General features: G+C 39.2%; 2 protein-coding genes and 2 pseudogenes across 2 annotated transcripts in view; all 4 read left to right on the plus strand.

Annotated features, from left to right (window-relative positions):
* LOC114047518 overlaps positions 1–12253 on the plus strand; it is a 22030-nt pseudogene extending 9777 nt beyond the window's left edge.
* Positions 12254–14392: 2139 nt separating this feature from the next.
* On the plus strand, positions 14393–15492 carry LOC114047519 (annotated as a pseudogene).
* Positions 15493–27073: 11581 nt separating this feature from the next.
* TIPRL (TOR signaling pathway regulator) lies at positions 27074–50850 on the plus strand. The gene is made up of 7 exons (XM_027868290.1): positions 27074–27218; positions 37271–37450; positions 38314–38413; positions 38787–38918; positions 44189–44284; positions 46385–46447; positions 50671–50850. Exons 1-7 carry the CDS (start codon positions 27115–27117, stop codon positions 50818–50820), a joined length of 825 nt encoding a protein of 274 aa, XP_027724091.1. The 5' UTR covers positions 27074–27114; the 3' UTR covers positions 50821–50850.
* Positions 50851–70291: 19441 nt separating this feature from the next.
* Positions 70292–72089, plus strand: part of SFT2D2 (SFT2 domain containing 2) — a 26775-nt gene continuing 24977 nt past the window's right edge. Inside the window, exon 1 of the mRNA XM_027868596.1 lies at positions 70292–70545. Within this exon, the coding sequence (XP_027724397.1) occupies positions 70483–70545 (63 nt within the window). The 5' untranslated portion in view covers positions 70292–70482. The remainder of the gene's footprint in view (positions 70546–72089) is intronic.

A 72089-nucleotide genomic window follows, 5' to 3' on the forward strand; every position in this document is an offset into this window, starting at 1 on the left:
ATACATTTCTCCATTGATGCCCTTTACATTGCTTCTCTTCTTGGCTTCACTCATAGGGAAAAGGTCTAGATTTATGTGATCTAATCTCTTCAGTAATATGTCCACTCATTTGGATAAACTCATGTTTATCGTACTAATGCCTCAATGTTTATAGATGGTCTAAAATTATGGGATTCTTAGCATACTCTACCCCAGGGGTTCTTAACCTTTCTTTCTGTCTCCACTCAGTCTGGTGAAGCCTCTGGAACCTTTCTCAGAATAATGTGTTTAAATGTATTAAAAATAACTCGATTGGATTATAAAGGAAAACAATTTTATTGAAATACAGTTGTGTGAGTATGTATGTGTGTGTATACACAAGTTCAGTAATTCTGGGCAGTTGTGTGCTGGTAACTGTTAACAACCAGTTCTCTGAGAGAAAAAAATTTACACAGGACACACTTTTAAGCTTAACGTGCATTACTAAATCTAGATAATCAGCAAAATAATAAATCAAGCTCTGATTTATAGCATTGGCTCATTTCCAAGGTGTAATGCCCACAATGAAAGTTTAACAGTTGATTCTCCTTTAAGCTGGCTCCAGCACAGCCCTGATGCTAGGGTCAAGAATCCCTGTTCTATTATTCTGTCACCGTCCCTGCTGAAACACAAACGGACAACCTACCACCAAAGGTCATTTTGTATTTTCCTCTTTCATGGTTTCCAGAGGTAAAGAATTCATTACCATGTGTACAGTTGACTGGTGATACACTTTACTTTCTAGACTGGTCCTCAGAAAGCAGACATAGTTTATTGCTAGGACTGGACTTGAACTGTTCTTTCCAGAATGGGAAAACCTGCCAGATCCTGTCCTCTGCTCATGAAGCCTTCAGGAACTTAGGACAACCTCCATGCCTTGATGAAGCATCAGAAAAGGACATTTAGAGAAACCTTCCCCCATCTAGCTACCACAATTCATTGACATCTGCTTGAAGTGACTTTATGTAAAATTACAGGATATATCCATTTGAAATTGTTCTCTGGGCTACCATTTTGTGCCAACATGGCAGACTGTGCCCTATATCCAACTCAAACCACCCTTCATTATGGTGCCAAATATGGTCAAAACCAGTCAACTCCTTTGAAAGTTATCCTGGAACAGACACACAAATATAAAATGACGAGCAGTCTGGTTAGAACTGAGACCTCACCTCATTAAGTCAATAAGTAAGTTATTCATTTCCATTTCTCTATGTGGAAACAAACAGGCACAGAATAAACCCTCATTGGTAAAATATTAAGGATTCTTTCTTGCCTTTTTTTTTTAAGGCCTAGACTGCCTTAGTCACTTTTTCCCATAATCAGCACCTTTTACAATGCATTTGTTACAAGTCAGTGGTTGCCAGAGAGCTTGGGGGCCTTCTCCCCAGAATGAAAAGCATTACAGCAACAGTAGCAGCAGCAGGCATAAGTTTCCATCTGTTAGGAAAGAGTAGGAGGTAGATAGGAGTTCAGTCATCCCTTGAGATGGAACTGTAGTATTAAAGATTGTACCCATGAGATGCTACTAAAATAGGTAGGGGAGAAAGTTTTAAAAATTAGTTAGAAAGAACAAGGATTTTTTGAAAAATAGTAGCTTCTAAGGAATAATCAGAACCAGAACAACAATTTATATACCAAAAACATAATAAAGAAAAACAACTTGGAAAAACTTAAGAACTCTGATCACTGAAATGACCAATCACTATTCCAGAGGACCCATAATGAAGCAGGCTACCTACAAAACGATGAAGGGGTGCTGGATAGAAAGTGCAGAAGGCAATACATTCTTGGAAATGGCAAATATATAGATTTCTTTTGCTTGGCTATGTTTGTTACAATGAATGTGTTTTTCTTTTTCTTTTTTTTTCAGTGAGAGGAATTTGAGAGAGAGGAGCTAGCCATAGATTATACTCCCTGCCGCCCCCCCTTAACTGGGTCCACAACATACTTTTAGATTTAATCTAGGCTATTAACATTTTCTCCATCACTTTCTTAAGTCTAGACAATCAACAAAATATTTATTCAAGCCTATTTATAGTAGTGTGTCCATTTCTAAGGTGAAGAGATTCACAATGAATTTAACTGTCAGCTCTCCCAAACCAGTTCAAGCTGGCTCCTACACACCTACACCACTCCCCCTCCAAAAAAAAAAAATAGGAAGGAAAAGAGGGTCATCAAAGCAGTTAAAATGTATAGAGAATAGAAGGAAGTTTAGAAGGAAAAACCAGACAAGCAGGAAAGCTTTTAAAGTTATATGTGGAATTTACTACATAGTTGGTTTTTTGGGTTTTTTTTTAATAAGGTATACATAAGAAAGATTGACAGTTTCATATATGGTCTTTTTTCTGTTCTTTTTTGCATATAGAAATATTCTCCTTTTTGGTGTTTGTTAAGTTCAGTTTTTTTTTAAATTATAATATCTATGATAATCCTTCATTAATTCAGAAAGACTAGTGGGGGGGAGCAGTATAATGTCTGAATTCCTGAATTTTTCAAAAGAAATGAAGTTACTTCTTTTGTAACATGCTTATGTTACTCTGCTCTCTTAGGGATAGGCCTATTACATTTTAATCGGCTGCTACCCACCCCCCAAGGGTTCTCCAGTACCCTGAAGGGGTTGGGGAAATCTCTTTCTTCTGCCAGCAGCTCAAGCCCTTACCAGCTGTGTTCCCCCATTTTATGGCCCCAGTGATTAGCACCCCAGTTCTGTTTAATCACCTAACATCACATCAGCTTTAACAAAGTTTTATTTCCTTCAAAGATATAGCACGAACAAATATACATTTTCCCCAGAACCTTGGGCACTTAATTCTCCCTGAACCACCTCAATGGGGTTCGGGGTTGGGGAAGGAATAGGCCTACAGCCTAATTCAGTTTCTCTACAGCATTAGTCCCACCAAGTTGATGTCCAATGTTAGCAGCTTCTATTGGGCTGGTGACCCTGGACTGTGCTCCCCAAAGCATTAATGCTGGGCTGTCTGCAACATCTGACCTACATTCCTAAATTCTGAATTCTCCATATCTCAAGCTCCCAGGGCAGATTAAACTCCATTGCCTATACCTAGAATGGAAAAGAACAAACGAAAAAGTCGAAGACCCACGTCCATTTGATGAGAAAATCTTAGCACATCTAGGCATGTGTCAAACCTCCACTATATTTTCAAAGATATATAGTAAAAGAAACCACACATGATATCTTGCCCAGCAGAGATATTTGTAGGAGTTTGCTGGTAGGTATTTAACAACCAGCTCTCTGGAAAAAATGTAGGATACACTTTCAAGTTTAATTAGCATGATTAGCACTTTCTCCATTACTTTCTTAAGTCTGGACAATCAACAAAACAAAACCAAAAATCCTGATTTATAGCATTTACTGATTTCTGAGAGGAGAGAGGGAGAGAGAGAGAGAGAGAGAGAGAGAGAGAGAGAGAGAGAGAGAGAGAGAGAGAGGCAGTTGTAGAGATTTTGTCCTAAAGAAAATCTTAGTGATTCAATATCCTAGAACTCTTAGAGAAAAGATCAATCCAGTGAGTCTGAACCTTAATAAAAGGATTTGTTCTGTAAAGCTTGGACTCCGTCAAAAGGCAGCTCTCAAGGACCTAGAAGGCTACATGTGGCCTCAAGGCTGCAGGTGCCCCACCCCTGACCAAGGGATTTTTAACCTAGAGTTAAATGGGTCTATGGGTAAAATAATTACATCCTTATTTTCACTAATATCCCATTGAAATTTAACATTTGGGGCAACTACACGGTGCAGTGAATGGATAGAGCACCAGACCTGGAGTCAGAAAGATTGAGTTCAGATCTGACCTTAGACACTTACTAGCTGTGTAACTCTGGGCAGATCAAGGCAAATCACTCAGTCTGTTTCCTCGTCTGTAAATTGGGGATAATAATAGCATCTAACACTCTCGGGAAGTTGTGAAGATAAAATGAGATATTTGTAAAGTACTTTGTAAACCTTAATGTTCGTTATATATAAACAATTTCTATTTCCTTCAATTATTTAAAAACATTATTCTGAGGAGGGGATCCATAGGCTTTACCAAATGGCCAAAGGGGTCCACAATACACACAAAAAAAGGGTTAAAAACTCCAGTTCTAGACAGAAGCCTGAGCTGTCTGTATGTTTTAAATGGAGTAAGGTACGAAGGTGGAAAGACTGTTTGCCTTGGAGGCAGCAGCCTTAGGCAATCTCAGTTTCTCATTGTTTTGTCTCAGGTCTCCCCCCACCTCCTTTTAGAGACTGGGTCTCAATTTCTCTGCAGGAAGTACAGTGACTACTCTCAAGCCTGATTCCACCGTAGTTATACAGAGACTTTCTTTCTAACCTGCTTGGTTTTTCTTGGGTGGATTTGCCTTACCAGTTCAGTGGACCTCCCCTCCCAGGAGAGAGGAGTGGGGAGGGGGGACAGCAAATAAGTGCAGCTTGTTGACTTAGGAAATAAAGCAGTGAACCTGAGTCAGGAAAAGTTGGGTCTGACACTAACTGTGAAATCAACCACTCTGAACTTTCATTTCCTTAAATGTAAAATGTGGTTAATAATACCTGTTGTAAGGGTTGTTATGAAGTTAAAATGAGATAATGTATGTGAAGTATTTTGCAAATTTTAAAGTGTATGTAAATGTCAGTTATTATTATACTTTCTATCACCTCCTAAACCTGTGATCTGATTTGCTTAGCAAGTCGAAAAGGTAAAATCTTTATTCAAGTTCAGATGCCCCAATTACCAAAAATTACAAATTAATAGAATATGGATTAATGAGGGCTTACTACTATTATTTTCCTCAGGTAATTAATATGACTGTACACCAAGAATTTTACTGTTTAAACTAAAAAAAAAAAAAGGTAACTGCCCTTTTACCACCCCTCCTACTTTGTCTCCCCATACTGGTTTAGTGCATTACTGGAGTGTGTCGGTTAATACCTTCTTACAAAGGCAACTGAGACCATAGGAGTGCCTTTTATTTTTAACTTTTCTGAGCCCTTCCAAATAAATATACCCTGAATAAAATAGGAAAAGTGTGGTTTTCTTTTTATCCAGCTACTCAGCTTGAGAGGTCTCCCCAGGAAATGAATGTTACTATGTTATCAGTTATCGTTACATTGTTATAAAACAGAAGGAAACTCCAGGATTCCTGTTCCAAGCATACAGCTTCTCCACCCTGGTCCAGTTAGGTTTGGCAACTGCTCAGTATGTCTGAGATTTGCTGTTCTCCACCCTGTCTGTGGCCCTTTCAACTAGCCACGCTTGGGTTTTACCTGGGCCATCTGGGATTCAGTCTGGTAGCCTACTCCATAGTGCTTAGAGCCAGATCAGGGGATTGTAAATGTAGAGCTGCCAGAGATCACAAAGATTATCCAGTATAATCCTCTCATTTAAAGGATAAAGAACTGAGGCAGCAAATGACAGAACCAGGATTCAAATTCAGGTCCCCTGACACCAAATCCAGTTGTTTTGCACATAGATGGTTAGAACCAGAAGGAATCTTAGAGTTCATCTAGCGCTCCTCTCATTTTAAAGATGAAGAGACTGAGCCTCAGGGAGTGCAAGTGACCAACCCAAAGACACACAGCTAGTAAATTCACTTTCTTCTAGAACACATGGCCCTATCTCCTAGGAAAGCTGTACATACCAAATTAATAGAGTTTCCCCAAGAGAGAAAGGCAAGAGAATCATGGGTCATAAGACTTAGAGCTACAAGAAGCTTTGGAGTTTGAGAACCACCTGTCCCTCTCCCTATCACACTTCTAAACTGGCTTGTCCTAAGTTGTTGTTGTTTATTCTTCATTTTCTTTTTTTTTAAATTTTTAATTAATTTATTTTGAATTATCACAACCACTTCCACAAGCTTTTGAATTTTAAACTTTTCTCCCCCTTACTTCCCTGCCCAAGATGGCATGCAATCTGATATAGGCTATACATATATATTCCTATTAAACATATTTTCATATTAGTGATGTTGTAGGTAAGAATTAAAACCAACAGGAGGAACCAGGAGAAAGAGGAAACAAAACACAACAGAAGAAAAAAAATAGCAAATAGTATGCTTCAGTCTGCATTCAAACTCCATAGTTCTTTCTTTGGATGTGGATAGAATTTTCCACCATGAGGTCTTTGGAGATGTCTTAGATCCTTGTGTTGCTGAGAAGGGCTAAGTCTATCAACATTAGTCATCGCACAATGTGTCTGTTACTGTGTACAATGTTCTCCTGGTTCTGCTCATTTCACTCAGCATCAGACCATAGAAATTTTTCCAGGGTTTTCTGAAGTCAGCCTGTTCATCATTTCTTATAGCAGAATAGTATTCCATTATATACCACAGCTTGTTCAGCCATTCCCCAATTGATGGGCATCCTCTCAATTTCCAATTCTTTGCCACCACAAAAAGAGTCATTCTTCATTTTCAAAGAGAACCAATAACATCTCAGGGTGATGTCTTGATTCATGCATGAACTGGATTGAAGTGAGGCAGAATTGCACAAAGTCATCCTCACTCTCTCTTCCACAATCATCTAAGTCCAGTGGCAAGATAAAAGTCAAGACAACTGGTATTGGCCCTCTATGCAGGGGATATCTTGGCATCTTCGATGTCTGACCAAACTCCATAGCGCCTGCCGCAGCCACCTACATGGCCATTGGAACAAATGGTTGTCTTTTGCCCATTTTATCAGAGGAAGTCTTCACATGCTTGGGGTAGACCTTCCCCTAATTCATTCTAATTCACTAATGGGTTAGAGGCTTGTCAGTTACCTTCAACCTGGTTTAGCCCATCTGTTAAATGGAGAGTTGGGTGCCAGGTGGACACCAAAGGTGCATGAGCAGCCCTGCAAAGGGCTTGGCAAGCTCTCACAGCAGAAGTGCTGGTGTTCCTGAACAACCCATTCACCTAAGTTATGAGTTAGTCTGACGGAGCAGGCAGCATGGCAAAGCAGAAGGATATGGGATTGAGAGGCATAAGATCTGGGTTTGAATCTCACCTCACTATTGCGTTGACTCTGAGAAAACCACTTTACCTCTGAGCCTCAGTTGTTGTTTTTTATCTGTAAAAAGAAAGGGACTGGACTGGAAGATTTTAAGGGCCCTGTCACCACTGGCTTTGAATTACAGATCCTGGTTTGAACCCTGCTTTTGCCACTGACTACCTACCACAGTTTATGTTTCTGGGTCTCAGTTTCTCTCTCTCTGTCTCTGTCTCTCTCTCTCCATATACAGATACATAGATATTATAGCTATATGAAAATATAGCTATAATATCTATCTATAGATAGGGAGGGGGAATAGATGTAGACAACTTCTTTAGAGACTTTTGTTGCTCTCACAGTCTATGATTCAGATTACACTGTTATAAAATCACTGGAGCCCTTGATCTCAGAGGCTAGACTTTTGATTACAAATTTTATTGTTGTTGATAGCAAGACAAACTTTTGCAAATATATTAAGCATTACATCTATGCCTTTATCTCAGTCATTAATAGGATCAAGGACAGATCCTTAGAGAACTCCACTAACAACTTTCTTGAAATCTGACACTGACCCATTAATTCTCATGGTTGGATATGTTCAGCCTTTAAGTTCCGAATTCTGCTAACTATATTATTATGTAGTTCAGAGGTTCCTGAACTATGAGCCTTTGGGGGACTGTGAAGTTTTTGTAAGGGGTCTATGGATCCATAAATAAGTAATCATGCCTTCTATATCCTACACCTCACACATATATATTACTATTTTTTTTCAAATTTATATGGATGCCATCATTATTGGTAAAATACAAATTCATTTAAAACAGACTAAATTCAAAGTAGCTTTGTCTATCCTGTATTTTTTTCCATCTATAAGTACTAATAGTGGAACTCTCATGTGCATAGTTATTTTATTTTAGCATTAAAAGAGATCCTCATACTCTAAGACCGACAAATCAAATGTTTGATAGTAGAGTTAATGTTCCAATCCCCATGCTATACCACCTACGTAAAGAAGGGAGAAAGCTCTATTTTCTTCTCTCCCCTTCAGGGCCAACCTTCAACATAATGTTCAGTTTCAGTTTCTTGGCTGCTTTTCTTTATTTTTTTCTTTTTCTTTATATATATGTATATATATATTGTTGTAATCATTTTGTACTTCGTTTTCTTTGTTCTGCTTACTACACTGTGTATCAGTTCATATAAGTCTTCCCCTGTTTCTCTGAATTGATCCAGTTCTTCATTTCTTATAGCACAGCAATATTCAATTACATTCATTTACCACAACTTGTTTAGCCATTCTCCAGTCAATGGGCATTTACTTTGTTTCAAGTTATTTGCTACCATAAAAAGTGCTATTACAAATATTTTATATGGAAACTTTTTCTTTTTTAACCTCTTTCCTAGCCTGGGACTGTCCCAGTCAAAGGTAATAGACACATTAGTCACTTTATTTGAATAATTCCAAGTTATTTTAGATTCTTTCCAGAATGATTGGACCAATTTACAGCTTTAGCAATAGTGTTTTCATGCACGAGTGTGTCCACAACCCCTCCAACATTGACTATTCCCATCTTGTGTAATATTTATACTAAAATAATTTCAAAAGAGAGAGAGACACTAGCATCTAGACTCAGGAACAGCTGTAGGCAGGTTTGACTGGAATAGCAGTTCCCCTTATTGGTTCGTCTATCTCTTGAAAAATGAAAATATCATTAAAAAAAAGCTAAAAATTTATCATCTCTTCTGCCTTTGGCAGAGAAAGCACTTAACAGATGTCTGGATAATTGAAACGCTCCATTTCCCACCCAACTATTAGATCATATATCTGTGCCAGGTTCTTGATCTGTTTCCCAAACTCTTTGTATATTTCTTCCTTCTGTCTAGAAGATTCATGAGTAGGTGGTGTGATCTGAGAAGGTACTGGGATATCTTCCTGCCCCCAGAATATTAATAAGACAGAGGAAATGCTCAGATTTGCCCTTCATGGATTTGTTATACAGAATATCACAGATATATACTGCTTAATTATAATCTAACACATGAAACTTCGGGATCAAGTCCTTGGCTATGATGACTCAAATGTTGGTACTATGAAATGATACAAATACTTCTAATTGGCTAGACCTGAAAGAATGAATGACTCATTAGTGCCTGAGCCAGAAGTAAGTACACATAAAAAAGGTCTGACCAGCTGATCTCTTAATATTTTTCCCTTGGCAGCTTTGAGTAAGGATGACTGTTTCGTAAAGGGCAGCTGCCCTGCTTTTACCCAGCCACTATGCGTCTATGAGCATATGATACCTCCATTTCTTTTGTCTTATCTTTCCTAATTTTAGACAAATGAATATCATGAAATATAAGTTCCCAGGAGACCTAGTGAGTTTGGGAGATTCAGGGACACCCCTCAGTGACCAGAAGCAGTAGCAGTGATTGCTGCAGTAAGATAGAGGATGGTAGAGGGAGCTCCTGCAGGTGGATGAAAAAAAAAAAACAGTCAACAAAAGAAGCTGGCCACTTCAGGGAGTCTGACTCCTTATGACTAAGAGATGTGCTAGCAATGGATTCTAGGATCCTCAGAGTCCAAGAAACAGCTACAACCAAGGGGAACTTCATGGGGATTCTATACAATGGAAAACGGACTTCCAGGTCCAGAAGTGGGAGGTACCTTTTTGACAAATGTGTTCTCTCCATGCATTACTCTCTACCTTTGTGCTATTTTGAACCCACTCTCTCAGGATCCTTTTAAGAGCAAGGAGGGAATGTCTTCCCAGTTTTGGGAAAATGTTTTTGTACCAATTATTCTTCCTACTTTTTCTTTATAAATCCTTTTTATAAAAGCTAACGGAGTTCATCTGACTGATTGATTGGAAAATATACCAATGAGGACTCAGGAGACACAGTGTGAGAAGCTATGACCCCTCAGGATTACTTATATTACCTTGAGGGGAGAAATAGTAAGTAAGTAAGCAGCTGCCCTCTGGGGTGATGAATGTGAGTCAGAGTTGGTAAAATGGCTCCACAGGGGTCTATAAATTAATATGAATTTACAATTAAAATTAATTTAATTTAGGGTACCTCTTATGGTACCATAAGTTTCATTCCTTTGGATCTTGGGGCAGGGGGAGTTGTTGTTGTTGTTGTTATTTGTTTGGTTAGTTTTTGAGACTAAATCTCTCTGTCACTGAAGCTAGAAGCACCATATCACTCCAGAGCCCGATTGCTCTACTGCTGGGCCTGAAAGCTTTAGTTGGGTGGGAGATAGAGTATTTCAATTATCCAGACATCTGTTAAGCACTCTCTCTGCCAAAGGCAGAAGAGATGATAAATTCTTAGCTTTTTTTAATGACATTTTCATTTAATGAACTATTCATACAGGAGAGCTCAAAAGGAGAATTCTATATAAAACTGTAAATCTCCATTTCATGCTTCTTGCTTTTTAAAAATGATATATTAAATTCTACACATCACTTTCAAAACTATCCTGCTTGTTTGTGCTTCCTTCTGAATTTGTTCTTGTTCTCTTCTGGCCATTTAATTTTTTAATAATACTTTATTTCCCCCCAAATACATGTAAAGATAGTTTTTAACATTTTTTTAAGTTTTGAATTCCAAATTCTATCCCTCCCTCCCCTTTCCCCTCTTTGAGAGGATAAGCAATCTGGTATAAGTTATACATGTGCAATCACATAAAACATTTCCATATCAGTCATTTTGTGGATGAAAACTCAAGGAAGAAAGAAAAAGAAAGATGGAAGGAAGGAAGAAAAGAAAAAAAATTATGCTTCAGTTTGTGTTCAGATGCCATAATTTCTTTCTCTGGAGGCAGATAACATTTTTTATCATTTGGAATTATCTTAGATCATTGCATTGCTGAGAATAACTAAGTCATTCATAGTTGTTCATCATGCAATATTGCTCTTACCGTGTACAATGTTCTCCTGGTTCTGCTCGCTTCACTCTTCAATTCATGTAAGTCTTTCCAGGTTTTCCTGAAATTATCCTCTTGTCATTTCTTATAGCACAATAGTATTCTATTGTAATCATAATCTACAACTTGTTCAACAATTCCCCAATTGACGGACATCCCCTCGATTCCCAATTCTTAGCCACCACAAAAAGAGCTGCTATAAATGTTTTTGTGCAAATAAGTTCTTCCTCCCACCCTTTTTAAAAATCTCTTTGGGATACAGACCTAGTAGTGGTATTGCTGGGTCAAAGGGTATGCAGTTTTATAGCCCTTTAGGCATAGTTCCAAATTGCTCTCCAGAATGGTTGTATCAATTCACAACTCCACCCACAGTTCAGTAGTGTCCAAGTTTTCCCACATCCTCTTCATTATTTATCATTTTCCTTTTCTTGTCATATTAGCCAAATCTGATGGGTGTGAGGCAGCACCCCAGAGGTTAAACCCAGTGTATATTCAAAGAGTTCTGCCAGATTGCCAAAGCATGTCTTTAACTACCAATAGGTTCTAGGCGACAGCTAGAAGAGAATTTAATTTCTATTGAAAGTGAAATCAAAGCACTATGATTTTTAAAACAACACCCACTGGAGTCAGTGAAAAAAAAAACCAGACAACCAGAGGGGAAGAAGAGCAAAAGAGAATGCAAGGAAGAATGATAGAAAAACAGGAAAAAATAAAAGAAAGAACTGATGTTAGAAAACCATTGAGAAGATTCAAACAATCAGAAATCCAAAAAGCCCAAGAGGGGCCAGGTAGAAGAACTTGATACCAAAAATTAGTAACACAGAAAAAAGAAGAAGAAGAAGGAGAAGGAGAAGGAGAAGGAGAAGGAGAAGGAGAAGGAGAAGGAGGAGAAGGAGAAGGAAGGAGAAGGAGAAAACAAGAAGGAATGTGCAGCAGAATCAGAAGTGAATGGAAATGGGAATCATGTTGAAATGATGACAGAGGAAGAGACAAAAGCATTTGTAGAAAAAAAGGAAATATAAGCATTCAGAAGAAGCTTATTCTAAGAAGAAAAAAAAATGAAACATACAAAAGACATTAATGTGGAGACTGAAGAGACTGGAACACATATAAAAAGGAAATTCAACCTGAAAGGAACTATCAAAGCTATTCTGAAACAAGCCCTGACAAAGAAATGCCAATTAAAAAGTTAAGGAAAAAGGTTTTAGCTTAATACTGTGCAGTGACTAATGAACACTACAAATCTGAAGAGGAGCTGCTAGTCGTCTCTAACGAGAAGATCAGCCAGGAACCCCAGCTTTAAGCTCTTAAAGGAAAATGTTAAACTTTTGAAATGAACGTTTTCCTACTTTGTAAAGGAACGAACACTGTTTCTGACTTCTGCTTCTGCCATCCATTGCTATTTGTAAAACAGAGAATTTAACAGCCACTCAGATCTTGTGTTGATTTTCAACTGTTAAGGAAAAATGTATATTTTTGGTAGAGCTTTTAATTGAAAATAAGGACATTTGCTGCCCACCCCCCAAAAACAAAGAGTTTAGCTAGGAAGGAAAGGAAAGATTATAGGACAATACCTGGCTGAAATGATAAGATCTGGTGAGGGTTTGTTTGTTTTTTTTAAGATGGGAAAAACTTAGAAATGTTTGTAGACAGCAAGGAAAGAGTCAGTAGATATGGAGAGACTAAAGATGGGAAGGAGGATAATATTTGGAACAATCTTCTAGAAAAGACAAGAGGGAGGCGGGGACTTGAAGATACACACATAAGGATTGGCCTTAAAAAAGGGAAATACCACCTCTTCATCAGAGCCTAGAGTGAAGAACATAGTGGGAGATGGTTTCAAAGGGATGTGAGATGAGGAACAAAGAAGAGGGGGCTCTAGGGAAATGCTCTGTTTTTTGGCGGGGGTGAATTATGAAGGAAAGTTGGGGTATGAGGGGAATATGTGTGAGTTTGAGGACAGAAGAGAAGGTATGGAGTAGTATGGTGAGTGGGATTCAGGAGTACTTAGGCAAGAGTAGAAAGACTGCCTTGCTACACTACCATTACTTGGTAGTGACTAAAGAGGTCAAAGGCAGAAGAAAAGAACCCAAATGTAGAAAACTATAGCAGCAGTTTTTGTTGTCACAAAGAAATGAAAACAAAAGTGGGTGCCCATCAATTGGCAAATGAGTGAAAAAAATTATAGCCTATTAATGTGATAGAATATTGTGCTATGTCATGACAAATATGACAGATTAACACTAAGAGACTTGGGAAATCTTGGATAAACTGGTACTGAGTGAAATGAGCAGAATCAGGAAAATAATTTACATGATGACCCTGATAATGTAAAGTGAGGACCCAGTTGAGATTGGCTAGCATAAATTTGTTGTGGACCTGGGCAGCACAGTTTCATGACTTTCTCCATTTCTGCTAAGCAGGACATGAGTAGAAGCAAAGGAGGCAGATGGTGGGAGTAATACAGAGTTGGGACTTGGCAAGTTGGACTAATGGTAAGACATGAAAATGGGATTTGATTTACCCCCATTCTACCCATTTCTCCAATGTCAAAGCAGAAGAGAAAAAGAAACATTATAGATTATGGTCAAGTTGTGCAGCTATAGGTAAACAGTAGGAATTCCTCTGATTATGTTTTTCCCAATCATGGCTTATTTTTTGCTCCCTATCCTTTAGGGTGTTTCAGGTTTCCCTCTCACATTAGAACTTCAGATGTTATGGTAGAATTGTTCCCTTGAATAATGGCTGTGATTCGTCTGTTGTTTTTTCAGTCTAACTTCTAATACTGTCCAACTTTTTCTATGGGGACTTGAAATTATCAAAATCTCAGCCTACACCAGAATTTAATCTTTAAAAAACATATTGAAACAGAACAGAAACAACTTTTAAACAGAGAGATAAAGTTGTTTCCTCATGGCTGTAAAAAGGAACTTGTGAATCAAGGTTTCTTTATGAGGTCGATAAAGGTTTGGTGGGAAAAAAAGTAGAAACAAAATTTTAAAGCTGAAAGGGAATTTGAGCACTTTATTTTACATATGAGGAAACTGAGGAAAGGGGAAGTGACTTAGGAAAAGGTTGCATAGAAATCAAAGGATATGAAGAGGCAGTTCTTAAAAGGGGAAATGTAGGAGCAGCTAGGTAGTACAGTGGATAGTGCACTGGCCCTGGAGTCAGGAAGACCTGAGTTCAAATCTTGCCTCAGACACTTGACACTTGCTAGCTGTGTGACCTTGGGCAAGTCACTTAACCCCATTGCCGAATGAATAAATAAATGAATAAATAAACAAATGGGGAAATATACACTATCAATAACCATATTAAAATGCTATAAATCACTAACAGAGAAATGCAAATTAAAATAACTTTGGGACTTCCTCCTTACACCCATCAGAATGGCAGCAATGACAAAATGGTACCAAAGGACAGGGACGATAATGGAGGGAGGGCAGACACACTAATGCATTGTTGATCGAGCTATGAATAGGTCAGACTATTCTGGAAAGCAGTTTGGAACTACACCTCCACTACACCACCTAGCTGCCCATTACTTTAATTAACTTGCTCTTAAAAAAATACATATTTTAAAACATTACAAATAACTTGGAGCATATGGTTTTTTGTGTGATCATTAAAAATTTTGTTTGTGTATTTTACTGTCTGTTTTTGTTGATGGTTGCTAAGTTTAGAATCAGAAGACAAGTTTGGAAGAGAAGATCAAATACATACTTTTAGTTAAGGAGCCTATGCCAGAATCTGACAAGCAGAGACAAATAGCATGGCAGAGTGAAAAGAGCTTGAGTCCAAATATAGGTTCGGCTGCTTATTCTCTGTGTTAGGTAGACAGACAGACAGACAGACAGACAGATAGATAGACAGACAGACAGACAGACAGACAGACAGACAGACAGACAGACAGATAGATAGATAGATAGATGATAGATAGAGAAATAGAGATAGAGAGACAGAGACAAAGAGATCAACAGACAGACAAATAGGTAATAGAGACAGACTGACAGTAAATGAATGGATGGATGGGTAGATAAATCTATCAATAGACAGAGATAGGCTAATTGGGCACAGCTGTAAAAGAATAAAACATATCCACGACAACTATGTGAACTTCACAGATTATAACTACCAGATCAATTTGCCACTGGTGTCCAAAACAACAGCTTTGATGTTTATCAAAAATAACATGAGGTAATCTGAATTACTGAGGAATCCCACTTACTTAAGCAGTGTGTTAAAACTGACTTTCTGTGTCTCTTACAAATGTTACAGAGAAAACTGAGTAGGAAACTCCATCCAGAGTAGCATGATATCAAACCAACATTGAAGAACTTGCTCTTTGTGGCGCTAAAAGGAGTAGTGATCTTGCAAAACTTGTCTGGTTAAAAGAAAAATGTTTCTGTACTAGAGAATGACAGCAGTGAAACCCAGGTTAGAGAAACTCAAGTAAAATAAGCAGATAAAGAGGCATTTGAAGTCAACGTCAAACCCACAAAAATCTGGAAGAGATACCTTCAATTAGAATGTCAGTTTTGGAGAAACAGATACCAGACCAAAGAGAACTTGATCTACCAGACAGATGTGTTTTAGCAATGTGAAAAATACATGGTGTTTGCAGGTTAAAAAAAAAATTACACGCTCTGTGTGTGTGAGTGTGTGTGTGTGTGTGTGTGTGTGTGTGTGTGTATGTAAGGGAGGCTCAGAGCCAGGAACATGACTAAGCAGAGGGAAAAGAATGTCCTTGCAGAGCTTAGCTTTGTCTCTATTCCTTTTCTCCAAACACACCTTTGTACATGATAGCAGAAGAGTATTAGGAACAGATGAACACTGGAGTTATTGTCAGTTTGTTGGGAAGGTAATAAATAGAGAGGCTAGGTATAATACAGATACTTAAGACACAAAGGGAATCAGAAGAAATTCTCACCCTAAGCAAGAGTGAAGTCTTCCACAGAGACACCCAAGCTCTGAACTAGGAAGTTTTGTTTAAGAAGTAGATCAAGCTTCAGAGAGCCAACCAGCTGAGAGGACCCTTACTACCAGTTCTACAGAGATTGGCATCTGGGGCAGAGAATCTCCTACTGGTGATGAAAAGCCACTTTTAGCTAAGTCTCTAAGAAACAGAGAGGCAGCCCCCTAAGGGGAAAAAAAGACAGGAAAGTATGTTTTTCCCGTAGGGTAGACATTTTGCTGGTTCATGCCTCTAAATAGCTTTGGGGCTTTAAACTAAAAATATATGGCAGAGCTTTCTCTCATGAGAGTTAGTACTATAGTCAAGAATTCTAGCTGATGCTAACACCTAAACAGAGAGATGCTCCAAAGCCATATGCACTAGAGTCTAACAGAGCCCTATATTCACAAGGCAGCAATAGAAGTATTGGATAGAGACAACGCATTGGCATGGAGGAGCAAGTGGCAAAAATGATTTAGAGACTACCCAGTAGAGGCCAGAAGGGAACAGAACTAGTAAGAACAGCACAATGACATCATCATAAGACTTTGACAGTCCTATAATATTAGACTGTGGGTTCCCATGTGCATTCCATGTGCAGGGAGCCAGTTTGTACTGGTTCTTGAGAGCTGCAAAGAGATGTATAGAGAGTTGAATGTGACTAAACAAGAACAAAAACAACAAAACTTGAATCAATTGTTAAAATTTCACTGTGGGGGCAGTTAGTTGGCGCAGTGGATAGAGCACCAGCCCTGGATTCAGGAGGACCTGAGTTCAAATCTGGCCTCAGACACATAACACTTACTAGCTGTGTGACCCTGGGCAAGTCACTTAACCCCATTGCCTAGCCAAAAAAAAAAAAAAAAAAGTAAAAAAATAAAATAAAATAAACTTTCAATGTGAGCATTTACATCCCAGAAACCAGGAAATAACTACAGATTATGACTTAATTTATTATTTTGCTGATTGTCTAGACTTAAGAAAGTGATGGAGAAAATGTTAATAATGCAGGTTAAACTTAAAAGTGTATCATGAATACTTTCCCCCAAGACAGCTGGTTGTTAAATATTGACCAGCATACCCCTGCCTATGTATGTGTGCCCCTTTCTGTGTAAATCCTGGACACGTGCTCCCTCCAGGCATACTTCTTACATGTATACATTCTTCTTAGTGATGATAAAATATACCTGTAGGAGAGTATGCCCCAGGCTTATTGGGGAAATGTTTTATTGCTATTTCTCCTACTATGAAAATTTATTTGGAGTCTTTGCTTTGACTGATTGAGTCTGCTACTAACTATTAAAAATAAATACATCAGTGGAGACTTGTGAACTATAAGTTTGAGTAGATATAGACCCAGATAGTGTCTTTAACCTGGGGTAGCCTTGTCTGGGGGAACCACTTGCTGGAAGAAAATGGACAAGAATTATGCAGCATCTGACCATGTTATTCCTCTGCTCAATAAACTCCAGTGGTTCTCCACTGCTTCTAAAATAAAAGATAAACTCTTTTGTTTGACAAGAAAATGATAAATATTGGAGAAGGTGGAGAAAAATTGGAACACTAACGCATTGTTGGTGGAGTTGTGAAATGATCCAACCATTTTGGAGAGCAATTTGGAACTGTGCCCAAAGGGCTATAAAAATGTGCATACCCTTTGACTCAGCAACAGCACTTCTAGGGCTATATCCCAAAGAGATTATACAAATGGGAAAAGGACCCACATGTACAAAAATATTTATAGCAGCTCTTTTTGTGGTGGCAAAGATTTTGAAATTGAGAGGATGTCCATCAATTGGGGAATGTCTGAACAAGTTGTGGTAGATGCATGCAATGGAATACTATTGTGCTATTAGAAATGATGAACAGGCTGACTTCACAAAAACCTGGAATGACTCGTATGGTCTGATGCTGAGTGAAGTGAGCAGAACCAGGAGAACATTGGACACAATAACAGCCACATTATGCAATGACCAATATTGATAAACTTAACCCTTCCCAGTAATACAAGGATCTAAGACATTTCCAAAGGCCTCGTGATGGAAAATGCTATCCACATCCAAAGAAAGAACTATGGAGTTTGAATGCAGATTGAAGCACACTATTTGCTATTTTTTTCTTCTGTTGAGTTTTGTTTCCTCTTTCTGGTGGTTCTTCCTATGGGTTCTAATTCTTACTTACAACATCACTAATGTGAAAATATGCTTAATAGGAATATATATGTATAGCCTATACCAGATTGTGTACCGTCTTGGGGAGGGTGGTAGGGAGGGAAGGGGAGAAAAATTTAAAACTCAAAAGCATATGGAAGGGATTGTTGATAAATCAAAATAAATTAATCTAAAAAAAAACCTCTTTTGTTTGACACCTAAAGTTCTTTACAAACTGGTTCCAACCTACCTTTCTAGCCTCAATATACAATACTCTCCTTCACATACTTGACAGTGAAGCCAAATTGACATCCTTGTTATTTCTCAATCACAACATTCCATGTCCCACCTCACTGCCTTTTTAGAGGCTGAATCCGATGCCAGGAATGCACTCACTTCTGCCCCTTAGAATCTCTAGCTTCCTTCAAAGCTCAGTTCAAATGGCACCTTCTAGTCTTTTCTGATGCTACCCCTTCCCCCCTGCTAGTGTCTCTTCATCAAAATTGACCTCTATCATACACGTGTGTGTGTGTGTGTGTGTGTGTGTGTGTGTGTGTGGTCTCCCTCTATAGACTATAAGCTCCTTGATAGCAGGGATTCTTTCTTTCTTCCTTCCTTTCTTTTTTCCTCTTCCTTCCTTTCTCTCTTTTTCTCCTTCCTTCTTCCCTCCTTTCCTTCAATTCTTCCTCCCTCCTCTCTCTCTCTCTCTCTCTCTCTCTCTCTCTCATATGCTCAGGACCTCCCACTGTGCCTAGCACATAGTAGGTGCTTAATAAATGCTTATTGACTGATTGTGGATGAGAAGGTGTGGATGGGTTATGATTTGCACCGATTGAGAGAAATACAAGCACTAGTGAAAGCAGAGCTCCATTGCAGAACTGAAAAAAAAAAGTACCATTTGAAAGTTGAAACATTAAAACAGAAATGACAAAGTAACAGTAGATGTCAAGTGGGCACTGAACAGTACCTAACTCAGGACCTCAGACCAGAGGAACAATGGGGTTCCTGTTTGTCTTTGGCACCAAGTAGGATTAAGCAGAGAGATTTTATAACAGCATCCATCTACTATTCATTTACTTATTCTTTCATTTCAATTAAATTAAGAAAATATTTATTGTAATGTAATAGAAGATAATGTCATATTCCCTCTCTTATGTTATGAACTCCCACCAGGTTTCACTCCTCTAGACTTGTCCATCATATCCCAGAAACCTCTTCATCCTGGAAGATCTTTTTAGCCTGGAACTCACCCTCTGTACTGTCTTCTTCTCTTGAGGACCTAGCCACCTTATATATCACTGACTGCACCCTAAACAAGTTTTATCATTAGGTCATGGATCACTCCCAGCATCTGTTGCCTTCACTGCTATGCACATATTGCTGAATGAAGGTGGAGAAAATCACATAATTGTTAGGAGTGGGTCCACAACAAAGTTATCCTACACAACCTCAACTGGGCCCTCACTGCTGCTGGGCAATCCTTTTACACTACCCTCATCAACTCACTATCCAGAGCAGCTCTTTCAAATCTTTTCATCCCTCCTCAAATCTCCAATAGTTCCCCTTTCCCTCACCCTCTCAGCTGAGATCCTTGTCTCATATTTTACAAGAAAAAAAATGAGGCCATTCTCTGTGAAGTCTCTCTTTTCCCTTCTTTCTCATCTCATAGCGCTCAGATACCTTCTGCTACAATCTCTTCTTTCACCCCTGTCTCAGATGAGGTAGATTTACTCATGACCAAGGTAAACCCCTCTACATGCAAAAATGATGCCATTCTATCTTGTCTCCTCCAACAGATTGCTTCCTCTGTCATCTCTACTCTTATAGCTTACCTTCAATCTATCGCTGTCCCCTGATTCCTTCCCTACTGTCTACAAACATACCTATGTCACCCCTATCCTCAAAAAACTTTCATTTGATCATTCCATCACCACTAATTATCATCCTATAACCCTTCTGCCCTTTGTGGCTAAACTCCTTAAGGATGCCATCTATAATAGTTGCCTATGCATTCTTTCCTATTACTCTTTTCTTAACCCCTTATGATCCAGCTTCCAACCTCAACAGGCCACTGAAACGGCTTTGTCCAAAGTTACTAATACTCTCTTAATTGCCATATCCAATGGCCTCTTCTTAATCCTCATTCTTCTGGATCTCTTTGCAACCTTTGACACTGTTGATCACCCTCTTCTCAATACTCTCTTTTCTCCAGATGTTCAGGACACCATTATCTCTGGGTTTTCCTCTAACCTTTCTGACCTGTGCTTCTCCCTATATTTTGCTGGATTCTCATTTACATCCTGCTATCTGACCATAGGTACCTCACAGTGCTCTGTCCTGGGCCCTCTCCTCTTCTCCCTCTATACTGCTTCACTTGGTGCTCTCATCAGGTCCCATGAATCTTTATGCTGATGATTCTCAAATCTACCTCTCTTGCCCTAACCTCTCCACTGACCTCTAGTCTCACTCACATTTTTGCCTGTCTTTCAGAAATCTCAAATTGGACTTCCACAGGACATCTTAAACTCAACCTATCTAAAACAGAACTCATTATCTCTCCTCCTACCCCCTCTTCTCTTCTTAACTTCTCTATTACTGTAGAGAGTAACACTAATCCTCCCAGTTCCTCAAGCTCACAACCTAGATGCCCAAGGAAATAGAGCAATACCCTTTGAGAGTCAGGAGTGCCCCTGTGACCCACAACCTTTCTCTCTTCTACTCCTTCAGTCTCCTTCTCTATTCTATTCCCCAATGTATAACAAACACATAGTTGGCTATTTAAACAAACCAACCATTTTACTTCTGCCCAAAGAAATGTAAATTTTGATCACTGGAACCTGGCAAGATATCCTGGGGTTTACAGGCTAGATTTCTTTCTTAAGGACCATTCCTTAAATCCAAATCACTCTAGCTTTCATTGACTGACCAATAATAGGTCCCAGTCTAAGCCTCACTTGGTCATCCTTTGGGCTAGGAAGGCTCAGATTGAGTGTAAATAGCAATTGTTTCTGCTTTGGCCAGAAACCCTGTGGGTCTTCCCCTCCCAGATTGACTTTTTTTGACTAGGTAAAAAAGGCCATTCTTTACCTCACTTCTTACCCTAGCCTCAATCACTGAATGTGAGTTGCCTCAGTCAAAGTGAGACCTGGGAAAGACCTTAGCTTAAGGCCAGGGTCTTTCACTGTATCTAGGGCCATCTACCGTAGCCCTCATTTATATCTTGCCACTAAACCCAGATAGCTCTGGAGGAGAGACTGAGGCTGGTGACTTTGCACAGCTCTTTCTCACATAAATCCAATTTACTTGCAAGTCATGGCATCACCTTCCTTATGTCATGGTCCTCTTTGAGAAGAAGGACAAACAACTACAAATGATCTCTTGTATGTAGGCATTCTTTCACTTACAGATCACAGCTCAAGGACAGAAGATAAAGAAAGGGCTTTGTCTAGTATTCCAGAGACCTGTATATTCATCTTACTTCACACATCAATTGGCTCTGTCCTCTGGGGAAGTCCTTTCCCTTCTCTAGGCCAAGTTTCACCATCTGGTATATGAAAGAGTTGAATTTGATTGGATCTCTAACATCACTTCCAACTTCAGGGAAAGACCTTGGATGGGGGTGATGCTCTCTCTCTTCAATGTAAAGACAACTGAAATGTATGGAAGCTACAGAATTAAATAAAATTCAGTTCAGTAAACATTTTTAAAGTAAGTAAGTAAATAAATAAGTAAAGTAAATACTAGAAGTCCTCATGCCAGGTGCTGGGGATCCAAAGATAAAATTATAATCTCCCTGCCCTCAAGGAGCTTACGTTTTAGTAGGGAAATAAGACTTGTATACACAGACACAAAAATGTATAATATAAATTGTGTGTGTGGTTGTGGTTTATCCTTCATTCTCAGTTTTTTTTCCTTTTTTTTTTTTTTTGGTGAGGCAATTAGAGTGAAGTGATTTGCCCAGGGTCACGCAGCTAGTAAGTGTCAAGTGTCCGAGGTTGGATTTGAACTCAGGTCCTCCTGACTCCAAGGCTAGAGTTCTATCCACTGTACCACCTAGCTGCCCCTTTGTCCTTCATTCTGGAAGAGGACCATGACATCAGGGAGATGATGACATGACTTGCAATTGAATTTTATTTGAGTTAGGGAGGGCTGTGCAAAGTCACCAGTCTTACTTTCTCCTCCAGAGCCATCTGGGTCCAGTGGCAAGATATAGATCAGGATGACTGGAGATGGCCCAGGATGCAATGGGAGATCTTGGCCTTTTTAAGATAAGATCTTTTAAGGTTCTCACTTTGAGTGAGGCAACCCCCATTCAGTGAATAAGCCTCTTTAAGAAGTGAGTAAAGGGATTGCCCCTTTGATTACAAAAAAACAAACTGGGAGGGGAAGACCCTCAGAGTTGCTAGCCAAAAGAGAAACAGCTACTATTTAATTCACTCTGAGCCAGAAGGGCCCAAAAATAAACTTTAAGTGGTGCTTGGGCAGCTCAGGGAGCTATTGTTGTCTAATCAATGAGATCTGGAGTGAAACCCAATTTACTCTGAATTCATTCTGGATAATACACACTTAAAAATGATCAAATGCAGAGAAGAGGTCAAACCAAAAGGTTTAAATCATTCTAGGATCATGGGAATCACTGAGAGGATTAGGAATGAGCTAGAGAAGGAGGAAAAGGATGCCAACTGGTTGATCCGGGAGGAAGTTCCTTCCAGACATGGAAGATGGCATTTGAGCAAAGTCACAGAATATCGCCAAGCAGCAGGGGATAAAGAACTATGAGTATAGAGAATGCCTGAAGGGGAGTGCTGTGAGATAAGAACTGGAAAGGTAGATGAGAATCAGATTGTGGGAGGTCTTGAATACTAGGCTAAGGGTCTTTCTTATTATTTAATAGGTAATATTATTATTTAATAGATAATATTGAATAGGCAGCTCCCGAAGATTTTTGAAGAGAGTGATGTAATCAGGCCTGAGCATTAGAAAGATTACATTGTGAGTGTTGTGAAGGATGAATTGAAATTGGGAGAGAATATGACAGTTGACAAATTTGGTGGTTGTTACAATAGTTCCAATGAGAGGCAACACTAGGGTGTATGGAAAAGAAGGAAGAGAAGTGATAACCTTCTTCCGTCAAAGATTTTGTGGAAAAATAATCAAGCCTCAGCAACTGGGGAAATGATGATGATATCAACAAAAGCAGGGAAGCTAGGAGTAGCCCCAATGGGAAATACCCATTGACACACAGCATGGAACCATGGATTGGGTCCTTGATCTGGAGTCAAGAAGACCTGGGTTCAGCTCTTGAACTGGATACTTTTGAGTTACGTGACCAGGAATCATGTCACTTGACCTTCCTGGGTCTCAGTTTCTTTATCTGAAAATTTAGGAGATTGGACTAGCTGACCTCTAAGGTCCTTTGTTGCTCTGTATTTATGATTTTATGATCCCATTGCTAGGAATGTGAGTTCAATAACCTGTAGAAAAAATTCTGGTCTTTTGCTTAGTGGTGCCTAGGCTACCCAGAGAAACAGGTACTCTAGATTCTCAATGACAAGGACATCAGTGTGAAGTTTGGTGCAAAGAACACTAGAGGGCAGTGCTTCCTTGGACTGGTGAAGTGGAACTATAGGTTATTGTAATACACCTGTTGCAGAACATATTTGTTGATTCCCCTTCCCCCTTTAAAAAAAAATAACAAACAAACTTTCTTTTGATATATTATGGCCAGTTTGCAAGTGAGAATTGGTGTCAACCGACCAGTCTGTGCAATGGAGAAATTTTTCAGATGGGAAACTGATTCAAGAAGAGTGTAAAACCTTCTCAAATAAGTTATACCCTGTTCTTTGACTAGAAGAAGCTTTTGCCAGGATAGAGTGCCCAGCCTGGAGTCAGGAAGACTCATCTTCCTGAGTTCAAATCTGACCTCAGACACTTACTAGCTGTGTGACCCTGGGTAAGTCACTTAACCTCATTTGCCTCAGTTTTCTCATCTGTAAAATGAGCTAGAGAAGGAAGTGGCAAACCACTCCAGTATCTTTGCCATGAAAACCCAAAATGTGACCATGAAGAGTTTGACACAGCTAAAAGCAACTGAACAACAACCAAGCCAATACATCCATGTGGGGATCCTTCACCTAAAGATCACCTGCCTGCCCACCTCATGTGACTTTTGTCCCCATCATCCCATAAATTCACATCAGTCTTAATTTTTTTCACTAGAGCTACTAAGCATGCCAAAAGGCTCTGAGGTATAACTGGCCATGAGTTATTTTCCTCTTCTTGAGTGATATGATTTTTTCTGATAATATAACAACTCCAGGCTTACTCAACTCACAACTTAGTCACCCATCCACCTGCCCTGTATTACACTTTAGCCACAATTCAAGACATTCCCTCTCTCCTGCCCTCATTTTATCTTTTCCACCCCTATCCCCACTTAGATAGTTGACATTAAGGGCTTACCATATCGTAGGCAACTCCCAAATTTTCACCAAATTTCAATTTTACATGCTTCATGTTCTTAAACCCATAAGACATTTCCACAATCCACTTAAGAATTCTATATTTCATAGAAATGTAAATTACTCCAAGTTAAATGCCTTAGGCATTCTTGGTTGGCTTGTAATTATAGTGAAGCCTTGATCTTCTGTAGTAAGTATACATTCTTAGGTACAAGTATGTTCAAATCCTATGCCTTCCGAGTTCTAGGTTACAATGACCTTTGATTTTGTAAGACCCCACCATCAATCCCTACACACCCTAGTCAGTAAACATTGGTTAATTAGTCAGAGATTCCTTATCTGGGCTTACCACTACATTTGGGTATGATGTAAAACACGAACTTCATCTAATCCCTGTTCACTTGGAGCTATCATACCAGATAGGATGAAGATGATCACAAGAATATTATATGGGTAGATATAAGAGCAGTAACATCCAACATTGAAAGCTTAAGGAGCTTTTCAATTTATTTTAGCCTAGATAAAAGACAATTTGGGAGGGGCATGATTTCTGTCTTCAGACATTTAAAGGTTTAAAATATGGAAAAAGTAGTTTTAGTTTGTGTTGCTTGTGGAATTTTAAGGCAGATGCTGGTGTAACATAAGAATGAATGTTCTAACAGTCAAAGCTGTCTAACAATGCAATAAGCTCTGTTAATGGATAAGGAGTTCATTATTACTGAAGGAGCTGAAAAAAAGAGGCTGGGTGACTAGGGCATCTTTCAGGAATAGTGTAAAAAGGAATGCATGTGTTTGCATGTGAATTTGGGTTCGATGTCTAAGCTACCTTCCAGTTAAAACATCCCATGATTCTGCAGACAAATGGATTTCCTGCATACTTGTGAGCAGGGTAGTTATCTGTACCACAACCTTTACCTCTCACTGCTACTGGCTCATTTCTCTGTTAATTTCCTTTCTGGGTTCCCAAGAAAAGTAGCGTATGGATATCTCACAGATGACTAATATTACAGAAATTATTTCTATAATTGGCTTGCTTCCCTGCTCACTCTGAGCTGAGGAAAATCTCTCTCTTTTGAGTTGGCTTCCCCTCTCTCAATTTCAAAACATGCACTTAATGACTTAGACTAAAAATCAGTGTAAATGACTATACACTTTAATAGCAGTTTCAAATAGCATATGATTCAAATAAACATTCCTTCTATTTATAGGCCATAATCATTGCAATGGGAGAGTTGAATCTTTTCCCCTTTACATATATTCTCTCTCCTAACTGTAAAAGGAGACATGGAAAGTTAAGTAGTTGGACTTACAAAAGCTTGGGGTTTTTCCCAGGCAATGCTTCAGGGAGTTAAAGAGAAAAGGGCTATGGACTAGGCTCCAGTAGGCTGTCCAACTTACTCAACTATCTCTTCCAACTTTGGTCCATCCTCAGCCTCACCATGAGGTTCAACTTTACTTGTTTCCCCTGCTTTCTGTAACACAGCAATGCTCTTTCACCCACCATTCCCGATGTTTCAATGGGAGAAAGGGAGTGGACAAAGAGCTGTTCACAGCCCTTTTTGTAGGGTTCCTCTGCATTCTGGCCTTGTGACTTCTTGCAATAAGAAAATTTCTTCCAAGCTCCAAAGTCCCCAGAAACTTGGTGAACTCTGGTAAAATCCACGTGTTCCCGTGCATAATCAACACCCCTTTCCACCCCACCAAATCTGCACGGCAGTGTTCCTTGGGGCAAGGCCCGATGCCGGTTCTCCATGTGGAGGACGCTGTGAGACTTGCTTTTGGGAGAATCAGGATGACATACAAGGGAAGTGCCTCAGAGAGACTGTGAATCGCGTATAGACGTTTTGTAACTCGTTTCATTTGGTTAACCGTGTGTTTAGAAGGAACCTCTTTGGATTGCCTGCAAACCCAGAACTGTGAGCATCTCCAAAGAAGACGCAGTCAGCTTGAGCCTCGTCTTGCTTCGCTTCCTTTGGAAGCGCTCCTGCCCTCAGTGAGATGCCAGGCTGCAGGGGCAGGCCTTGGGGGCTTCTACCCCTCGGAGGCCGCATGGACAGGAGAAATGAGCAGAGCACAAGCTCCAACCGGGTCCCAGACAATAAACGGACCTCTGAACAGTCAACTGGGAAGTTAAGGGGAAGCTCCTGTAGACCACAGGAAACAAACAAAAAAAAAGGAAAGTGACGGGCTGGGAAATTGTACCAATAAAAACCCAGCACCTCAGGCGACTTCTCGAGCCCCGCCCCCCGCACGCGGAAACACTGGCGATGACATCACCCCATGATGCCACTGGAGCCGCGCCTGCTCCCGGGGGCCAGGCCACGCCTCTCGAATCCTAGCCCCGCCCCTTCTTCCTTTTCCTAAGACTTCCGGCGCGCCGCAGCCTCGTCGCACAGACAAGCTGCTCCCGGAAGTGGAAGGAGGAGGCGGGGGCAGGCGGGCCGGCAGGAGGGCGGGAGGACGAGGCGGCCCAAGCTGTGGGCTGGGCCGGGCCGGGGAGCGGAGCGGAGCGGGGCGGGGCCGGGGATGGTAACGGCTTGGGGGAGGAGGGGGAGGTGGGGGTGGGGGAGAAGGGAGGCTGCCGCCGCCGCCGCCGCCGCTCGCGCTGGTTCCGCGCCGCCACCGTGGCTATGATGATCCACGGCTTCCAGAGCAGCCGCCAGGACTTCTCCTTCGGGCCATGGAAGCTGACGGCGGCCAAGACGCACATCATGAAGTCGGCCGATGTGGAGAAGTGAGGTTTGGGGAGGTCCGGGGAGGAGAGGGCGAGGCCGGGAGGCTGGGCGTGGGCGCGGGGATGGGCAGGAGAAGGGAGGGGGCGGCCGTTTTTGGTGCCGCTCCCCGCCCCCGCGGGACCTCGAGGCCGGCCTCGGCGGCTGCTGCAGAACGGCTGGCGGGGCCATGCCCTGGACACCGCGAGGGCGCGTGCGCGGCCGCGGTTTGACAGCCCCCTGCCCCCTGCAGAGCGCTGCGTGTGAAGGATCGCATTGGGCGAGTTCTTGCGGTGCCCAGGGCATTGGCCCTGGAGTGTGGAGCCCCCTGTATGTAAATCCCACTTCAGATGCTAACTCGCTGTGGGGCCTGGGCTAGCTGAGCCTCAATTTCCGCATCTGTAAAACTAGGGGTTTGGATCAGATGTTCTCTAAAAGCTAACCAGTGTCAGAGGCTAGACAAGAACCCGGGTTTTCCATGGATTATAGATGGCAAAGCTCTCCATCTTCTAGCTCTGCATCCAAAATCCACAGAAAACCTGGGTTCTTGTCTAACCGCTGACCCTGACTAGCTGTGCAATCTAGGGCCAGTCTTTTAATCTCTCAGAGCTCGGGGCTACTGTTTAGGATTGCAAATTAGGAGTTCCTAATTTGCATTGATGGGAAGGAGTTTTCACTGGAAGTTCCCTCCCAGAAAAACCTCAAACATCAAAAACACTAACCAAAACCAAACTTTCTTCATAGATAGTATTTCTAGGCTAGTGGTTTCAGGCTACTATTTAAGACTATAAATTAGGAGGAGTTGTCGTATACATTGGTAGGGAGAGTTTTCACAATGGGAGTTCTCTATATTTAAAAAAATCACAGGCCATGACCAAAAACAAAACAATACATCAAAAAATATCAACTCAAAACAAACTTTATTCGTAGATAGCATTTCTCATATAGCCATTATTCACATGTTGCCTTTGACCAAGGACTAGTCATTCAGTCTGTCAGTGCTGATGGTTGGGAATGTAAATTAGGAGTTGTCATGCATTAGTGGAGGAAGTTTTCACACAGGGAGTTACATATACTAGCAAAATTATAGTACATCCTCCCCCTCCCAAAAAAACCCCCCAGAACAACCAACACAAATTTTATTCATAGGCAGTATTTTCTATGCAATTGGAAATGTTGCGAATACATCTCACCAGAAATGAAGCAGGAGGTGGTACCCTTATTTCTAGGTAATATGAGTAGCCAGCCCTCCAGCTAGTTTCTTGAAACAAATCTGGGTATGAGATTCTGAAAGTGAAGTAGACTGTCTTCTTTCTCACATTTTCCCTAGAACATTTCCTTTTTTTCCTACCTTGGCTTCTGCCAACTTGGTTCAAGTGGATATCATTGAGGAAATGATGGAAGATGGGAAAGTAAGGGATAACAGATAACCCAGATGTTCTGTTGATATGTTGAAAATGTAAAAAGGCCTGTTTCATGTAATGTGGTTCTTCTCTGTTGAAGAATTGCATAGGATGAAAAGACATGGATGAGTTTTGGTTCATACCATGAAGGGGGTACTTAATTTAGTATCCATGGGATTACAGATTCATTGAAGTACTGAAATACACATTGGATCCCCCTTCATATAGAATAGTTTGTTTTTTTTTAAATTGCTAGCACCTATCACAGTGTCTTCTAACGTATTAGAGGCTATATTAAATGCTAATTGATGTTTCTTTGCCCTCTCCTAGATATTGAAGCAGCTTTTGATAGATTACAGCTAGGTATTGATTAGATACGATTGGGATAAGATTTAGAGAAATTGTAAGAAGAACAAAATTTTGAGTTGTGTGACATAAAGAGTTTAAGAGACATTGTTTCTGGGTAATTAATCATTTTATTAATTATGTTAGTAGGCAATTAATAAAAGAGGTCAGTGGCACTCTCAAGTGCCAGAGACCTCTCATGGAACCCACCCAATGTTTATATGACCTTAGAAGAAGAGTTAGGTGTTCCTGAGCCTGGAAACCAATTTTGCTTGGTTAACAATGAATTAATATTATAATGAGAGGTGGGCTTATTCTAATGAGGGGCTGGGGGATGTGACTGATCACTCAGTCTTGGACTGAGAGACTGATCTCTTATCCAAACTACCCCCACCTAGAACAATCAGACCTGGCTGACACTGTGGGCTGGATTTCACTGGACTAGAATTTCTTTGCCTTTTGATCAGTTCTGAGTTTTTCCCGTGGGGTGTATCTGCCCAAGATTTCATCTCTTTATCAGCTTGTCCTTCAAAACTGACTGAATAGCCTACAGGGAATGAGGAAATAGAAGGGGGGACAATCTTAATCCTAATTCGGTAATTGGTTATTAATATAGGAGACAAATAATCATTTCTCTCAGTTGTAATGGTCAGGGATCCTTTGGCAGTTTTCATATAGGCTATATCCTTGGGTACAGTAGCAGTTTGATGATCTCAACCACCTTGAATACAACGTAGAACTCAGAAATCTTTTTAGAAACACCTATGAGAATCCAAAATAGCTATCATAGAGCTTATATTCTAAAGTAGCAGTTCTCAGACTCTTTGATCTCAGGACCCTTTTATACTCTTAAAAATTATTGAGGACCTTCCCTCAATAGCTTTTGTTTATGTGAGTTATATCTATTGATTCTTACCGTATTAGTTACTGAGCTAACATTTATGTGCCCGGCATTGTGCTAAGTTCTGGTGATATAATGAAAGGCTTACAAAACAAAGCAAAAACAACCCCTGCTCTTGAAGAGCTCACACTCTAATCAGGTGTACTACATGCAAACAGCTGTTTTCAAACAAGATATATATGGAATACATCAGGTAAGAAAGACTTTTGCAGAAAGTGGGGCTTTAGCTGAGAATTGAAGGAAACTAGATAGTAGAGATAAGGAAGGGGAGGAGAGTATTTCATCTTTGAAGGGATAGTCAGTGAAAATGCTTGGAATCATGAGATGGACTTTCCTCTTTGAGGAAGAAGACCCATGTCATTGGATCTTGAGTGCACATGGAGGGGAGTAAGGTGAAAGAAGACTAGAAAGGGAGAAAAGGGCCAGATTTATGCAGGGTTTTGAATGCCAAACAGGATTCTATAGTTGTTCTGGAGGTAACATTAAATAAACTAGAGTTTATTGAATAGAGGGTTGATATGGTTAGACCCGTGCTTTAATTTGACATCTGCATAGAGGATGAATTGGAAGGGGAGAGAACTGAGGCAGGGACACCAACCGGCAGGCTATTGTAAATAGTCCAGGCAGGAGGTGATAAAAGCCTGCAACAGAGTAGTTGCAATGTCAAAGGAGAAAAGGGGGTGTATAATAGAAATGTTTTGAAGACAGAGATGATAGGATATGGGGAGGTGAGAGTTAGGAGTTTAGGATGATACCTGAGTTTTGAGCCTAGGTGACTGGGAGGATCATGGTACCTTCTCCACTAATAGGGAACTTAAGAGGGGAGGATTTGGGGGGAAAGATAATGAGTTCAGTTTTGGATATACTATATTGAATTTAAGATGTCTATGAGACATCCAGTTCAAGATGTACAATAGTCAGTTGAAGATTTGAGACTCTGGAGGTCAACAGAGATGTTAAGGCTGGATAAGTAGATCTGAGAGTCATCTGCATAGAGATGATAATTGAAATGGGGGGGGAGCTAATGAAATTATCATCTCAAGTATTATAGAAGGAAAAGACAAAGGCAGCCAGCTGGTACAGTGGATAGAATGCTGGCCTGGAGTCAGGAAGATTTATCTTCCTGAGTTCAAATCTGGCCTCAGACACTTACTAGCTATGGGATCCTGGAGAAGTCACTTATGCCTGTTTGCCTCAGTTTCCTTATCTGTAAAATGAGCTAGAGAAGGAAATGGCAAACTACTCCAGTATTTTGCTAAGAAATCCCCAAATCAGGTTACAAAGAGTTGGACATCATTGAAATGACTGATCACCACCACCAACAAAAGATGAGGCCTCCAGATGGATGCTTGGTGAATCCCTTTGGATAAAGGTTATGATGTATACAAAGAACATCTTAGTATTATTTTGAATGTAGTTTGACCTTGAAGACTCCCAGAAATCTCTGGACCACATTTTTCTGTTCCAGGATAAGTGTTTAAAAAATAGTAGGCCACATGGTGAGAAACCTACTTGTGTGCATGCTGTATCAGTTTTTTACAATTACTAAATGAATCAATGCTGCTGTTTTTGTCTTTGCTGGCAGTCAGCTACAGGCAAGTGATTAAGCCTTACTAGTTCATGTGCTAATTTTGTATAAAGCAGTTGGTCATCTAGGTTCCAGCTCTAGAATCTGTTTGCTTTATTTTCAGGAGAACCTCTCAGGCTATCTTATAGAGAACATTTTTTAAAAAAATTTACGGATAACTTTTGTTTGTTCATTGTCTATATTTCCCATTGTATCCTGCCCCCACCCTCTTCTAGAGAGCCATCGAATAAAAAAGAGCAAAAAAAGAAATTCTGTAAAAATTAACCAACATACCAAAAAATCTGATATTATTTGTGGTGTATCCCATGCTTGGTCACTCATATCTGGAAAAAGGGGGAGAAAGAGGTATCTTTTCATACTTTTTCTTTGGCACTGAGTTTGGTCATAATTTGACAGAATTTTTTCATTTGGTTTATTGTTGCTGTTCTTTACATTTACATTGTTGTAGTCATTGTATGTATTGTCTTCTTGGTTCTGCTTGTATCACTTTACATCAGTTCATAGAAGTATTCCCATGCTTCTCTGTATTCATAGTCTTTGTTTCTTAAAGCACAGTAAAATTCCATGACATCCATGTACCACAATTTGTTTAACCATTCTCCAACATCTTTACTTTTTCTACCAAGTTCTAACAAGTTGTGTTGCCTGGTTTTCCATCATTTTGCACAGTTAAAGATGTGAGGAATTGTTGCAAAAGGTAAGATCAATGATATTCTGGCAGGAGAAGAAAAGACAAACTGAAAGCCCAACACAACACTAGAATGCGGCAATAGTCAATAATTGGTAGACATAATTAAGTGCCTGCTGTGTGCAATATGAGGCATATAAATAGCAGAAGGTAGTAGATAGAGATCTTGGAGCAGGAAGTCAGGAGTCAGAACTGGTTTCAAGTCCCACCTCTTCTATATGTTCTCTCTGTGATCCTGGGCAAATCACATAACCTCTCTTAATGCCCAGGAATTCTCTAAGATTGCAAATTGCAAAATAATAAAGAAGTCTTCTCAAGGGCAGTTCCTTATGCCAGTGAAATCACAGATCAGGACAAGTATAAATACAATGTCTCTGTGAGGGGACATAAAGAATAAAGATAAACAAGAATCACCTTATCTTTGGAGTACTGAGAGTAGCAGTTCTTAACTGGGGGTCTGAGAATTTTTTTTTTTAATTTTGATACCTGTTTTAATGTAATTAGATACCTTTGTAATCCCATGAATTTTACTTTATGCATTTAAAAACATTATTCTAAGAAGGGTTCTTTGGGCTTCAGACCTAACAAGATTAAAAACCCTGGGCTTAGAATATACTAGAAGGTGTCTAGGGCTATATCCCAAAGAGATCATACAAATGGGAAAAGGACCCACATGTACAAAAATATTTATAGCAGCTCTTTTTGTGGTGGCAAAGAATTGGAAATTGAGAGGATGCTCATCAATTGGGGAATGGCTGAACAAGTTGTGGTATATGCATGTAATGGAATACTATTGTGCTATTAGAAATGATGAACAGGCTGACTTCAGAAAAACCTGGAATGACTTGTGTGGTCTGATGCTGAGTGAAGTAAGCAGAACCAAGAGAACTTTATACACAATAACAGCCACATTGTACGATGACTAATATTGATAAAGTTAACCCTTCTCAGCAACACAAGGACCTAAGACATCTCCAAAGGCCTCGTGATGGAAAATGCTATCCACACCCAAAGAAAGAACTATGGAATTTGAATGCAGATTGAAGCATACTATTTGCTATTTTTTTCCTCTTCTGTTGAATTTTGTTTCCTCTTTCTGGTGGTTCCTCCTATTGGTTCTAATTTTTACTTACAACATCACTAATGTGAAAATATGTTTAATAGGAATATATATGTATAACCTATATCAGATTGTGCGCCGGTTTGGGGAGAGTGGTGGGGAGGAAGGGGGAGAAAAATTTAAAACTCTAAAGCATATGGAAGGGATTGTTGATAAATCAAAATAAATTAATAAAAAAAAAGAATATACTAGAAGGTGAATGTCATGATATAGGACAATACTTGATGTTCACACTATGGCACTGAGATATTGGGAAGAAGTCAAGTTATATTTAGTATACTTTAAAAAGAATTACTAAGGAAAAGAATTACATAAATATTAATATACAAAAGCTTTGACTCAAGTGGATGTTTCAGTTATTTGGAAAATATATTTCAATGAAAACCTTCTTAGAAGCACCAAACTTGGAGTAAGGAAACCAGGTTGTGAAGTCTGCTTTATTCACTCAATAGTGGTGTGGTCATCACAAGGTCATAGATTTAAAGCTAGAAGGCGTCTTAGAGGCCATCAAGGCTGCTGTCATTTTATAGATGAGGAAAATGAGGTCCCAGGGGTGAAATGACTTGTCCAAGGTCACACAGTGACTGGAGTGTGATTTGAACCCAGACCCTTTTTGGAAAAAAAAAATTAAATTTCAGATCCACATCTCTGTCTCCCCTTGCCTTACACTGATGTGTTCCCCTTCCATTGAGAAAAGGGAGAAAAACAAAACTGTTAGGAACATGTATAATTAAGCAAAACACATTTTTACATTGGCCCTGTACCAAAAAAAAAAAATCTCAACCTGTAGTCACCTATCCTGAGGTAGATAGCATGTTTTATGTCATTTGGAATTGTATTTGGTCATTATGCTTACCGGAGTTCCCCTGTCTTTCAGAGTTGTTTGTCATTACGGTATGGTTGTTGCTGTATGAATTATTCTCCTGACTGTGCTCACTTTACTCTGCAATCAGTACACATGAATTTTGCCATTTTTCTCTGAAACCATTTTTTTCATCATTTCTTACAGAAAAATAGTATTGAACCTAGTTCTCCTTGGCACCAGGTGGTCTAGCTCCCTATCATCTAGGCCATGTTGCATCTCATGGGCAAGTTACCTAACTTCTCAGAGCTTCCTTTTCCTCATCTGTAAAATCGGGATAATGTGTGTGTGTGTGTGTGTGTTTGTGTGTTTGTTAAAGGATTCATAAGATCATAAATTTAGAGCTAGAAGGGACTTTAGAGGCCATTGAGTGTAACCCCCTCATTTGGCAGATGAGAAAACTGAAATGGGTACCATTGAAATATGCCTATGGTTTGTTATTCCTGTCTGTCTAAAAGTAACGTCTTCCAAATGTACATCTCTTTTATTATATCAAGTCAGCCCCTCCCCCCATCACCTTGACTACCATCTGCCCTCAGACCCTAATTGAGATAGCCCAGAATCCTGAATCCAAGAGTCTTGGGAAGAGCAGTGTTCCCTGAACTACCAGACCTACTTCCAGCCCAACCCCCCAAAGCCATCATTGAGGGGAGAAATCATTGTGGAGAAGGGTCCCACCTTCCTCATCACTGCAAGAAATAACTGCTGACTATCTGACACCAGCAGGCCAGTAAGTACAAGAACCCTAGGAACGAAAGCCTTCCCACCTCCTACACTACTGGTCCTTCTTCCAGCCCAGCCCTCATAGTCATCATCCGCAGGGAAGCAGCTCCTGTGGAGAAAGAGCTAGGCATCTCCACTAACTGCCTCGATGAAGTAGCAAGGGACTCTAAGGAGGCCTGAAGCTGCATGTCCCAGGCCAATCAAACCACTCCTGACACCACCGCTACCTTGACTATGATCTACCCTCAAACCCTGATGGAGACAGCTCAGGACCCTGAACTCAACATTAAGAGCTGTGAGACTAACTTTCCAGTTTAGCAGCTGCTGTCATTATCCTCGGAAACAACCTCAGTGGAGATAAAATCTGGCAAGTGTTGAAACCACAGCTTTTGAAGACACAGAAAAGAAAGTTCTTGCCACCAAAGTCCTGTCAGATGTCTAAACATAAGAAACTGATGGGATTTTTATCAGTAGAGAAGACATTAAAGAGAAGCAGTACTATCTTCTTCGTGTACCCTTAGGACCATGGAACTTTTCCATCTGATCTGCAGCTGAAACCTTCCCTATTTGTGGTCTCCCCCATTGGAATGTGAACTCTTTGAAAGGAGGGACTCTTATTTTCTATTTGTGTAGAACATTTTATTTTCAGATCCAATATACTCTCTTACTCTCTTTCCGCCATGCTTAGTACAGTGCTTTGCACATAGTTAATTAATCAATTAACACTTTTTAAATTCATTCATCTTTTACACTTGCTTTTGGGATACATTTCTTAGGTCATACGTTTCATTCTATTTAGACTCATTAAGTAACACCAGAAAAATAACAGTGTTGAAAATTTGGGCCTTTGTTTTATGGAGAAATTTGAAGTCACTGAAAATACTGCATATTTTCCCAAATACTGTTCCTAAGAGTTGGAACTATACAAAGGTGGAATTGGCTTTCTCTTCAGGTATAATGGATTTCACCTTTCTTGAGGTTTTCAAACAAAGGCTGGGTGGCCACCTGTTGGATATGTTGTAGATGGGATTCTTTCACTATGAGTTGAATTAGTTGGATGGACAGAAAGAACGAAATAAGGAAGGAGGAATTTATTAAGTGTCTGCTATGTGCCAGGCACTTTCCTAAGCTCTTTACAAATGTTTCATTTGATGGCCACTCTGATCCCTTCCAACTGTGAGACTGTGATATTTGGGGAATTAGGGAGCCCCTCTACTGAACATTCTACATTACAGTGACAAACACCTTCAGCAAGCATCTCCTTTTTGTCTTCCTCATTTGATTTTAATAATCATAGAGTTCTTGAACAAAGTTATCTCTGGTGATATCTTTCACTAAATCTTGTATGATTTTTAGCATGTATGGGAAGTACCTTGTTGAAAGAGCTCCCTTAAAGTGTTATTTTACTCTACTAATGCTTTTTTACAGTCAACAAACAGGTCATTTATTCTCTGCATCTTTTAGTCAGTTGTATAACTGTAAAGGTGTGGTCTTCTAAAGAAAGTTGTTTGTGGTAGCCTCCCTGATCCCTTTTCCTTATTATGTATATAGATTGTTAGAAACATTTTATAGAAACAGGAAAGTAGGCATATGAATTGGGTTTGTTTTTTATGTTAATGGTGTTCCTGCCTTTTTTTCCCAGGGAGTGTGAGTAGCCTTCTTCTTTCAGATATCATGAGAATTGATCTAGCAAGGCATTTTAATACAGTAAAAAGAGCACAGGCTCCAGAGTCAGAGGACTTAGGTTCAAATTCTGTCTCTTAGGTTTGATACCTGGGTGACCTTGGACAAGTAACTTTACTTCTCTGGACCTCGGTTACCTCAATTAGGTGGTTACACAGGAGGACCTCTGAGGTTCCTTCAAACTCTCAATTTGTGATCTGGTGATCTTTTCAGTGGCCTCAAACTGGTGTTAGCCTTCACAATGAAGTGCTTTCCCCCCTCATTTCTACCTCCTGGCTTCCTTGACTTCCTTCAAGTCCCAACTGAAATCCTACCTTTTGCAGGAAGTCTTTCCTGGTCCCTCCTAATTCTAGGGTCTTCCCTCTGTTGATTATTTCCTATTTATCCTGTAGATGTCTTGTTCGTGCATTATTGTTTGCATGTTATCTCCCTGTTAGATTGTGAACTTCTTGAGAGCAGAAAGTATCTTTGATCTTTCTTTGTATTTCCCAACACTTGGCACAGTGCATGGCACGTGGTAGTGACTGATAAACTTCCTCTGTATATCTTGGTCTGGCCCAATTATTCTTTCTGGTTTTGTTTTCTTTAGTGCAATGCCTTTCCCTTTTAAAAGCATATCCTGGACTGATATTAGAGTTCAAGTATGTATTTTTAATATACATCCTACACAGACTTTTCATCCTTCTATGCAGAATATTATTAAACCAAAAAGGTGGAGGACTAAAAGTAACAAAACAATATATGATTTTTGGCCATATGCAGATTAGCTGATGAGCTCCACATGCCATCTCTTCCTGAAATGATGTTTGGAGACAACGTTTTAAGAATCCAACATGTTTCTGGCTTTGGAATTGAGTTCAATGCGACTGATGCTTTAAAATGTGTAAACAACTACCAGGGAATGCTTAAGGTAGCATGTGCTGAAGAATGGCAAGAGAGCAGGTGAGAAACTGAGTAAAAGGTGGATAAACTGTACAGTAACTGGATTGGGGTATGTTTCATTAGAATCCAGGGTGGGGAACCTGCGACCTCGAGGCCACGTGTGGCCCACTAGGTTCTCAAGTTCGGCCCTTTGACTGAATCCAACTTCCCAGAACAAATCCCCTTAATAAAAGGATTTGTTCTGTAAAACTTGGACTCAGTCAAAAGGCTGTACCCAAGGACCTAGAAGACCACATGTGGCCTTGAGGCCACAGGTTTCTCCACTTCTGGAATAGACAGTGAGTTTTATTAGCTTTTCAGACTTCAGTTGACTCAACTGTGAAATGGAGGCAGCTTTCAAAATCAAAATAAACACTGCTTGAGCTGTACTTATTTCAGGGTTAGTGTCTTTAAATGAAATGTACCTAAATAATTGTGCTTCTCATTTGACCTCAGTGACTATTTTTGAATAACATTGGTACTCGCTTCTTTTGATTCTCATTGAGAATGTAAGTGAGGATTATAGAAATTAAAAGAAAAAGGCCTGCTTTTTACCAGTATTTATTTATTTATTACCTGAAAAGCTCTGTGAATGTAAGTATAAAGGTTGAAAATAAGTGTAAAGTATAGGCCCAATATTCATGCAGTTTGTAGTCTAATTGGACAGATAAGAAGGAATCATGTGTAAAGTTGAATAACTATATGTGATTTCAATAAGTTTGAATTGTTTAGAATGGCCATAGTGGAGTTTACATATTAATAAAGTATGTAGGTGAGTGAGCTGTTTAGTAGAATTTGTAGAATATACTTTGGAAGGATGTTTATATACTTTATCAAGTTTTCTTCTGTCACTGAATACAATCCTTCTCTTTTTGGTCATGGAGGGCGGAAGGTGAACACTCTAAAGAGATTATTAGACCATATGATTGGACCTATACCACAGATTACAAAGGAACATTGCTTGGTGAAGCACTTAAGTTAAAGGTAAATTTAACTCTGTTTTTTTGTGTTGAACTGATTTATCTTGTTTCTTTATATTTAAGGTCACTTACCATATTAAAACAGAGCTTATTCTCTCACCTTTAAATCTCTTTTTGTAATAGTTTATTCATTCTGCTTCTCCTCTGATAATTATTCTGCACTGTGGTGCGGTAACTAGAAAGTTACTGTGATTTTCAGAGTTACCTAGGCAGTGGCAAAGGACATTATCTAATCTTTACTGTCTATCCATGACAGTCAGATAGAGTGCTGTATAACCCTTTTGGACTGATTTTGAGTCAGTGGAACTTGAGGGAGATAGGGAAGGCTGGAAGCATCATAATTGACCTCTCTTAATTTTTAAAAATTTCCTTTCCAGGTTGTGCCTACAGCAGATCATATAGATACAGAGAAATTGAAAGCCAGGGAACAGATTAAATTTTTTGAGGAAGTTCTGTTGTTTGAAGATGAACTTCATGATCATGGAGTTTCAAGCTTAAGTGTGAAAATTGTGAGTATAGTAATCACTTTTGTTTAAGTATGGGAAAACATCCTTGTTAAGTTGATAGAGATGTAAAAATTAAGTCACTGTACATTAAATGTGACATTTTGTGTTTTTAGATTATGCATCATGTGAATAGCAATATAAATAGTGTACATTTGGGAAATTTTTATGTCATATTGATGACTTTGATTATCTGTATGTAAATACCTAACATGTTTTTGTAGTCTGTCCATTACTGAACTTGGAGAAAATCTCAGATAGCTTACACTCTTCAATACATTTTGATATCTGGATATATCTGTTACTGAATGTAGGGTCTTATGTCTGTAAGACAGTGATGGCAATGCACTTGTGTACAAAGGCATCAAACGCTCCTTCATCCTTCCACATTCTGTCTGCAGACGTAGAAATGAGCAGCAGAGAGGGAGGGACCCAGACTTCCTCCCTTCTTTCTGGTAGCAACTAGTGGTTGGTAAGTGGAATTACAAATGATTTCTTACAGCATTTTAGTTGAACGTCTTTGAATGTAGCTTTCTAATTTTTACTATTTATTTGTAAATCTATTTTATGTTCCCTTATAATGTTAGCTTCCTAAATGTATCTTATTTCATCTCTCTTCCCAGCATCTAGCCCAATGCTTTACACATGATGAATAATAAATATTTGTGGACTTGAGTTGCATGTTAAAAGTCAGCTACTTTGGAGCTTTTCTAAGCTTAAAGCCTAATGTTGTACTCATTTTTGGTGTACTGCTTTTTGGGTGTTCTCAGGTATGATTGTAGAGTATTAAGTTTGATATGCCTTTCCAGGTAAGCTACAGGAAAAAGGGTAAACTTCTCTAGGAATGCTGAGTCTTTTCTTTTAAGATGGAGTTTTAGGAATCAGATTGGGCCATGCTACCTCAGAGGGACTGAGCCATGAGACAGAACAGCAAAATCTGGACTCTGCCCTCCTACCTCACTTTCCCCTTGATCAAATACGGAAATCCTGTTTGGGTTATAAGGACCACTTCAAATATGATTTTGACCATAGGAACTTCCTGATGACTCTGTCAAGAAGAAATCTTTCATGGTTATAAGACAATAACTATTTGTGCTCCCTTGCATAGTCTTATTTCTATACATGACCTATTTCCCAATGCTAGATAGAGAATAATCACCAATATTTACATAGGTGCTTTAAAACTTAAAAGGTATTTTATGGACTCCCAAATATGAGCCTTACAAAAACCCTGAAAGGTGGATATGAAAGGCACTATACTGTGTTTACAGATGAGGAAACTAAAGTACAAAGATGCTAAGGGACTTGCCTACAGTCACACAGCTAGTAAAATATAAAAAGTGAAATTTGAACCAAGGGCAGCCCTGTTTCTAATGTCTCCCCTCCCCAGTCCATCTACTACAGAACTGACAAATTGATACTCCTCACATATAGCTCTACTCATGCCATTCCCCTGGTCAGGGTCTTCAGTGGCTACTTATTATTTTTAGGATAAATTACACAAAATCTTCAGCCTGAAAGCCTTACAGTTCTAGTTCCCAACACATGCAGGTGGAAGTGGAGCCACAATGGCATAATACAGGCAGCAGCCAGCTGAATTTTCCCAATATTCCCCTCCAAACAAATTTAAAATAACTCCTCAAATCAAATTTTGGAGTGGCAGAGCCAGCAAAAGGTCAGAGTTAGACATTTTTTCAACCTAAGACAAGTTAGGAGGTCTGTAGGAGAGTTCTATGACATTAGGATGGTAGTCAGCCTGGAGCGTGGCAGGAATACCAGCAGTGGGCCTTGGAGATGCTGTGATAGTGGCGGCAACAGCAGCTTCAGGAGTTCTCAGCCCAGAGACAGTAAGGGTATGGGACAACTGGTCAAGAAGAGAATCCAGGGGACTCTTTGCTGGCATTGGGTGCAGCTGGTGCTGATTGGCAACTTTATTGCCCATAAGCAGTTCTGGGTCATAATTCCAGGGTAGGAAAGAGTGCCTGTGGTTGATCACAAGGAAGCAGAGGCCCTGGTCACATTCCAAGATGGAGAAAAGTGCTAGTGCTTGTGGCTGCAGGAGAACAAAGGTCCTGATCACAATTCTAGGGCCAGGAGGAGTACTACAGCTTGTGGCTGCAGGGAAACAAGGGTCTTTCCTGGGTAGAGACTAAAGTGTAGACCAGGAGAGCAGTGACCACGCTTACTGGATCATTCCACTTCGGAATCATCAAAAACTTTTAGACCCTCAGAACTAGCTCAGAAAAGAATGGCACAAAAAAGCTAGAAGCTTAGAACAGTGCCTCCACAACCCCAAGTGAGCAAAGCCCAACTTTAACATAAGAGTTCAATGTGAAGAAATAGACTGGAAAAATGAGCAAACAACATAAAAAGAACTTGACAATTAAAAGCTACCACAGTGGCAAGGAAGACCAAGACACAAACTCCAAAGAAGATAACAATGTGAAAACCCCTACAACTAAAGCCTCAGAGAAAAATGCTGATTGGACACAAGCCCAACAAGATTCTTGGAAGAGTTAAAGAAAGAGATAAGAATGGTAGAGGAAAATTTGGGAAAAGAAATGAGAGTGATGCAAGAAAATTATGAAAAGAGAATTTGCAGCTTGGTAAAAGAAACACAAAATATACTGAAGAAAATAGCACCTTAAAAAACAAAGAGTTGACCTAGTGGTAAAATAGGCATAAAAATTTACTGAAGACAAGTACTCCTTAAAAAGAATTAGCCAAATGGAAAAAAGAGATACAAAAGCCCACCGAAGAAAATAATTGCTTAAATATTAGAATTAAGCAAGTGGAAGCTAAAGACTCCAGGACACATCAAGAAACAATATACAATTAGTAATCATAACGGTGAGTGTGAATGGGATGAGCTCACCCATAAAACAAAAGAAGGTAGCAGAATGGTTTAGCAACCAAGAGACCCAATATACAAGAGACACACTTGAAACAAAAAGACACACAGAGTTAAAATAAAGGGCTGAAGCAGAATCTGTTATGCTTCAGCTGAAGTAAAAAAAAAAAAGCCGGGGTAAAATGATGATTTCAGCAAAAGCAAAAGTGAAAATAGAAAAGGAGATAAACAGGAAAACTACATTTTACTAATAGACACCATAAACAGTGAAGTAATTTTAAAAAAATTTTACAGCAAGTTTATCTAGTAAAGGCCTTGTTACTTAAATATATAGGGAACTGAGTCATATTTATAAAAATAAGAGCCATTCCTTAAGTAACAAATGGTCAAAGGATATGAACAAGCAGTTTTCAAAAGAAACTAAAACTACTTACAGTTATATGAAAAAAAATTCTCTAAATCACTATTAATTAGAGAAATGCAAATTAAAACAATTCTTTGGTACACCCTCACACCTATTAGAAATGACAAATGTTGGAGGGGATGAGGAAAAATAGGTACATTCATATACTATTAGTGAGCTTGTCAATTGGTCCAGTCATTCTGAAGAACTATTTGGAACTATGCCCAAAGAACAATAAAACTCTTCATTCCCTTTGGCCCAGCAATACTAGGTCTGTACCCCCAGGAGATCAAAGAAAAAGGAAAAGACCCTCTGTGTGCAAAAAAAAATTACAGCAGCTCTTTTTGTGGAGGCAAAGAATTGGAAATTGAGGGGATGCTCATCACTTGGGAAATGGCTGAACAAGTTGCAGTATATGATTGTGATGGAATACTATTGTGCTATAAGAAACGACGAGGAGGGTGGTTTCAGGGGAAAAAAAATGGTAAGGAGACCTATATGAACTGAAGCAAAGTAAAGTGTTGGGAGATCATTGTGCACAGTGACAGCAATGTTGTAATGATGATCAACTGTGAAAGACTTGGCTACTCTGATCAGCAGTAATCTAAGACAATTCCAAGTGACTCATGATGACACCTCCAGAGAGACAACTGATGAAGTGAGTGCAAATTGAAGTATCATTTTCTTGCTTTTTTGGCAAAGTGACTAATGTGGAAATATGTTTTATATGATTCTACATGTATAATTGATATAATTTTGTTTGCATTCTCAGTCATTGGGAGAGGGGTGGGAGGAAGGTAAAGAATTTAGAACTCAAAATTTTAAAAGAAAAGAATGTTAAAAAATAAATAGTTTTGAAAAATGAATTTTTTAAAAAGCTATTTTATAAAAGTGGGGGAGGCAGACATTCAGATGATGTTAGAAAGGTTAGGTAATGGAGGTTGGAGACCAAGTTGTATCTTTGGCACTATACAAATACTATCAGACATGATAAAGCTCAGAATGAATTAATGCTGGTGAGGAAACATAAGGTTAATAGAAAGGATTTTTAAACACTGTGTTGGGAAAAGAAGAGGATCAAAGATGACTTCTGAGATTTTGTGATTGAGTGATTCACTGAGGAATTTGGCATTAGCAGTTCTCCAAAGCAACTGAACCAGCAAGGTTGGACCTTTATTTCTCTTCGATTTTCATTATCCTAGACAAGTATATTCTTTTCCATAACATACTTGGTTTACTTTGGTGAATTTAAGAATTTTCTTATGTACTCCAAATGAAGTAGATTAGATAGCATTGATCCTATGCACAGTTAGGTCAACCTTTGGCTGTATAAAGTTGTGCCTACTCAGTGGTATTAAGCTAAGAGTTCTGGGTCTCATGTCTGGTATATCTAATTATGTTACAGAAGTGGATAGCAGTCAGAGATGACTAGTGATGCATTTTTTTTGTATTAATATGTGGTGATCTGAAGAGTTTTCATGCTTAAATGTTCCTGTCATAAGGATTTTGAAAATTAGAATAAAAATATCCTTAAGTCTTTTAAAAAAAAAAAGGAGTTATACAGGGGACCCCAAAAGCTTTAATGAAGTTTTAAGCTATTAAAGCTTAAAACCATGCTAAGACTTTGTGGGTCCCTGTGTCACTGTTTTTCCCAAGTTTTAAAGCATCTTTTTATTTTCATCTTATTTTTAATATCTTTGTGATATAACATTTGACAGATCAGGAAGCTAAGGCACAGAGTGGTTGTAATTTGAACAAGGTTAAATGGTTGGTGTTAGGATTAGGGTCTTCCAACTCTGGGTTCAGCATTCTTTTCATTAAATCCTCACCACCACTATCTATAAAGAGGATTGTAAGAAAAACATTTTTTATACTGTGAAGTGGTATAGATTAATGTGAGCTCGTTTAAAATTCACTTACTACTACCATTGACAAAGTGTGCCATAACTTGAGAAGCATGGCTCGTAGAAAAGCTCAATTTTTGATAAAATAAACAGCAGTGTACTTTCTTTTTTCTTTCAGAGAGTGATGCCTTCTAGCTTTTTCCTGCTGTTGAGATTTTTCTTAAGAATTGATGGTGTGCTCATCAGGATGAATGACACAAGGCTTTACCATGAGGTATCTATTTCTTACACCTTGTACTCTGGTAGTATTAGAATGAAAATTTGAGTAGTTTGAAATTAATTGTTTTAAGTACTGTGCTAATCTTTCTTAATTATCAAGGTATGTTTTATGAAGTTTTCTGTTGTATTTACTGTTATTGAAGCATTGAATCTTCTTTTAGTTTAAAAATCTAATAGAACTTTCTCCAAGTATGGGGTTGTATATAATGGCAAAGTTAGGTGGGATTCACATCTTTTGGATTTTGCATATGCTCATTCTGTGCTTAGGAAGAGAGATAGCTTGGAGTAGTGGATAAAGAGCTGGCCTTAGTCAGGAAAACCTACTGTCCAGTCCTGTTTCTGAAAGGTAATGGCTCTGTGACCCCAAATCAATTACTTAATCTCCTAGTACACTAGGAAACTAAGATTATAAATGGCAAAGCAGGCATCTCTCTGCATTAGGCCAATGTAATCACAGGGCTAATTCCCACCCAACTCCACAGAGTGATTAAGGTGCAAGTCAGTGAAATCTTTTTATCTGTCTGTATAATGAATACAAATTTGTCCTGATTTTGGAATTATGGACCACATGCCATTTTGAAATTTTATTTTAGAAGTTTTATAGTTAATGCTTGTGCTGTATAATTATAATGACCAGCTTGGTCTCAGAGAGGAGATGAGAAAAATCAGTTCTGTCCCTTTTTTGTAGAGGTAGAGGGCTATGATTGTAGAATATTGAATATACTGTCAGATACAGATGGTAGGTTGCTTGGATTTGCTTTTTCCCCCCGTTCTCTTTTAAATCTCTTTAACAAGAGATGGCTCATTAGGTAAGGAAGGAGGCAGGGCTATTTTGGGAATAAATCTAGTGTAAAAACAAGGGCTATCATAATATTAAGAAACATCTTCCACAAAAATTTAATGGTTCTAAAATTCTTAGCCATGCTGTAGAAAAGTAAACTCTGCAAAATCACTTTTTAAGTTAAGCACTTTTAAAAAACTGAGGCAAGGCAGAAGTTAAATGTCTAAAGATACTTTTTAAAAAGATACTGATAGTGTTCATCTTAGGTTATATAAGTGTTTATTAATTGCGTTTATCTTTGGTTCCTAAATCAGTAGCTCCATAGCAATCTTAAATTTTCTTAATGGAATTTGAACTTCAGATTTGTGGTCATGTTATATGCTAATTAAAATTTTCTGTGAGTTGGAATTCCCTTTTCTTAAAGACTTGGGATGATTACGTAGAGGTTATTTCTTCTTGAAATAAAGAGATGTATCCATCAGTTTAAAAAAAAAACCAGTTTGGTCCCTTCCTCCCAACCCTTCCCCCCACTCCTCCACCCCCTACAAATCAGAAGCACGCAGTGTGCACGTCAACACAGACACAAAACAGAACTCCAGAACAACATTCTGATTGATACTGAGAATGTGGTATATTTTTCTGCCTAAAAAACAGACATCTTTCCTCTTCTTGGAAAGAGTTTCATTCAGAAATAAAATTATAGTTTATTTAAGTAAGCACTTTAAAGCCTTTGTTAAGAAAGTCTTAACTGTTAAGGGAAAACTGAGGTCTAGAAGCATCTTGTGATATGTCACACAATAAGTCTGTATTGGAAATGGGGGAAGAGGAAAAATTGTTAAAGTTCTTTGGATCCCAGATAATTGTTTATGTAGATGATGAAAAGATCTCTCACAGTTTTAAGATTTAGGAGTAATATTTGGTTTTTTTTTAGTCCACCATTTAAGAAAGTGTACTACCAACTCCTGATTGAGGCAGAATAACGTCCTTTGAATTTATCATTTACATATATTAAGTTGATACTATTTCTTCATTACAGTGGTTTTGATGATTCACTGTTTGGGTTGCCCCTACATATTTGCTTACATTTGTGCATATGGTTCTTTTGTGATGTCGATTACTGAACTAGAATTGATAACTCATATTCTTTGGGTTAAAAAAGATAAATAGAAGTCATGATCTTTTTACAAAGCAAGTTGCCATTGTCAGGCTATATATTTCTTTCATAACTTGTTAAAAAATTAATGTATATGTGTAACACATAAAAGCAGACTTACAAATCAGTACAATCAAATATTGTCTTTTTATTTTTAATAGGCTGACAAGACTTATATGTTAAGAGAATACACTTCAAGAGAGAGCAAAATAGCAAATTTAATGGTATTGTATCTAAACTTCATTTTTAGAAATCTAATTTTAATGTTTCATGTTAAGTACTATAAACTACCATAGCATGTTTTCTTTGGAATCGGAATATTGATTTCGTCATCCTTAATTTCATCCATGCACCTGAACTTAGTGTTATTGTTGTTCAGTTGTTCGATCTTGTCTGACTCTTTGTGACCCCAAGCCCTTCTCTCCTCCACTATCTCCCAAAGTCTGTCCAAGCTCATGTTTGTTGCTTCCATGAAAACTATCTATGTCATCCTCTGCCATTCCCTTTTCCTTTTGCCTTCAGTCTTTCCCAACATCAAGAGTCCTTTCCAGTGAGTCCTGTCTTCTCATTATGTGGTGAAAGTATTTAAGTTTCAACTTCAGCATTTGACCTTCTCATGAATAGTCTGAATTAATTTCTTTAAGTATTGACTTGTTTGATCTCTTTGCTGTCCAAGAGACTCTCAAAAGTCTTCTCCAGCTCCGCAATTCAAAAGTGTCAGCTTTTCTTATAGCCCAGCTCTTAAAACCATACATTGCTACTGGAAAAACCATAGTTTTGACTATATGGACTTTTGTTGGCAAGGTGATGTCTCTGCTTTTTAATGTGCTGTCCAGATTTGCCATAGCTTTCCTTCCAAGGAGCAAGCATCTTTTCATTTCATGGCTGTAGTCACTGTCTCCAGTGGTCTCTGAATCCAAGAATGTAAAATCTGACACTGCTTTCATTTCTTCTCCCTCTATTTGCCAGGAAGTGATGGCATTAGTTGCCAAGATCTTAGTTTTTTGTTAAGCTTCCAGCCAGCTCTTATATTCTCCTCTTTCACTCTCATCAAAAGGCTTAATTCTTCTTCATTTTCTGCTATCTGAGTGGTATCGTCTGCATATCTGAGACTGTTCGTATTTCTCCTGGCAAACTTGATTCCAGCTTTTGATTCATCCAGCCTGGCATTTTGCATGACATACTTTGCACATAAGTTAAATAAATAAGGTGACAAAATACAGCCTTGTTGTATGCCAGTCAGTTGTTCCGTGTTTGGTTCTAACTATTGCTTCTTTGCCCACATACAGTTTCCTCAGGAGACAAATAAGATGATCTGGTACTTCTATCTCTTTGAGGACTTGCCACATTTTGTTGTTATCCACATAGTCACAGGCTTTAGTTAATGAAGCAGGAGTAGATTTTTTCTGGAACTCTCTCGCTTTCTCTATAATTCAGTGAATGTTGGCACTTTGGTTCCTCTGCCTCTTTGAAAACCAGCCTGCTCTTCTGGTAATTCTTGGTTCACATATTGCTGAAACCTGCCTTGCATAATCTTAAGTGTAACCTTGCCGATGTGTAAAGTGAGAATAATTGTTTGGTAATAATGAACATTGTTTGGTATTGCCCTTCTTTAGGACCGGGATGTAAACTGATCTTTTCCAATTTGGTCGCCACTGTTGAGTTTCCAATTTGCTGGCATATTGAGTGCACCACTTTAACAGGATCATCTTTTAGGGTTTTAAATAGGTCTTCTGGAATGCCATCACCTCCACTAGCCTTATTGTTAGCAATGTTTCCTAAAGCCCACTTGACTTCATTCTCCAGGATGTCTGGCTCTAGATCAGTAACCACAGGATCATGGTTATTGTTGATGTTAAGATCTTTCTTGAATAGTTCCTGTATATTCTTGCCACTTCTTCTTAATCTCTTTTGCTTCTGTTAAGTCCCTGCCCATTTTTTGTCTTTAATCATGCCAGTTTTTGTCTTTAATCATGCCCATTTTTGCATAAGATGTTCTCTTGCTGTTTCTTGAAGAGATCTCTTGTCTTTTCCATTGTATTGTTTTCATCTATTTCTTTGCATTGCTAATTTAAGGAAATCTTCTCTCTCCTTACTGTTCTCTGTAATTCTGCCTTCAGTTGAGTATATCTTTCCCTTTCTCCTTTCCCTTTCACTTTCCTTCTTTCCTCAGCTGTTTGTAAAGTCTCATCAGATAGCCATTTTGCTTTCTTACCTTTTTCTTTGTGATGATTTTTGTTGCTGCCTCATATACAATATTGCAAACCTCTGTCCATAGTTCTTGGGGCACTCTATCTACCAGATCTAATCCCTTCAGTCTATTCATCACCCTCTACTTCACATTCATAAGGGATATTATTTAGGTCATACCTATACAGTCTGATGGCTTTCTCTGCTTTCTTCATTTTAAATCTGAATTTTGCAATAAGAAGCTTATGATATGAGCCCCAGTCAGCTCCAGACCTTATTTTAACTGACTGTATAGAGCTTCTCCACCTTTGGTTGCAAAGTATATGATCAGTCTGATTTCTTTATTGACCATATGGTGATGTCCATGTATAGTGTCATCTTTTGAGTTGTTGAAAAAGAGTATTTGCTGTGACCAGCAAGTTATCTTAACAAAATTCTGTTAGTTTCTGCCCAGCTTCATTTCGAACTCCAAGGTCAAACTTGCCTGTGATTCCAATTACCTTTTGATTTCCTGTGTTAGCATTCCAAACCTCTATTATGAATGTGATGTCTTTATTTAGTGCTATTTTTAGAAGATGTTGTAAGTCTTCATAGAACTGATCAACTTCAGATTCTTCAGCATTAGTGATTGGAGCATAGACTTGTTAGTACTGTAATGTTGAATGGTTTGCCTTGGGTTCAAACATATCATTCTGTTATTTTGGAGATTATACCCCAGTACTGCTTTTCTCACCCTTTTTTGACTATGAGGGCTAATCCATTTCTTCTAAGGGATTCTTGCCTACAGTAGTATATGTAGTGATTACCTGAATTAAATTCACCCATTCCCATCCATTTAAGTTCATTTACACCCAAGATGTTGATATTTAATTTTTCCATTTCCTATTTGACCACATCCAACTCACCTTGGTTCATAGATCTTACATTCCAGGTTCCTATGTGATGTTGATCGTTATGGCATTGGACTTTCTTTTTGTCTCTAGACACATCTGCAGCTCGGCTTCCTTTTGGCTTTGACCCAGCTGCTTCATTAGTACTGGAGCTACATGTAGTTGTCCTCTACTCTCCCCCAATAGAGTGTTGGACACCTTCTGACCTGAGGGGCTCACCTTGTGATGTCATCATATCTCCCCTCCCTGATCACTGCCTTGTCATGATGGAGGGATTTGTGTAGTTCAGTGAAACTGTGAACTATGCTGTGCATGGTTACCCAAGACAGACAGGTTGTATTAGAGAGTTCTGACAAAGGTGATCCACTGGAGAAAGAAATGGCAAACTATTTCAGTATCTTTGCCAAGAAAATCCCGTAGATAGTAAAATGGTAAAAGATAAGACCAACAACACTCTTTACACATACACATACTTTCTTGAGGGACCGATATAAAATAGAACACCATGCATAGATTTGGGAGTTAGAAGGGACCACATATCATTTGGTCCAACTCCCATGTTTTTTTTACACTTGAGGATAGTGATACCCAGAGATAAAGTCTCTTTTCTAGTGCTGCAGATTTGGGAAATTACTTATCAAGGACCAGAATGCAGGTTTTCCAACTTTCAGAGGAGTGCTTTTACTGCCCCAGCAAGCTGCCTACTATGTTCTCTTTCCACCAAACCTTAAACAACATAATCACACTTAATAAGAATGGTTAATTCCATGTCCCAAATGCTATCCTATAGACATAATTTAATTAATAATTATTCCACTGTGACCTGATAACAGTACCCTTAGACCTATTACCTTGAGTTATTAAAGGAGGATAATCCACACAAGTGACTTGAAACAGGAGTCTATTAAATTTGACTATATTAAAATCCAAATTTGTATTCTGTAACACTGTAGAGATTTGGAAGAATCATTTGGATTTTGTTTTGTGTTATACATCATTAGTTGAAATCAAACAGAAAACTAGGAAATTAAGACCCAGAAGTCATATGATGATTTGGGGAATTAACTGTATGGGATGGTACAAATTAAGCACAGCATCTTGTAAATACCAAGTGAATATTAGTAAATTCGTTGAATTAAATTTAATGCAATGTAGTGATGCCATTTGAGGAAAATGTTTAATAGCAAAGCTTGCAGTATCAGAGCATCTCTAATAGTGTTGTAAAACAAGTTCATCTCATTTTCTGGAATCTGGTATGTATATTTAGGATTACAAATGCTTTAACAAATGCCTTAAAGTAAATATATTTATGAGTGTACTGTAAAAATGATATGTAAGAAAACTAATCCAGTTTATTTGTGTCCTAGCATGTACCACCAGCCCTCTTTACAGAGCCTAATGAAATATCACAATACCTACCTGTAAAGGAGGCAGTCTGTGAGAAGCTGGAGTTTCCAGAAAGAATGGATCTCAACCTTGTGGCAACACAGGAAAATACATGCATGAAATCTAAATAAAATGTCATACAACATGAGCTCTCTGTGGAACCCTCACTGGAGATGACTGCTTTTTGGGGTGTCCGGGGAGGGCTGTCTAAGAGACAATGAGCTGCCTTTCCTTGTGTCCAGATTTTCTGTAGCCTTAAAGGAAAGAAAATGAAGGCTTGATGAAGGCAGGTTCTATACAATCTGCTGTTCATATCACCTGTCCATATCTATCCATATCTAAAATTAATGGGAGACTAAATTGAACTAAGATTTTCAGTTGTTATCGAATGGGACCTCAGCAGTACATATTTGTTCTAAAGAGCAATCAGAGGCAGTGGGCATGTAATTACCACAAATGTTGTTTTGCATGAAGAGATTAATTAAATGAACCAAATCTAGTAGTTCTTTTCTACTTTGATAGGATTCCTGGAAAATGAAAGATTGTGCATTTTGATAGCTTTTCAATTTTAACTTTGCAGAAAAATGATGATAAAAGGCACTGCTGGAAAGAAGTGACTTGAGTTCAGAAGTTAATCTCACATTTCATATTCACAGAATAAGTTTATATTTTGCCTTCAAAAAACATGTTTAATGGGCTTTTAAGGCAAAATGTTCATAATTAGAACTAAAAAATTTATTTCCAGAATTTCATGCTAGTTCATCTATTAAAACAATGATTAATAGCTCATGTCCCCCAGCTGTGACTCCTCACTGACAGGTGTACTGGTATTACAACTAGTTTTTGACCAACATCTTGCAAAGGCAGGTGCCTTATTTTTGGTTTTATTGTACTGATGGTTTTGTACTTCTTCCTTACATAACATCTTAGTGTGAATAAATATGTTGAAGTTGGTGTCAGTACTGAGAAGTTTTAGGTGTATATCTATCTATTGGATCTGGTGGTTGTTGTTGTTTATCCTTCATTTTCGAAGAGAATCAGGAAGGTGATTCCATGACTTGCAAGTGAATTAGATTTAAGTGAGAGGGTTGGGCAAAGTCTCCAGCCTCACTTTCTCCTCCAGAGCCATCTGGGTCCAGTGGCAAGATATAGGTCAGGATGACTGGAGATGGCCCCACATTGGATCTGGTATTGCGGAGAAATATATTATATATTAAGCCCCGAAGCTACATTTGTTTTCCATAAAATATTGGAGGTCAGCATGGGAAAGGGGTAAGAAAATGAGGGGGAAATATTTTTAAAATAAAACCTAGTTTTTATATTTAAATTTTCAAGTTTCTAGTATACCAGGAGAGGTGACTCAATAAAAAGGAATAAACTTAGGACCCATGGAAAAAATACTGGATAACTTTACAGTGAAGTGCAAAAATCAGTTTTATATATATAGTGGTCTTTTAAACATTTTATAGGGTTTGGGTTTTTTTTGGGGGGGGGCCTGTCTACATATTGCATGTAAAGCAGAAAATGATTACTTTAGCATTGGGTAAGAGATTTATTGAAGCAATTGGATTTTTTGTTATCTTTTTTAAAAGGAAGTAACTTTTTGTTTTAGTTAGGAGAAGTTGTTTCATCCTTACCTTCCCCTGAAGGACAGATCACTAAATGGTCTTATGAACATTTTAAAAAATAATATGCAACTCTTTTGCTTCACTCTTTGGGAAGGTTTTAGAGGTGGTAGGGTGTTAAGTTTATCTGTGAAAATCTTGGCTGAAAGAATCTATACCAAAGGGCCTATGTCCTACCTAAGAAACTGTAGTTAAACCAGAAGGACCTGGACGCTCTTAGTCTCATTCTCATCTTACCTGTTGTCTCACAGAATGGTGCTGTTGTGAACCATCCAGAAAGTTAACCTTATTAGACAAGTTTAATCATAACCAGTTAAGGAAATCCTCTACTTTTTACTGTATCACCTCAAGGCAGATGGATGAAGACAGAATTTAATCTGCTTTGGGAGAATTCATTGCATGTTTACTGGATATCCATCTGTTCTTGTTTGAAAGTGTATGCTTTCTATTTAGGCAGGAAAGTGTGTATACTGTATGTGACTACCTAATTAAAACGATTTTGTTTGCCATGTTATTTTGAATGGAAAAGACTCCTTATCCAAACAAGTTGCAAGATAGTAGACTATAACAGCTAAAAAGGACTGTACGTCAGTGAGGATGTCCAGCCTGGACCATCTGCCCCCTTTTTTCCTTTGTGGATGTATTGGTGTCAAGGCCAGTCCCTTATTTCCTGTTTTGAGTATCTAATGAAAGATATTGTAGGGAATAAAAATAATTGATTACATTTGGGGGGAGGGCTCCTGTTGAAGGGTAAGTATGTTTCTGAATACTTCACAACCAATCCACTACAGTATTACTATATAAAATATGTATGAGACAACTTGTCCATTGTGATATGCCATGTCGTTTTGTATCATTTTGTTTTGTAAGTGAAGAATAAACAAGGAATTACTGGCCTATGCTAGGGCTGGTTTCTTTTTGTGTGTGTGTGTGTGTGTGTGTGGTGCTAGAATTTGTGGTTTGTGTTTTTTCCTTTTCATATTTTGTGATGTAAATACAGATTTATTGGTTACATGTAAATCATCAGAACTATCTAAAAATGAAAGTACACTAAATAGCTCTTTGGTTTTAAGGAGTAATGGGTGCTTAAATGCAATTCATAACCAATTTAGCTTTCTTTCAGGGTAAAAGTACTTCTGCAGATGTTTCAAGTAGCCAGGGCTTCCTGCTTCCTGGGTTAATGCTTTCTTTTCTTTGTAAATCTGAAGAGCTATTCCTGGCATTATTACATAATTATTTCTATGGCGATTTCTATCTAAGATGCATTTGCATAATAGTTTATTAGTTACTTATTACAGTAACCTTTAGGTACAATATCATGTCCATCTAAGCACAAAACATCATATCCCAGGGCATCCACAGGTCTAGCTTCTTGGTTACCTGTTAAAGTCTGATTCATTTCAATAAGAATTTAAGTGCTTTCTCTGTGGTAATCACTGTCCAGAGCACTGACGACGTGAAGACAAGAATAGGACAGTACTTGTTTCAAAGAGGTTACATTCACCAAGGGAAAAGAACATGTTGCCATTACTCATTTCAGTCATGTCTGATTTTGTGACCCTATTCTTGGGGTTCTCTTGGCAAAGATATTGGAGTGGTTTGTCATTTCCTTTTCTAGCTCATTTTACAGATGAGGAAACTAAGGCAAATAGGGTTAGGTAACTTGCCCAGGATCACACAGCTAGTACATGAGGCTAGATTTGAACTCATGAAAATGAGTTCCTGATTCCAAGCACAGTGCTCGTATCTACATGTAAGAAAATACAAAAATATATAGAAAACAAATGTGAATTAAATAAGAAAGGCCTTTAGTTGGAGATGGCAGTTGCTCTGAGCCTTAAAGGAAGACTTGGATTGTAAGAGATGGAGGCAAAGAGAACATAAGTCCATGCCTGAGGGGGTGGGTGAATGTACAAAGGCCAGGAGATGAATTGTCTTAGCCAGGGAACACCAACTAAGTAGGTGAGTATGGCAGGAGGTGAGCAATGTCAGCCACAATTTTCTTTGGTGTACAAAACCAAAAGCTTTTACAAGTTATTCCATGTGAATATATATTGGCCACTACTAATTGTAAGAGGATATACCTTGTAGTGTATCTTTGTGTATTGTTTGCAAAAGCCTCTTCAGTTTTTGGGCAACATGGGTACACCTTTGGAAAATACCACTGACTAGATGTTAGGTTTTCTTACAATGGCCTAGGGTATGTTAGGCCCACTAATTAACAATTGAAATATTTGCCAGTGGTAGATTCAATAGTCAGACCAAACAAAGTTCTCCTATTGTGTATAGGCTTGGTATGACTTCAGCAACAGCTATTTCGTATCAAGTTCCTGGATTTTCATCGATATACTTGTAACAAAATTTGACCACAACAAAGCAATTTAGATAGGAGTTTATTGGATGATTTGACATAAGATATGTGTATGTTGGGGGGAGGAGTTAAAGAAATTTCATTAACCTCACCTACAGTTACTACTATTAAATATCAATGGAGAATCACCAATGGGATCACTAAATATCACTAACTGAATTATAGCCACTTGCTTTAACTGAAAGGCTTTGTGAAGTTCTTATTTGGTGGCAAAAAGCCTTCCAATGAATGATCATGTGAACTCTTATCTGTGTTAGGAAAGGGAAACAGGAAGTCCTTGCATGAAGACATGGATAGCCAAATATATATAATATTAATTTTTATTCTGATTTTCACTTGCTGGAGTTAAGGATGGGATGATGTGGTCCTTTAAATCTCTGTTCAGATTGGCATGGTTGGTATTGGTGACTACAAATGACTCAGCAGGTTTCCATTTTTGTACAGGAAGAACACCATTTCTGACCTTTTGGGGATCCTATCCCTTTTTCAATGATTCCAGGGTAGGTGGTTGTTGGGGATATTCCCTCTGCTTCCATATCTATGTCATGGGATCTTTAAGCACAGTAATTAGTTGAAGGGTTAAGAATATGGGATTCAAATGTTTTCCAGTTTACTCAAAGTTAGCTATTGAGGGGGATATGGAGAATCTTACGTACAATCTTAAGGTGCTGTGGGTTGTTTGGATGCAGGCTGACAACTTAAAGATTAAAATTGGGGAACTGAAGAGACCTTGACTGGTTTTAGGAGTGAAAGTGAAAAGTCAAGAAGCAATTAAAATTACATAGGTATTTAGGATGGTAGCCAGTATGGTCTTAAGTCTGCCTGACCACTGCCAGGAGGGTGGCTGTGGGTTTGTTCAAGTAATCAATGGTCTCCAGTGAAGGTATGTATAACTATTCCCTTTGGCATTCTACATCTGAATGCTGACTCACATTTCATAAAGGGAGGGGTGAGGGTAGAGGGAGATAAACTTTCAATATATGGTTTGAGGATTGATGATGAAGCATATTATCCAGCTGTTGACAGGTAATGGATATATATGGGCTACAGAATGAGACACAGTTTTTGAACATGACCAATGAAGGAATTTGCATTGCTTGATAAGCATATGTATGTTACAAGGAATTTGTTTTTCTCCCCCACCCCCAAAGGGTTGGGAAACAGAAGGGAGAAGAAATAAATTCTCTAAATTAAAATTAAAAAACCTTTCCATTCAAGGGTTAAAGGACACAGTTATTAATATAGCTATAGGTAAATGCGTGAATTGTATTATAACAAGAAATCATTTTAAAAGCCTTTTATTAAACATGTTTTGACTTCTAAGTTATCTCCCTCCCTGAACCCCTGCCCCCCAACTATTGAAAGGGCAAGCAATATGATACCCATTATACGTGTAAAGTCATGCAAAATATTTCCCTATTAGCTATGGTGAAAAAAAATATGCTTCACTCTGCACTCAGAATTCATCAGTTTCTCTCTAGAGGTAGATAGCATTTTTCAAAATGGATCCTATGGAATTGTTATGGAACATTATATTGACCACAGTAGCTAAGTAAGAACCTCCTCTTAAACGTAGACCAACACAATCTCCTGGAAATGGTACCTGGGAATGAGACTATGACTATACAGTTGTTGTCTTTGGGAAAACAAATTTGGACTAAATAACTCCAAACCCCAATTGTGCTACTATGACCCTTGATGGGAATGGGGGAAGGGATTCCTTCCCTATTTGCCATGGCAATGGCTATAAATATCCCAGTCCCTGCTTTGGGCTGTGATCATCATGGGGTTCATAAGGTAAGGAGGGCCTGGACCATGGTAGTAGTGGTGGGGGGGGGAGGGGGGGAATGGGTTATATGAGACATGTTATGAAGGGAAAATCAACAGGACTTGGCAATTGATTAGATATGGAACTGGAGTCAGGAAGATGGGTTCAGATCTGGCTTCAGACACTAAGCTATGTGATTCTGGGCAAGTTACTTGAGTTTGCCTCAGTTTTCTCATCTGCAAAATGGGGGTGTTAATAGCCTCCACCTCCCAGGGTGGTTATGAGAATAAGATGAGATGATGTTTCTAAAGTGCTTTTCAAACTTTAAAAGTGCTATATAAATGCTAACTATGATTATATTGTTGCTATTATATGAGGAGGGGTGAGAGAAAATGAAGAGTTGAGGATGACATCTAGGTAGTGAGTCTAGGTGACTGGGAGCACGGTGGTGCCCTTGATAATACAGTGAGGTCTAGATGAGTGATTGTAATAAAATCCCTTGAAGAGGCTGAGTTATTCAAAATCACACTGTGATGCATAAAAAGTTCAAGAGACATAATTTCTGGGAAATTAATAATTTTACTAATCATGCTAGCATATAATTAATAAAAGGGGTCAGTGACACTCCTGAATGCCAAAGACCCCTCATGGAACCCACTCATTGCTTATATACCCTTGCAAGAGTGGGTGTTCTTGAGGGTGGAAATCAATTCTGGTTAACAATGAGAGCATGAATATTATAAGAGGTGGGCCTGTTCTAATGAGGGGCTGGAGTACATGATTCTGATCACTCAGTCTTGGTCAAAGAGACTTTTCTATATTCATATCACATGTCTGACAGAAGGGAGAATCCATGTTTTCTCACACCTTAACATGAGGGGCCAGAATTTATCAATTCATCTAAACTAAAATTTCTTTACCTTTTGAACAGATCTGAGTTTTTTCTCTCAGTATCAGCCCTGAACTTCAAAGGCTGCCTGAATAATTTACAGGGGCTGATTTCTGAATGAGGAAGTAGAAATAGGGAAAAACCGTGGTCCTAATTCAATAATTTGTTATTAATAAAAGACAGAAATAATCATTTCTGTCACACTGCATATTTAGCATTGGGCTAAACTGGAACAAATGACCATATTTTGCTTAATCAGAACTTTGAGTAGTGTGTAATAAGAAGAGGGGAGGGTGGGTGTGTGTGTGTAAGATAATGAATTCAGTTTTGGACATAATGAGTTTAAGATATCCGTGAGACACTCAATTGGAGATGTCCAGTAAACAGTTGGAGATGTGAGGCTGGAGGCTTTATAGATCCGAGAATCATCAGCATAGAGATGATCATTAAATCCATGGTAACTGGAAAACCACTTCAGTATCTTTTTCAAGAAAATCCCAAATAGGGTCACGGAAAGTGGGACATGACTCAACAACACAGCCATTATGTGTGTAAAGCATGGATTGACCTCAGTTATTTGGGGGATTTTCTAGCACCACGCGTAGAAATCACTGATTAGCATTTTCTTTGATTAATTCTCTTCCTTTAAGACTCAGTTTAAATGCTGCTGCCTATAGAGTCTTTACGAAAGCTCTCAGCTGAAAGCTGAAAGTGGTCTCATCCTCCCTAAATTTTCCTAGAGTACTTTGTCTAGATATCAGTAGAATATAAGCTTCTTGAGAATAGAGATGATGTCATATTTCTCTTCATATTCCTAATGCTCAATAGAATGCCTTTTACAAACTAGGCATGATATAAAATAAAAGAATACATAAACAAATAAATATTACAACAGATACATATGTGCATATACATATCTGTTGTATTGAGTTAATATAAGAGTAATGTGGACTGATTTGAATGTTCTGTGGTATAATTACTTATCTCCAATGTAAATTAAAAGAACTAAAAATTTCTCAAATTATATGAAAATGTCAAATCACTTAAGTCCCTGCAATTTAGAAACCAGTATAATTAGAAACCATTAAATATCAGGAATAATAAAATATAGATATTCATCATAATTAGTGAGGGTTTTAAGTAACAAATGTTTATCAAATACCCTACTATATACTAGGCATGGCGGAGATACAAAGACAAACAGACACACACACATATTAATTCTGCCCTTAAGGATTTTATAACCTGAGGAGAGGATATACATACATACATATATATGTATATGTATATATGCATGTGTATATGTGTGTGTTTATATATACACATACATACAAGAAAATGCATGTATATATGTATAGATAGATATAGATAGATACACACATAGATACATGCAGAAAAAGATAACTAAAAATATCAGACAGAGACAGCTAAGTGATGCAATCAGGAAGATCTGAATTAAAATCTGACCTCAGAAACCAGTTGTGTGACCCTGGGTAACCCTAGTTGCCTCCAAAAATACATATATTTATATGAGGTAGTATGTAAGTTCCAAATGAGTGGTTCGGACAATGGGTACCAAAGCTATAACTCATGTAGGGTGACTGAGACTTTATCTCTGGGTTCCACTATAGGAGTGTACTTCCTCTCTAGTGACTGTCCATCTGAGTTTGCCACCTGCATAGCTCTGTGGCTGTCCTGAGACACTACCCCCAAGGATTCATTGCTGTGGTGCCCCTCTGGCAGGGTGCAGTAGGGGAATAGAAGGAACTCACCCTGCCTTGAAAGCCTGGGTTCAACTCTTCTTGGGGGTGGGCTGTCCCCTTTCACCACATGACTGCTTCTGAGGTTGGCCAGTCTTCTGCATCTCTACTGCCTGCTCTCCCCCAGTGCTCAATAGATTTGCCACAGGTGGAAGAATTCTCAGGTGTATTGTAGAAGTTTAGGGGAGGAAGAAAACTTCCGGCTCCAGCATGAAATGGAGCAGGTGAAGACAAGCTAAGCCTTGAAAAGGAATAATATAAAATAAATCTGGAAAGGCAGATAGAAGTCAGATTGTGGAGAGCTTTAAAAGTCAGGCTGAGTACTTTGTATTTTATCCTAGAGGCAATAGGGAGCCACTCACAGTTCTGGAGCAGTAAATGACGTGATTGATCCTGTGCCTTCAGAAAAAACTTACAGTGGGCACTCACTGCTCATCAAATCAATCTTGAATTCCTAGAATTCAATGCTGTCCACAGCCTGGTCCTACCCTACTAGAGGACACGTAATGTAGTAATTAGGACACTGCATTTGGAATTAGAGGACCTAGGTTTGAATCCAAATTCATCTAGGTCCTACCTTGATAACTTTGGACAAAGCACTTAACCTCTCTGGTCCTCAGTTTCCTGATTGCTGAAATGAAGATGTTAGAATAGATTATCTCTAAGGATCCATCAACCTCTAGATCCTATGATAATTGATCATAGAATGACATAAGAAAACAAAAATTGCCTTACCAAAGGGCAACAAAAGGGCGCGCGCGCGTGTGTGTGTGTGTGTGTGTGTGTGTGTGTGTGTAGAAGGGATAGGACCACTGTTCTTGGTGGACAGGACAATGATAATGGGCAATGGTGAGAAGACAGAACTGTTCTACTTACTTCTGATTTTTCTGCCAAGAAAAATGACCTTTGGACTGAGATAGGGCAGAACAAGAAATGTTTAACAGAAGTTGAAACTCTAGAGAATAAGGGAGTGGTGCTTACTCATCTTTGATGAGCTCAAGTCACCAGTTCTAAATGAATTACATTTTAGAGTACTGGAGGAATTGGCAGAAGTGCCTACTGAGCCACTGTCAGTGACCTTTGAAAGATCCTGGAGAAGTGGTGCTGCAGGAGTGGTAAAGATCAAATGTTCTAATTTTTGAAAAAAAGAAGAGTGTGGATTTTGCAAACTATGGTCAGCTGACTTAGAGTCCTTGAAAAAATTTAGAACATATTTAAGGAATGATTTTTGAACATCTCAAATGGGTAATGTAGATTATGGTATGCATATACGATATGTTGGATGTGTCCAACCACACCCTGCCTGAAAAAAATTTATATTTTGTGTTATTTTAAAAGTTTATATTTTTATTTAGTATTTGATTTTTCCCCAGTTACATATAAAAACAATTTTTTAACATTTATTTTTAAAACTTTGAGTTCCAAATTCTCTCCCTTTCTCCCTCTCTATCACTGCCTCATTGAGAAGGCAAGCAATTCCATATATGTTACATATGTATGGCCATGGAAAACATATCTATAATAGTCATGTTGTGAAAGAAAACATAGACAAAAAAAACTCAAGAAAAATAAAATGAAAAATAAAAACCAAAAAACAAAAGTTGCTTCAATCCGGATTCAGACACCATCAGTTCTTTCTCTGGGGATGGATAGCATTTTCCATCCTAAGTCTTTCAGAGTTGTCATGAATCGTCATATTGCTGAAAATAGCTAAGTCATTCACGACTGATCATATTACAATATTGCTATTATTTTGTATGCAGTACATTTCGCTTTGTCTCAGCTCCTGTAAGTCTTTTTTTTATTATTTTTATTATTTTTTTTTATTTTTAACATGTGTTTTTAAAACTTTGAGTTACAAATTTTCTCTCTTCCTCCCTCCCCACCCACCCTCATTGAAAAGGCAAGCATCTCGATACAGGTTATAGATGTGTAGTCATGCAAAACACTTCCATAGTAGTCCTGTTGTGAAAAACTAAGTATATTTCTCTTCATCCTATCCTACCCCCCATTTATTTTATTCTCTCTTTTGACCCTGTCCCTCCTCTGAAGTGTTTGCTTTTGATTATCCCCTCCCCCAACCTGCCCTCCCCTCTATCAACTCCCTGCTCTCCTGTTCCCTTCCCCCCTTATTTTCCTGTAGGGTAAGATAGATTTCCATACCCCATTGTGTATGTTATTTCTTCCTTAAGCCAGATCCTATGAGAATAAGATTCACTCATTCCCTCTCACCTTCCCCCATTTCCCCTCCATTGTAAAAGCCTTTTCTTGTCTGTTTCGTATGAGATAATTTACCCCAGTCTACTTCTCCCTTTCCCCTTCTCCCAGTATAATCCTCTCTCACCCCTTAATTTTATTTTCCAGATATCACTCCTTCATCTTCAACTCACCCTGTGCCCTCTATCTATCTATACATATATACATAAAATTTTTTTCCCTCCAACTACCCTAATACTGACAAAGGACTCTTGATTTACAAATATCATCTTTTCCTGCAGGAATGTAAACAGTTAACAAGTCTCTTATGATTTCTCTCTCCTGTTTACCTCTTCCATGTTTCACTTGAGTCTTGTATTTGAAAGTCAAATTTTCTGTTCATCTCTGGTCATTTCCTCAGGAATGCTTGAAAGTTCCCTATTTCATTGAATGACTATTTTTCACCCTGAAGGATTATACTCAGTTTTGCTGGGTAGGTGATTCTTGGTTGTAGTCCTATCTCCTTTGCCCTCTGGAATATCATACTCCTTGCCCTCCAGACCCTTCATGTAGAAGCTGCTAAATCTTATGTTATCCCGATTGTGTTTCCACAATACTTGAATTGTTTCTTTCTGGATGCTTGCAGTATTTTCTCCTTGACCTGGGAATTCTGGAATTTGGCTACAATATTCCTAGGAGTTTTCCTTTGGGGAGGTGATTGGTGGATTCTTTCAATTTCTATTTTGCCCTCTGGTTCTAAAATATCAGGGCAGTTTTCCTTGATAATTTCTTGAAAGATGATGTCTAGGCTCTTTTTTTTGATTATGGCTTTCAGATAGTCCAATAATTTTTAAGTTCTCTCTCCTGGATCTATTTTCCAGGTCAGTTGTTTTTCCAATGAGATATTTCACATTCTCTTCTAGTTTTTCATTATTTTGGTTTTGTTTTACAATATCTTGATTTCTCAAATTGTCACTAGCTTCCAATTTCTCCATTCTAATTTTTAAGGAAGTATTTTCTTCAGTAAGCTTTTCCTTTTCCATTTGGCCAATTTTGCTTTTTAAGGCATTCTTCTCCTCATTGGCTTTTTGGACCTCTTTTGCCATTTGGGTTAGGCTATTTTTTTTAAGGTGTTATTTTCTTAAGTATTTTTTTGGGTCTCCTTTAGCATCACTCTCAATTTTTCCTCTACTTCTCTTACTTGCTTCTCAAATCCTTTTTGAGCTCTTCCATGACCTGGGACCAATTCATATTTTTCTTGGAGGCTTTGGATGTAGGAGCTTTGGCTTTGTTGTCTTCTTCTGGTTGTATGTTTTGATCTTCTTTATCACCAAAGTAAGATAATATAGTCTGACTCTTTTTGTGCTGGTTGCTCATGATTCCGGCCAATTACTTGAATTATAAACTCTTTGTTAAGGTAGGGGTCTGCTTCCAGTGTGGAGAATGTACTTTCCCAAGCTTCAGGGGTTTTGTGCAGCTGTTTTCAGAGATACTTCTAGGGACCTATAAATTTTCAGTTCTTCCAAGGTGCTATGATCAAGGGTGAGGTGTTTACTCCTTTCTTGGCCTGTGCTCTGGTCTATGAGTGACCACAAGCACTCTTTTCTGTCTTGGAACTATGAGGAGGATTTCCTCTTCACTGTCACTACAAGCTCTACCATGCCAGCACTCCTCCTTGCCCTAGGATCGCCACCTGGAACTGTGACCCAGATCCAAGCATGGGCAAAGCAAGAGAATCCTGCACCAGCAGAGAGAACCCTGCAATCCCCCTCTGATAAGCCATTGGATTCCTCCTCAGTCGGTGGGCTGGAAGCTCAGGAGGCAGCCCCCACCCTGGGGCCGAGCTAGGGTAATGGGGCTGGAACCATACCATGCTTCTCTCTCACCACCACAGAAACAGACTTTTCCCACTGACCTTCTAAGTTGTCTTTGGTGTTCATGGGTTGAGAAGTCTGGAAACTGCCACAGCTGCCCGTGATTCAGTTCTCTGAGGCCTGCTCTGCGGTCTCTGCGACCTGTGCACCCACACCAAACTGTGCTCCTCTCCCCGCCCTGCACGATATACCTTTCCAATCAATCATCCAGGCTGTCTTTGGCTGGAAATTTGTTTCACTCTGTCTTTTTGTGGGTTCTGCTGCTTTAGAATTTGTTTAGAGTCATTTTTATAAGTATTTGGAGGGGTCACTGCTTTTACTCCTCCATCTTGGCTCTGCCTCCCCTTCATGTAAGTCTTTCTAGGTTTTTCTGAGAGCATCCTGCTCATCATTTCTTATAATACAATAATATTCCATCATAATTACATACCACAACTTATTCAGCCATTCCCCAATTGTTGTGCATCCCCTCAATTTCTAATTCTCTACCCCCAGAAAAGAGTTGCTATAAATATTTTTGTATATATACATCCTTTTCTTTTTTGTTTTTTATCTCTTTTGGCATACAGACCTAGTAATGGTATTGCTATTATTAAAGGGCATGCATGGTTTTATAGCCCTTTGGGTACAGTTCCAAATTGCTTTATAGAATTATTTAAATCAATTCCCAGCTCCAACAACAGTACGTTAATGTCTCATTTTTCCCACATCACTCCAATATTTGTCATTTACCTTTTCTGTCCTATTATCTAATCTAATAGTAGGTAGTACCTCAGAATTGTTTTAACTTGCATTTCTCCAATCAATAGTGAGTTAGAATATTTTTTCATATGGCTATAGATAGCTTTAATTGCTTCATCTGAAAACTGATTATAGCTTTTGATCATTTATCATTTGGGGAATAGCTCTTATTTTGATAGATTTGACACAGTTCTCTTTATGTTAGAGAAATGAGGCCTTTATCAGAGAAACTTACTTCAAAAATGTTTTTTCATGGTTACTATAGCTAACTGTATTTCCCTCCATCCTATTCCCAAAAGTTTGTAATTTCAAAGTAAGATTCACTTGTTGTTAAAAATTAAATTCAATCAAGTTTTAGTTTCTTTAGTTTGATAAAAAAAAAGTCTTTATGATTGAGTTGTCAACAAATATTTATCTTAAATTCTCTGAGTGTATACCTTAATGAAAAATCCTATGCACACTTATTGTGGTCACTAAGGACCATCATGGCTTTATCTAGAACGATGTCAGATTAGCCTTACTTCCTTATTGACAAGGTTACTCAACTAGCAATACAGTATCAGTGGATAGGTTGCCGGAGTTGGAGCCCAAAACATGTGAGTTGAACATCTGCTGTGTAATTGTAAGAAAGGATTGAGGAGTTAGGCTTCCACAACAGAACGAGATTCTGAGGAGTTCCAAGATCTTGTGGATAGTCCCTCAACCAATCAGAAAGTGCCCCAAACATTCCCCAAATAACTAGTTCCTTAAGAAGGAACCCTGGAGGCTAACCTGGTTGCAACCCGTTGGGTTCAAGGATGGAGCCTCGACAGGGCAAAGGCTTTTCTCCATTGTGCTTGCTTAATAAGTTTATTAAATATTAACTGAGGGTGGAGATAGCTTCCATTTTTTAACATGGAACCCATGAAGTGGGCAGAGTTAACAGAACCTGGAAGAACATGCGATGGGCTGTCCAGGAAGAGTGTAACTTAGATGAACTAGACCAATCGTAAACCTGGTGGGTGGAGTATGGATCTTACTGTTTAAAAGTTGATTCTACCACTGACCCCAGTGTTCACATGCTACTAAAGTGCGTTGTGCCCACTTGTCTCTCAAGAAGTGTAATAAAGGCTTTCCTTCACTCACTTCTGTAGTATATTTTTGTTTCAGATTTTTCTAACAGTAATAATGGTCAAGTCATGATGAGGGCTGCTAGGTGGCACAGTGGATAGAGCCTGGACCTGAGTTCAAATCCAGCCTCACATACTTACTAGCAGTGTGACCCTGTGCAAGTCACTTAACCCTGTGTGCCTCAGTCCTCATCTGTAAAATGAACTGGAAAGGGAAATGGCAAACTGCTCTAGTATCTTTGCCAAGAAAACCCCAAATGGGGTTACGGAGAGTCAGACACAACCGAAACTACTCAAAACAACAACAAACATGATTTGAATCTCAAACAATTCTCTAAGACTTTGTAAGTAATGGACAGATTGTAGTCTAAGTTAGTCACTGACAAAACCATTGATCCTCAACCTGTCGACATACTAGAATGGTACATCAAGGGAATGATGTAGACATAACTTATACTCTCCCTACTGTCACAGCATATCATTTTCTGGCACAGTTTTTTTTAGGTGCTTAAATGTTTTTTGAATGAATGATGGCACTCTTATGGGTTTCCCCCTTCCCAAGCAGGGGCCTGGCTAAAGAAGGAGCTCAGCTGAGTCTGAGTTTTGGGATTCCTTCTGCCTTTTCTACTGCCTGTCCTGAGATGGACATGTTCAGTCTTGGAGGTGGTGTTGTATGTTTGAGAAATTGGGAGATCCCAGGTCTCAAATTTGAGGAAGAATGGACAAAGGAGTCACAAAGAGGATGGTCATCGACAAGGGGAGGAGCTCAACCCCTCTTCTGACTTGCCAGAAGACACAGACCTGAAGGAACTTGTTTGTTCAGTGCAGAGCTGAGGTGAAATGCAAAAGGCTTATTCACAAGTCTCTCAAATCGCAACATGTTTTGATGTTTAAAGAATCAACTTTTCAGGAGAGTACAACAGTAATTGTTATTACTGCTGCTTCTTTAAGTTTTTCTGTCAATGCATACTTGTGACTCTTGTATATATTAAGCATTTCTTTTATAGAGAAGAAATAAATAGCTCTCCTAGACCTCTTCTTCATTATACAATGAGTACCTTTTCTGTTTCCCCCTTATGGGAGACCCTAGGCATGAGCCAACCCTGAACATTAAGTAATTCCTAGAAAGGGTTAGGGAGATGGATATGAAGAGTCAAAGAGTAAGAAAAGGAGACTGACCCCTCTTGTTAGAAGTCAAGTGTGCACCCTCTATCTTTGAACCAAGTCAACTGTATGGGTCCAGAGCTGACAAGAGTCCCATAGTGGAGAGTGAGAGAAAAATCTTTAGCCCTCTGGGTCCAACAGAGGCTCTTATTGTTAAACAAATTAAAACAGATTTGATGGGGCTGATGGGGCAATGGGACCTCTGAAAAGAAAAAGCCCTTGAACTTTCCCAAAAATTTCAGCAACCAAGTCCCTGGCATTTCCCTGAGGCATCCAGCGCACCCTAGTATAATCCTTAGTGGTTAGGATTCGGTGCTCTCACTGCTGCAGCCCAGGTTTGATTCCTCATCAGGGAACCAAAATATGATGTGGTCTAGGGGTGCTAGGAACCCCAAAATGCAAGGATACAGGGCAGGTCTGCCTTGGAAGAATTCGGCCACTCAAGCTTTCTTTTGGTCCAAGTAGTGAGCTTACTATGACACTGGTTGGCTGGGTGAGATTCCTAGTGAGTCTAGTGAGTCTGTGGTATTTGTGATTTGGCCCAATAGAAGTGGGCCAGATTCTAAGAACCTGTGCAATTTAATGGGGGTAAGATTGGCATTTTTAAGCAGAAAGCCTGTGAGAAGATCTAGACGGGATCAAGGAGTGGCAAGTAGCCCGGGGTGGGTCAGGTGAAGACAACGAAAAGGCAGTTTAAAAGATCATACCAGGATGTACCTGATGATTCAGGGAAACACCAGGGACTTGGTTGCTGAAATTTTTGGGAAAGTTCAAAGGCTTTTCTTTTTCAGGGGTCCCATTGCCCCATCAGCCCCATCAGACTGACTCAGGAAGTCTTTGGGCAAAGTTCAGATCAATACTTTCTGGTAGTTCTAGAAAGGATTTTTGTTCAGGAGTCATTTGGACTAGCTGACCTCTGAGATTTCTTCCAATCTGGAGCTTCTGTCGTTGTTATTGTTGTTGCTGATCCTTCATTCTTGAAGAAAACTAATTATACCATCATGAGACTGATCTCTTTCTTGACTTGGGACTGAATTGGATTTAAGCGAGGCAGAGCTGCACAAAGTGGTCAGCCTCATTTTGTCCTCTGGAGTCAGTCCAGCAGCAGGAAAAAAGTCAAGCTGACTGGTTATGGCCCAGGTTGTAGTGGGTGACCTTGACTTTTCTAAATTAAGGTCTTTCCCAGGCCTCAGTGTGAGGCAACACCCATTCAATGACTAAGAGCTAGGTAAGAATTGAGAGAAAAGATGGCCTAATTGTCTTCACAAAAATATCAGTCTAGGAGGGGAAGATCCTCAAAGTTTCTAGCTAGAACAGAAAACAGTTTCTATTTATAGTCATTCTAAAGCTATCAAAACCTAAACAATGAGCCATAGAGGCTTGGGCAGGGGGCTGTTACTGGATATTCTATGAAAGCCTGAGTGATTTGGGTTTAAAGGCTAGTCAAAGGCTAGGTTTATTTGAAACACAATGGACTGGTCCAGAGAATCATTAGACTTCTTTAAAAAATTATTTTTTTTAAAAGCCTGTTTTTTTCAGAGCTATATTTCAAGGAAGTCATGAATGAAAAGCACAGGGCAAAAAGCAAATTAGCATGTAGACTGTCTTAACAGCTCCTTCATTTTTGAACCCCCTACATCACAAAGCCAGCCTAGCCCTTAACCACTCAGTGAGCTGGGACTAGGGGGTGAAGCGACCAAAGTAACAATAAGAAAGATGAATTCACGATGTTGGATAATTAGGTAGAGACATCATTTGAAGCTTTGGACATTCTAAGTACAGGAAGAATATATTACCAGAGTGATTAATAGTCCACAGGATGAGAATTGCAAAGGACGTTAGGAATCATCTAATCCTGAGGTATCAAACGCAAGGCCCTTATGTGGCCCACAACACTGACGGAGATCTAAGACTGGTGTGAAGGACCCAGCCCTGGACCTTATGTCCCCAATGATCTTTAGAAGCTCTCTATGTGACGGTGGCCTAGAGGACCCTTCTCTAGAATTTTGGGGTTTGCTTCCCACCTTACTAAGCCTTCTCTGAGCCCTAACAAAAAGCATGAAATCTTCTGGACCCTATTCAACATTATAACCCACTACTCACCAATATGTCATCTTTACTCTTAGCAGTTAATTGGTACAATAGATAAAGAGCTGGAGAAGGAAATGGCAAATCACTCCATTATCTTTGTCAAGAAAACCCCAAATGGGGTCACAAAGAGTCTGACTCAACTGAACAACAACTCTTAGTTGAGTTGTCACCTTATTAAACAAAACAAAACAAAACAAAACTCACCACAATTACTCCCTCCTCTGTGTCCATGATTATTCTGCTTCCCTGGCTTTGAAATATCTTTCCTCCTTTCCTCCCATCCAGATTCTACCCACATTAATTCATTTATGACCCTTCCAGTTAATGTCTCTATTAGGAAGCCTTCTCCAACATCAACTTCTGTTTTCTACCCCTTAGGATATTTGGACAATTGATTGTTTTCCATAAGGAGAATATTGATTGCCCTGTTTTGTCCTCTAATCATTTAATGTGTATAGATAGATCCCCACCAGAGGGTGTGTTGTTTTAAGACAGGGATCTCAGTATATACTTCTTATATCCCTCACTCCTCTTAAAACAGTTCTGTGTAGGCGCAGAACAATACTTTTGAATTGAATTGACCAAAACAGCTTGTGGACAGAAGTAACCATACAGAAATTGGTTGTGTGTGTGCCCCTAATGAATGGTCAATTACCAGCCCCAGAATTCTAAATACATTCTTAAGTATAAGGCTGAGACAACAAGGATCAATAGGTGATTGTCCCTGTTTTTCTAAGGCCATCAGAGCTTTTAGGGAAGAGAGCTTTGGGATTGAAAATTAAAGGGTTTATGGAGTGGCCTTCCCCAATAAAGCCTGATTTGTTTCCTTGGCTTCCTTCTTCCTTTCTGTTTCACTTATTGTTTACATCTGAAGCTAATATAACTTCTTCCAAGTTCAATCTTGATCACTGCTCTCTGTATTGCCCACAGATATTCATGCTTATAGATCTGTTCTATTCAACATGAACATCAATGCATTAGATGAAAGCAAAAGTGGCAATTTATCATTATACAGGGGACACAAAATTAGGAGGGCAGCTAACAGACTGAATGCCAATGCCTGGTACATAGTAAGTCCTTAATAAATACTTTTTATTCATTCACTCATTCAAGTTTATTAACAGAAATTTGACTATAGCAGTTCTTGCCACTATCCCTAAGCAGTTTTGAAACATCAGTGGGCTGAGTACCATATACTTGACAAGAATTATGGATTTATTTCAAGTATATGATCTGGGTTATAGCTATCTTCACATTATCATCCTCATAAAATAACCCACATTGTTCATAGTGCTTTCCTCACAACAAATCTGTGATGTGGGTAGAGGGAGGAGACTGTGTGGAATTTGCCCCTATTACACAATTAACTGTGGGCAGAACTGGGACCCCAATCCTGGTCTCCAGATTTAGTGCCGTAAGGACCCTTGGAGGTTTTCTAATCCAGTCCTTTGTTTTTTACAGATGAAGAGACTGAGGCCCAAAGAGGCGACTTGCCCAGGGTCACAGGTAGGTAGGTGGTAGAGTCCACTTATGAACCCAGGTCCTCTGACTCCAAACAAATCCAGGGCTGCTTCCTCTCTATCATCCGGAGGCAATCATTATGCCCACATAGATGGGTTCAGAGAGGGAAAGAATTAAGTCTGTTTTCTGTGATATCCTCAAGAAACCATCTAGAGATGCTACCTGAATTTCATGGACTTCCCTGGGAGTTTCAAATAGGGTTAAACTCTGAGCAAAGGGGGTGGGCAGATTTGGTGATCTGAGTCATTTTTGCAAAACAAAAGAACGTCAAATTTTTCTTCGACTGGCATCCCTTCTTCACCTCTCCTGCAATTTCAAAACAAAGCCTGGAAAAACCAGAATTTGAGTGGAGGAATCTCTGAGACCGGAGGCCAGAACTAAGGTTCGTGCTTTCGTAGAGGATGGCATGACTGAGCCCTACGGGCGGTCAGAGCACTGCATGCCGGGCTCTGTAGTTTTCAGGAATCACGCCACAGGTGGGTGTTAAACAGCGTGGGGGTTGGGGGGCGGGGCCGGGCGACGCCGGGCCGGATGGTGTTCGGCGGGGTGGACTCAGCTGTCTACTTGTATCTCTAGAGCCGCGCACCTCGGAAGATAAATACATTGTTGCAATAGTAACAGGAAGCGAGGAAGGGGTACCGGAGTTTGCTTTGGACGGAGTTTTGAGTGGTGTCGAGGCCCGAGATGGACAAGCTGAAGAAGGTGCTGAGCGGCCAGGACACGGATGATCGCGGAGGACTGACCGATGTGAGTAGGCACAGGCTGGGGCTGGGCTGGGCTGGGCTGGGAGGTTGGAAAGTTCCTGGGATAGGGGCGTGTTCCTCCTTCCGACCCACCCGATCCTCTCTCTTCCCCTCCCCCCCTTCCCCTCCCCCCTCTCTCTTCCCCTCCCCCTCCCTCCTCCCTCCCTTTCCCCTTCTTCCTCTCACTCCCCCTTCCCCTTCCTTCTCCTCCCTCTCCCCCTTCCTTCACCTGCGCCAAGTTGAGAAGCCGCGGTTGTCTCAGGTTTCTCGCAGGTATCAGAGCGACTTCGTTCTGACCCACGTTGGTGGCAAGTGAGGAAGAAAGAGAGACAAAGGAGGAGGTGCATATCCACCTCCTCTCATTTCCTTCCCAAGGCCCCTGAAAGGCTCAGTGAAGGCACGAGGTGTCAGGACGGAGTCACTTTTCATAAGCTGAAATACTTGGGGACCACCGGAAAAAAAAATAAACACCCACACAGAGAAAGCAAAGACGAGAGAGAAAGAAAAACCTTCGAAAAACAAAGGTCTGCTTCGAGTCAGCCCTGAATCCAAGTTAGTTCCCTTCCACATCCTCTCCGGGCTGTCACAGGTCTGGAGCGAGCTCCGTGCCAATGAAGCAGCAGAAGCCTGGTGTCAGATATTAGCGACCTCAGGGGTCTGTAGTTCCTGGGACTTGAAGAAGGCCCCACCCCACCAAAATATTCACCAGTTTGGCTGTTAGTATCCAGAATGATGACATTACCATAGCTGTCTCCCTGTGTGTCTGTATTGTTTGGCGCTGTGCCCAAAACCTTGGCAAATTTAGTTCGCTGATATGTTTTACTCCAATCTAATCAGCATTTGAGCAGTTAGGAATGCCCAGCCCACTCTAAATATCCCATTCTTAACCTTAATGACAGTTGATATTTCCAGTTGTTTTTACAGAATATAGGCTTGGAAAGCATGGGAAGAAGTCTTAGAGGTAAAAGGGGCTGATTATATGATTATTCTTTCTATTATTGTATATGCTTTACACTTTGGAGGTCAATTAGTGTAACTTCCCAGCCATTTCTGGAATCTGTTCTATGGAATTCATCCTCCCTACTTTCCCTCCACTGCTGTGATTTCATTTGTGTAAGGTGATCAGGCAAAGAAAACCCCTCTACCCATGTAGATCAACAATTGTCAGTTAAATGACTTGCCCAGGATCTGCCTTCTCACTGCCAGTATGAACTGAAGGCAGAACCCAGAAAGTCGTGGCCCTGAGGCCCTTCAGTCCTTCCTCTGATGTCTCTCCTCTTTCATAATATTCGTGACAAAAATCCATTTTTATTTTGCTTGAATAACTCCATGCAATTAGAGCTTATTGCCTTTTAGTGTTTGTTACACAGGTTTTTATGTTGAGCCAAAATTTGCCTCCTTGTAACTTACATCCATCAGTTCTGTTTTCTAGAGTAATGTGGAACACACCTATTCTCACCTGCTGGTGACTGCCTTTTAAATATTTCAGGATAGTTATCTGTAATCTTTGTCATAGCTTCTCTTCCTATCAGGGTGCTTAGTTAGAGC

Source organism: Vombatus ursinus, unplaced genomic scaffold (genome assembly GCF_900497805.2).
Source record: "Vombatus ursinus unplaced genomic scaffold, bare-nosed wombat genome assembly UNPS02014789.1, whole genome shotgun sequence".
In the NCBI taxonomy this organism is placed as follows: Eukaryota; Metazoa; Chordata; class Mammalia; order Diprotodontia; family Vombatidae; genus Vombatus; species Vombatus ursinus.

Coding starts and splice junctions, on each gene's coding strand:
- TIPRL (XM_027868290.1), top strand. CDS start 27,115: ATGATGATCCACGGCTTCCAGAGCAGCCGCCAGGACTTCTCCTTCGGG. Junction 37,451..38,313: donor GAAGAATGGCAAGAGAGCAG/GTGAGAAACTGA, acceptor TTGGTCATGGAG/GGCGGAAGGTGAACACTCTA. Junction 38,414..38,786: donor GTGAAGCACTTAAGTTAAAG/GTAAATTTAACT, acceptor TTTCCTTTCCAG/GTTGTGCCTACAGCAGATCA.